General features: G+C 28.1%; 2 protein-coding genes and 1 long non-coding RNA gene across 3 annotated transcripts in view; all 3 read right to left on the bottom strand.

The window, feature by feature from the left end:
* Nucleotides 1-9,674: 9,674 nt before the first annotated feature.
* Nucleotides 9,675-10,315, bottom strand: LOC136084140 (uncharacterized). Its single transcript, XR_010640355.1, has 2 exons — nucleotides 10,231-10,315; nucleotides 9,675-10,010 (listed from the first exon to the last, which is right to left on the bottom strand). It is a non-coding gene; the product is annotated as an uncharacterized LOC136084140 (long non-coding RNA).
* A 17,724-nt stretch (nucleotides 10,316-28,039) lies between these two features.
* On the bottom strand, nucleotides 28,040-43,452 carry LOC100207631 (myosin-10). Its single transcript, XM_065802983.1, has 22 exons — nucleotides 42,805-43,452; nucleotides 41,514-41,670; nucleotides 40,867-40,894; nucleotides 40,489-40,588; nucleotides 40,233-40,325; nucleotides 39,676-39,838; nucleotides 38,238-39,203; nucleotides 38,028-38,128; nucleotides 37,665-37,940; nucleotides 35,361-35,699; nucleotides 34,478-34,761; nucleotides 33,549-34,113; nucleotides 33,216-33,444; nucleotides 32,681-32,934; nucleotides 31,667-31,861; nucleotides 31,175-31,561; nucleotides 30,811-31,098; nucleotides 30,378-30,608; nucleotides 30,031-30,282; nucleotides 29,028-29,366; nucleotides 28,750-28,922; nucleotides 28,040-28,548 (listed from the first exon to the last, which is right to left on the bottom strand). Exons 1-22 carry the CDS (start codon nucleotides 43,135-43,137, stop codon nucleotides 28,464-28,466), a joined length of 5,838 nt encoding a protein of 1,945 aa, XP_065659055.1. The 5' UTR covers nucleotides 43,138-43,452; the 3' UTR covers nucleotides 28,040-28,463.
* A 27,046-nt stretch (nucleotides 43,453-70,498) lies between these two features.
* Nucleotides 70,499-72,089, bottom strand: part of LOC100209591 (dual specificity mitogen-activated protein kinase kinase 6) — a 51,431-nt gene continuing 49,840 nt past the window's right edge. Inside the window, exons 10-12 of the mRNA XM_065802984.1 lie at nucleotides 71,892-72,034; nucleotides 71,513-71,558; nucleotides 70,499-71,142 (exon numbers count right to left, since the gene is read on the bottom strand). Coding sequence (XP_065659056.1) covers nucleotides 71,050-71,142; nucleotides 71,513-71,558; nucleotides 71,892-72,034 — 282 coding nt within the window. The 3' untranslated portion in view covers nucleotides 70,499-71,049. The remainder of the gene's footprint in view (nucleotides 71,143-71,512; nucleotides 71,559-71,891; nucleotides 72,035-72,089) is intronic.

The following is a 72,089-nucleotide window of genomic DNA, read 5'->3' on the forward strand; positions in this document are numbered from 1 at the left end:
ACGTCCGGCGAGTATTTACGTTAGGTTACGTCAAGCTACACTTGCCGGATTACATACTTGACAGCTTTTCTTCTGTCGGGCAGATGCTGATATTATCCTAAATAAAAAATCTTCTGAACATAAAGCTCAGAATTTAAAGAGTTAATGAAAAAACATTCTTAAAAAAAAAAAAAAAAACACCTCAAATCTGAAATTGATTTGCTTTTTTCTTATTTATTGATTGCGTATAGATTTATTACACATCATAGCTTAAAGTTTAATTGAATAATTTGAGGGAAATTTTGTCTTTGTCACAAAATTATTTAATCTATTAAAATGTATTAATCATACATTAAAGTAGACGCTGTCTACAAATTTAATAACGATATGTCCTTTTGTAAACTGTATTTACTTTAAAATAGCTCTGGAATAATGTCACATACAATATGTAAGTCTTGCCTATAAAATTGTATTTAACTAAAGTCCTTAGACTACGATCAAACATTAGTGTTGGCCTTACCTTTACAGCCACAGGCGAAATTTTAAAAAGAAATACCATATATAGATGAAAATGATAGCCGATAAAGGCTTAATTTGGTTCAGTTACTTAAATTTTCAGTATTTATATATAAATAAGTATAACATATTTAGTTTATATACAATATTGAAAAAACTTTAAGGATTTCGATATTTAGGTAATATAAACCTTTTTATTAATTAGGTATTGTAAATCTTATAGGATTATTTATACTATCATTATATATTTTTTATTAGTACTTGTTTCCTTATCTGTCAGGGACATCTTTAAAAATGACAACAACTAATCCAATAACTGTTGTTTCAGATCCTTTTGGTCGCCCATGCCTGGGTATATGTGACAGCATCTTAATTAGGTTGGGATCTGGCAGAAAAAAAAATCAATTCTAAAAAAATGAACAATTATAAATTTTAATAACGTAATGAGGAAAAATACTCACTTAGAATAGACTCATCAAGTGATAATGAGTTAGCTGCAATGTTGTTATTCAACAACGGAGTTTGTAAATGTAAATGAGGAAGCACATTTACTTTTGACTTATTGGCTGATTTTTTTGCTTTGAATCACAGATAGAGATTGTGTATGAGGCTGAACCAAAAAATTGGAGATCAACTCATTACTAGAAACTATTGGATTTTGAAAGTCATCAGCTTCACTGATATCTAACACCATATAATTTATTTCTTTATTTGGAAAAATCTGTAAAGAATTTTCAAACTCTAACAATTTTGATAGCAAAATATCAAATTGCTTTCCCTGTGCTTCAATGCAGCAATTCTCTAAGATATCAAGAACGCTTTTTTATATTTTGCCTGTTGTGACAGAGGTTTTCTACAATCTTGCTGAATAGATGAAACACTAATGAAATTTGACTGTAAATACTTAGTGGACTCGGTTAAATTTGAAAAAAATCTTATCTCCACCTTTTTAAAACAAGCCACTCTTTAAATAAGTTCTCTCCACTATTCAATCGGAATCTAAAAATATGTTTGCATGACAAGCCCATTGAAGTAGCAAAACTAGAGTTGCATGAAATACTGGTTGTTTCCTACTGAATTAAATCAGACTTCTCTGTAGCTAACAACTGTGCATTTATGTGAGTCATGGCGAAAGGTGTTACTAAAGCGGCATACTCTTCCTGTGAACTGGACATCAAACTAGTGGATGATTTATCAAAAACACATATGGCTCTATGTCTGCGCTCATTTTCTAATACTCTTATGATAACAATCAAATCCAAAAAAAACGTCACCATCCCAGAGTTTTTGGATATGACACTTTTTAACTTCTGGTTTACATTTTCAACACGGTTTGTTGTGCTGTTCATTAGATTCAACTTTTTTAAACCTTCAACCCACTGCATTCTTATGCCATGCCAATTTACATTAAAATAGTCTATGACTGCTCCAATTTAAGAGCCTTAAGGTCTTTATAATGCATATCATAGGCAATCTCATTTTCAGAGTGAACTAATTGTTGCAGAATTTCTAAGACAAGAAGTCTGTGCTCTGCCTTTAAACCCATTTTTTCAACAGTTATTTCCCTGCGAAATGTGCGCAAGGTGTGAAAAAGACATAACTGAAGAGAAGCATTTGGAGTTTTGTCACTAATCACATCTCTCTCAACTATATCTTTGTCTGTCACAATAACTTGAACACCACTGGTAGCGTTATATTTTTTAAACATGTTTGTTAACTCTTCTATGACTACTGTCTCCTCATTAGCAACAATCCAGAGTGCAACAATTACTCCTTTACTATTGCCATCGACACACATTAAAACATAAATTGGCATAGGCAAGTTGTTAAGCTTGTATGTTGTATCAAGGAGAAGCAGTTCAGGATATTATGCAAATAACTTCATTATCTTGTTTTCCTGATAATACAATGCCTGAAGTTGATTGTCATCATTAATAACAACCTCTGTCACAGAATCCTTCTGTTTAAGCATTTCACTAAACAGAGTTGTCAAATTGTTGTCATCCTGATTTTTAAAAGCTTGATTAATATTTGGAAAATCCTTAAGTGTAATAACTTTCCCAGTAGATTTTATCATATGTTGCTGTATCAACTTTTTGTTAGCTTTTACAGCAAGCATATGAGTCATTTCATTTTTTTCATCTCCATCCAATTGACGCTGATGTGGGAGATGCATAAATGATTCCTGCAACAAATTTATTTAAAATTATTTTGTAATACATTATATCACTATTTTATAAAATTATTACAAGTAAATTACCTCTGTGATACAATGAGAGTGTTCTTCAATCATTTTAACAACTTGAAGTTTCTTCTCATCATCACTCATTTGAAAGTTAATGCATGCTTTGCAATTTTGTCCAAATGTTCTGGAAAAGTACATATTTTTCTGTTTTGTTTTGTTTTTATCTAAAAATGTACCGAATCCAAGATTTTGCCAAAGCTGAAGCTATATTTACCAATAGTGACAAGACTGTATAAACTGATGATATATATAAGACACATATTCTGAAGCACAAACCATTTTAGAATCCCAAAGAAATGTTATAGGCTTTTAGGCTGTAGATAAGCCTTTTGGTCAGACTTTTTTTTATTAAAATAGAAATAGTTGCAAAAAGAAGTAAATGCAAGAAGCATTTACTTTAAGAAGTTGTAAAATTCATTTATATTCTTAAAAACTTTTTTCCGACCCATTTAACCTTCACCTTTTATTTCAACTTTTTGAAACTTCACTTTTTATTGGTAAATTTCCAAAAATGCTAAAGGATCAATATATATATATATATATGTATATATATATATATATATATATATATATATATATATATATATATATATATATATATATATATATATATATATATATATATTTATATTTATATATATATACATTTATATATATATATATGCATTAAATTAACTTTTAACTTTGACTACTGAAACTGACCAACTCTTTAACTTTGACTACTGAAACTAACTCTCTAAATGATGGTAACCAATATCTGTATCTTATCACTCTACTTGCCTAAGCCACCTTAATCTTTCCTGATGCATCAGATACACTTACTATTATCATCCTATCAGATACACTTATTATTTCCAATATTTTTTTAGATCATCACTTCTTTTCTTATCATTCAGATTCACAACATAAATTTGATCATTAGCTTTGTTTGTTCCAGACACTATACAACATCAACCCTCACGACCAGTGTTTCACTATCACTTAATACTCTGGATTCATGTAGTACATAACTTTCCTTTACTATATAATAATGCACCATTTTGTAAACTTAGCCCATACTCTTGTCGTAGAAACCATTTCTCCACCGGCTGATCCAATTTCATCTTTAAGATTAAAAAAGCTTTCTAACACACTTTATCTTTCCTTCACTATTTTTCAATCTATTATTCAATCTATTTTCTAACTTTCACATTATGCTAAAATCCATTATAATATGATGACCACTTTGATAATAATACTAGAAGCACATTGTGTTCTTAATATTAGGAAACAAAAAAGCATTTTTCAACACTCTTTCTACACACTTCATATGGTCACTCTTCAGTATTTTTTACTTTCTCATTCTTCACTTTACAATACATAAATTTCTCTTATTTACCTAATCTTAAACCCTTAGCTCTCATTCTATCTTTGCAATAATGTAATCCCAGTATTTGCCTCTGAAATCAAGCATAAATCATTTATGAAAAAATACATAATAATTTAAAGAAAAAATTTTAGTTTAAGCAATTTATGTTTATATAATTGAGTATAAAATAAACTTTAATCAACACCGAGCTTTACTGTAAATAATTTATTAAATTTAAGTAAACTTAGGTAATATTAATGAGAAATTTATCACTGATGAAATTGTAATTTAATACATAGAAGTAGATACAAAATTAAATAAGTTAGGCATGCCTTTGCTTTAGTCTTGTAACAGTGGTTGATTTAAATTTCTTCCCACCGTGGTCCACGGTGAGAAGAAGTTTAAATCAACCACGGCGTGGATGCAGTTGAATCCTAATTCTCCATACGTAAGGCAGTCAGGAATATCAAGATGTTTTTTTGATAGAAAATGTTTTTTGAAACCGGATATAGTTCTTGTATTTCTTTTCTAATATTGGACATGATATTTTTTCATGTAATTTTCTAAAGTATCCTGAATTTCTTTAAGTGAAGTAAATTGGTCACCCATATGAAATTAGATGCCATCTTTAGAATTACTAACGCGACGTATAAATTACACAAATAACACTTTTTACGGCGATCACGTGGTACGATCGCCGGACAAATAGTGCTAAAGATATTTGTCCGGTCGCCGAACGTCCAGACACTTTGTTTTATTAATAATATAATGGCGTCAATTAAAATTTTGACTAAAATGGTCTCCAAGTTCTCTTGTTTTTATTCAATATATTTTCACCTATAACTTTAATATTCTTTTTTAAAGAAGATTTTACGTTTACATTTCGTATCTTCAAGTTTTTTATTTTTTTCTTCGTTTTTTTGTAAACCTCTTCGCCGTGAAGAGCAGTAATAAAATCTTTTAAAATCATATTCTTGATATACGATATTTTCATATTTGTTGAATTTGATTAAAACGGCGGCGTATAAACTTTTTGTTTTAAATATATTTTTGATGTTATTATATATTTACAATATTTCACTGAGCGGTCACTAGCGGTCAGCATCATCAGGTGTAATAAAAAACGTTACAAATAATTGTTACAAAAGTACATAAATCAAACCGTCAAAAAAGGAAGACATTACAGGCGTAAAATGAAAATAGTTTTTATTAATAATATAATGGCGTCAATTAAAATTTTGACTAAAATGGTCTCCAAGTTCCCTTGTTTTTATTCAATATACTTTCACCTTTAAGTTTAATATTCTTTTTTGAAAAAAAATATATTTAAAACAAAAGTATATTTTAAATATATTATTAAAAATATATTTTAAATCAAAAATATATTTAAAACAAAAAGTTTATACGCTGCCGTTTTAATCAAATTCAACAAATATGAAAATATCGTATAACAAGAATATGATTTTAAAAGATATTTATATATAAATATGCTAAAATTTTTTCACTACAAAAATATATATGTGGTAGAGCGCTCGCTTCATAAGCGAGAGGTTCCGAGTTCGATCCACACCATCTAGTAGTACCGCGCTCAACTTATTTCTCCGCGCAGTGTCCTTGTTTGTCAAGGTTCGTGTTTCGGAGTTATACAGTTGAGAGAGGGTTATAACCACAATTAAGTAGCCTACTTGTCTGTAGTGGTCTTCTTGGCTTTGGGAAGGTGAATTAACAAAAATATATATATATACATGTATATATATATATATATATATATATATATATATATATATATAACTTTTTTTACTACACAGTTGTTTCCATTTTCCCGGACACATTTGCTGTCTTGGCAATAAGATTAAATCCACCGTTTTCCTTAGAACAACCCATATTTTCATTGCAAGGCTTGCAGACATTCCAATTCTAATTAAATTTTGATGCATTCAATGCATTACATGTACCATTAGGGTTGTCACATAGTTCAAGCAGTTGCTTGATAATCACAAGTAATCGCTTGATAGCATCACAATGAGAGTTCTAGCGTGTTGGCACGGGGAAGGGTTTTGCTTTGTTTATAATTTTTGACACAGCATTTAATGCTTTCTTACATCCTCAAGTTGCATTGCATATTGAAGTGCATTTTGCAAAACCTGCACAATAGGTACGTTTAAACGTTCCGTCTGTGTAACATGCCTTGACAGCGTCATTAGTTGCTAGTAAATTCAGTGAATGGCTGATACATGTTTCTTGAGATAGCAAAGAAATACTCTCGGCTTTGGACTCATTATTATTATCATTACATTCTAAAGAAAATAAAAGAATGTCTCCAATATTAATTATAAAGAAGATGTAGTTAGTGGGGATAAAATTACATAAATTTTATCCCCACTAACTACATCTTCTTTTATGTTCTCTTGCTCTTTGGATGCATTAGGTGCGGTAGTCACAGTTACACTAGTTTCTGCTACACTTGTAGTTGACAAAAAATTCTCTGAATGCTTTCCTGAATGCCGATTATTAAACTGTAGCCAAAGGACGTATCTCTTCCGCAATACAGTAACTAAGTTATCAGTTTTTTCTTGCTGTTCTTTTCGCGGCGCATAGCAGCCATTTTTAATTTAAAATGATTTATTTTCATGAAATAGTTTATTAACTATCCTAATAAAAACAAGGTAGACTATAAGAAGTGACAGAATAATTAGTTTAATTGTTCGTGTGCAGTGTTTGTGCATTGTGAATGTTTTAGGCGGTATTTGAGTTATAGGTATTTTCAATGAATACAAAATACTAATCAAAAGTATTTTAAGTAAAAATACTAAGTACTTACAACAAAAGTATTTAGAATACCAATACAACGAAAGTATTTAAAATACTATTTTAAATACTTTGTATTTATAATACTGACCAGTACTGTATATGTTCAACAAAGAAACAGATAAAGATAGCGTTAGTAATTGATATATGCAGATGAAAAAACGACAGTTTGCTGTGAATACTTTATAAATTTTATTCCAAAAAAGTACACAGAAACATTTTAAAATAAAAATAAAAAAATTTCTTGTTTTTCATAAAACTTATAAAAAAGCAGTATTAAAGTAATATTATTAGACTTATCCCACATTTCTAAAACTTTAAATACAGCCTTTTCTGGCTCAAATAACTAAGATCGGAGAGTATAGTGTTTGTTGTTGTTGCTGTTTTTTTTTTGACACATTTACATTGTAAAACACCAAAAATGCAAGACAACCAATTATAGAGAATGATAAAAATGTAAGTAAAATTACGGTTGGATCAAATTCAATTGTATCTTCTATTGATATCATATTGAAAGGAAACAACACACAAAAAATGTTTAAGATATAATAAGTTTTTAAAAGTATTAGTTCCCGTTGTTAAATAAGCTAGCGGCAAGCTAGCTCATTTTACAACGGGTTATTTTTATACTTTTTTTTATCACATTTTTTCATTTTGCACCTGTTGGTGATTGTAACAATTTTGGGTGTTGCTGATTTTTACAACTTTGGATTTTGTATTTCTTGAAGAAATAAAAGTTAAAACGCCATCATCCAATGATGATTTCAATAAAGATCCATAAAAGTAGAAAAAAGTTTAACTCATTGTACCTAAAGATCGATGAATATTTTAGTTTATATTAATATTAAAAAAGTTCTTTTTAAAGTACCTTTTTTTTTCAAAAAAAAAAATCTTAAAGAATCTTTTTTTTTTAAGTTTGTTGTTTCATTAAACTTAAAACGCTTATGCACTGAACTGCTTATGAGTGATATTTTACACGGATTTTTGCAAATATGTTTTTTACATTGAAAAGTTTTTTTTTAATGTTTTTTACTCCAAAAGTTCTTTATTTTTGTTATTTAGGTGCCCCAAGAAGACCTAATGGTCTTGTCATTTTTTTACGCGGTGCTCTTGTCAGAGCACCGCGTAAGCGCGTTTAATTAGGAAGTTGACGCCTTTTTCCTAAACGTGACGCGAAAATATGTCTAGAGTTTGTTTCGAACCTGGATATCCTACTTCTTAAGCAAGCGCTCTAACCACTGCGCCACGGCCACATAAAATGCATAATACTACTTCCCAAGATGTAAGTGATTGGTCTTAGCGATTTATATATTTTAGTTTATAATAATATTTATGTTTATTATAGATTGTATATACATAGTATTTGATATATGTATTTAGTTTATTATATAAGTTTTAAATTCATTTTTAAGGTTGTTCACGGAAGCAAAAGTTGAATTTTCGATAAAAACACAGCGATCTATACTAAAGGCCTTGCCATCGCGCAAACAGCGTATTTGACTGGGGGCCTATTTTAAACTGTACTTTACTATAATCGCCATTTTCGTTATATTGAAATATGGGTAAAAAGTGTTGTATTTATGGCTGTACTACAAATTATTTATCTGCTAAAAAGAAATTGGATAGTTTGAAGATCTCAGTATATCGATTTCCAAAAAATGAAGAAGAAAAACAAATGTGGATTAAAGTAATTCCAAATGCAAACCTAAATGTAACTAATGAGAATGTAGTTTGTGAGTTGCATTGGCCGATAAATTTTGAAAAACAACAAGTCAGAGAAAAATATCGTCCTAAATTTCCACCATCTGTTTGACCAGGCATACCTTCTTGTCAAATTCCTACTCAATCTCCTCCATTACGTTCAACAAATTGTGCTTCTTCTTCGAAAAAAATTATTTTAAGTAATGAAAGAGATTTAGGTATTCCATCGGTATGTTTTATGATTAATAACACTATTCATTTGCAATCACAAGCTTATTCAAATTGGGTTCCATGATTTTTAATCAAGATTTGTGACGATTTGCATTTTGAAACTTATCACTATGGAGTCAAAATTAAAATTTCTACAATTTCTAAAAACAGAGTTTCCAAAAATAATGCATGGTCAATATTAGAAGAAGTCGTACGTTATTTAAAGAATTTGATTCTTGGAAGAAAAGAAATTGTAATTCAAGAACATTTAGCTTCTATGGATTCACAGTGTATTGGTAGTAAGATCTTTTCAGTATTTTGCTACGTCCAGAAGTTTGTATAATCAATTGCGAACAGATTACCAATTGCCTTCTGTAAGAACTTTGACAAGAATAACTTTAAGAATATATATATTTATATATATATATATATATATATATATATATATATATATATATATATATATATATATATATATATATATATATATATATATATATATTTAGGTACGTGGACTGGTTTTTTTAAATTGAGCATATACTAGAATGTTATATATCATTCGAAAGTCCTTCAATACAGTATTTTAATGGTGAAGTTATTAAAAACGAACCATTTAAAAAAAAGTTATGACGTTTTTAGTAGCAAATTTTCGATATATAATTTTATTATAGAAACTGGTTCCAAAATTATTTTTTTTTCTCTGAAATTGTTATAACTTTGTCAAATCTAATCCAAACGCCTATACCTTGGTATCAAAAGATAGATGTAAGAGTAGGTTACAAGTTCACTTAACTCTATAGATAAAAGGGGTGTCTAGAGGGCCAGAGGGGGTACCGGAACACCATCGTAACCTTAAAAAAATACAAGTTTTTCACACGAAAGAGTGTTTTTCTGATAAAATATGTTATCTTTATACATAAAAAGTTAATCTAATTTGCTTCCTTTCCGTTTCCAAATATTAGTGGTCTATTTCAGATTAAAGGGTGGATGTCTTTGTTACGTTTTAACACCCTCGTAGTGAAATGTTACTTTCTTATAAATATTTTAACGAAAAAAACATTGATTATATTTTGTGTTAAAAAGTTTAAATTACATTTTCTTATTTCACAGCATACACAAGTGGTGTATAAATTGACATTAGAGGTGGGACATATGCCACACCCAACGCACCCTCCTCCTCCCATCCGCCCAGTCTTATCCAACCTAAAAAAAAAAATTTAAAAGATATTCGAAAAAAGGTTTTAATTTGAGTTTATTGAAAAAGATTCAAGATTATTTTACTAGGGAAGGGGCGTGTGCCACACCCAATGACCCCCCCCCCCTTCCTTCTTATTAAAGCTTGGAAAAAATGTCAATAAAAATTAAAAAAAAAATTTTAAATTGTGTTTATTCGAAAAGGGAGAAATAACTTCATAAATCTTACCACATTACAAGATGCAAGTTGGAGTATCCTCATACCTTCTATAAACAAGTAACGGTTACAAGAAACTAGTATTTCAACATCAATAATGCAAATATAATTTTTAATAACTTTAAACATAAGGTAAACTAATTTAAAATCAAATAACTATTAACAAAGTCAAACAAACAGTTTAAATAAACTAAAACAAGAATAGTAAATAAGTATGCAAAATACTCTTCACATTTATCAACATTTGAAATATTCTATAATCATTAACATAAACAAACTGATACAAACTTACCAGTGATAGGCTGTGTAGATTCGACTAAAAATAACAAAAAAATTGTACACAAAATAATTTGAAATTGTTAACAGTAAGTTACAAATTTAACAACCGTCAAAGCTGTTCTGCTTTAAAATGTAATATAACACAGTTAAATATAAAACAACTTTATATAAAACAATTTAATATAAAATTTAATATAAAACAATTAATTGCGAAAGTGATATACTGAATAATATTAACATTAATAGTTAATATGAACAAAGTATTAATCAATGATATCTTAAAAAATGTTAACGAGAGTAAAAAATTTCATTCTACTGCACTTCGAGGGATAACACAATACTAATGCATTAAACAGTGTATATAAATAGAAACATAAGTTCAATAATCATTCAGAAACATTTCTAAATCATAAAATTACCAGAAGAAGGTTGTGCACATGGAACTAAAGATAAAAAAAATTTTTATAAAAATTTGCAACTGATAAGAAAGGAGTGTACATGTTTGCAAATAGTAGTTTTTAATAGTAGTTTTAAATAGTAGTTGCTGAAGATATAACTAATGATTTCAAAGTCGTAATTAAAAATAAATACTGTAATTGCCAAGATAAGCATAAACATATTGAAAAGTAAAAATTTGTAAACATACCACTTATAGCAGATGTAGAAAGAACTTTATATTTCAGTCGTCGAAAATATATGCACATATTAAAAAGTAATAATTGGTAAACTTACGATTCGTTCAAAACAAAGATGCAACTAAAATTCAAAATATGTAATAAAAAATAAATATTGCAAATAATGACTTTGAAATTAGTAATCTTTAAAATCTATTCACAGATTAAAAAGTTTTAGCAAATTCTATAATCATTAACATATACGAACTGATACAAACTTTCCAGCGATAGGCTAAGTAGATTCGACTAAAAGTAACAAAAATATTGTACACAAAATAATTTGAAAGTATCAACAGTAAGTGACAAATGTAACAATCTTCAAAGCTGTTTTGCTTAATGTGCAACAACTATACTAACAAAAATGAAAATAAGGTATAACTATTAAAATATAAAGATAATATATCTATAAGCAACAAGATAAGGAAGAGTTACAAACTTATGTAACAAACAAACAAAACAAAACAAACTTAACTTAGGAAGAGTTACAAACTTATGTAAACAATAAGCACAGACAAAGATAGTATACAATAAGTAAAAAACATTACCTTATGTTTTTTAAGTGTTTCTATATTAGGAAGATATTATAAATGTTTTTTAACATTTACTTATTGTATATTATTTTCTCTTTGTGATTATGTAAATGCTTTTTTAATGAATAAATTCAAAATTTATGTGATTTATACTTATGAAATCTTAAAAAATCTACAAAAAGCTGGGTAGGATCTAAACAAGAAATAAATATTAGACATGCTTGTATAATGATTTAAACACTAATCCACAGATAAAGGAGTATATAATCCAAATATGATAAAAGACAATAATAATGATATCTTTTGTTATATTTTAAAAACACTAAGAAGTTTTTTGTTAAGATTAAACTAATGAAGTATGAAATATTTTTATTTTTATGTGATATCTTAATAAATTGTCGACTGATACTAACAGTTAACAATTAATTCAATAGTTTAATAGACTATTATAAACCACATATAAATAAGTATATTCCATACTTCATTAGTTTAATTTTGACAAAAAACTTCTTAGTGTTTTTAAAATATTAAATTTTAGTGTTTTAAAATATCAAAACTGTTGCTATTGAATATCAACAGTTTTAATCTGAAACATTATTCTTTTTTTATATGTTACATAATTTTTTTTTTACATTAATCATATTTTTTGGATTTGAAAATAGTTATTAATACTATTATCATGAATAAAAAAATTGAACTTACTATCTTTTAGTGCATCTAAAACAGTTTTATTAAGTTTGTCCTTATTAAATTAAATCTAATAATATAAATCAAAATAATTCAAAACAAGATTTTATTTTATTCGCCCCCTTATCCGGATTTTGGCCCCACCCGGATTTCGCTTACCGAAAAAAAACAAAAAAAAAACAGAAAAACCGAAATTAGGTACCTAAAGTCCAATACCAATTAGACTAATTGCTTATAATTATTTTTTGTTGAAATTTGGCATGTTTATAGAAAATGCATAAAGCAAACTATTTTAAGAATAAAAAAAGCGGACTCTACATTTCTTTGACTACAAATCCAAGTGACAACATCAACCAAATTTTCATGCAAAATTCTCAGCAAAATACTCCATAAAAAAGTATGGTAGCGATACACAACTAAAATTTTAGCATAAAAATCGGTTCCGTAAATCGCGATTTCCACGTACCTAATATATATATATATGTATATATATATATATATATATATATATATATATATATATATATATATATATATATATATATATATATATATATATATATATATATATATATATATATATATATATATATATATATATATATATATATATATATATATAGGAGAGAGTTGCCTTAATTGGAACACTTTAGGAAAAAATATTTATTAACCCAAGATGGCTTAACTATGAAAACATTTATGAATTAAATAATATAGATATACAACCCTACTATGCTTTTATTAATGATTCGACTCTATTGATCGCACCCTTATTGGATATAAACTTTGATTTTTCAAGGCACCATTTTGTTCCAATAAAGGCAACTGGTCTCCTTGAATGGAACACATATATTCTTTAATTAGAACAGTTCTAATATTTGAATAAATTACAGCTATAAAACTTATGACTCAAAGGAAAAATTAATTGATTAGCTTTTTAATAAAAGATATTTAAAAGATATAATAACAAATAAAAATTACAACAAATATTTAATCCTTTTTTCGCAATTCATAAGTCTTTTTTTCTTGCAGCTTCTGCACTTGGGATGGTAGTGGCGATATGTGGTGTGCTGTGGTGGCGATGGTGATTTTATTTGATGAGCTCAATTTCATTTGGTCCATGGTGATTGAGTCAAGTGCTACTTTGCTTTCCTGTGGTTTTTGCAATAGTTTGGCAGTTATTGGATTTAGTGTGAGCTTTTTTTTGTAGATTTTTTAATTTGTTTGGAAGCTATTTGATTTAGTGTGTGCTTTTGATTTCTTGGTGTAATTTCTAGAGCACGTCTATATGGGGAGCTTGTAAGATCAGCCGCCTGAGTTGTTCGTGATCTTCTTTTTTTGTTTTTTACTTCAAGTGAAACCACTGGCAAAAGAGACAAAGTTGAAACTGAAACATGACATTTTAATTTTTTTTCACTTGATTTATCTGTAGATAGTTTTGTCATCCCATCTATACTTTCAGATGACTGAAGATTGTTTGAAGGACCAACATCAGTAAATGAAGAGGCTGTAAAATCAGAATCAGATATATCGCTGCCAAATTTTTTGAATGTGTAACATGACCATCAAGTATCAACAAAACTTTTGATTGTTTTAAAGGTTTAACAACTTTAATGAAATGATTGAGCTAATCTAAAAAACCTTCATTCGACATCCATCCTTTCTCTTGAGTACTAAATACAGTTCCTGGAGGTGCACCATTTGTTATTTCTGGCTTCATTCTTTTGCGTTTATATATTAACATTGGTGGAACATAAAATCCTGCTGCAGATACACAAACTACAACTGTTACTGAATTTCCTCGTTCACTACTAGTCATAATTCCAACTCGTTTTTTGCCCCTTGCACTAATAATTTTTATCTGACCATCTTGTACTGTTGATAAACTAGTTTCATCCATATTATAAAGTCTGTCTGGAGTTAACTTTTCTTCCATGTATAACTTTGAAAGCAAATTAAAAGATTGCACTCGCTCTTTATTAAAACCTTGTGCACGTGCAATTGATGTTGATTCAGGCCCACGAAGCGACAGTTGTGGGTGCCTTTGCATAAATGCATAATACCACTTTTTTCCTGCCATTCGTGTTTGTTTGTTAAAATTATGTGTGATGTTGTTAGCTTCCGCAATATCAAATGCTAGACGACGAAGATCATCAATCCTTAATCCAAAGTACCTCGATTCTAATAATAAACAGTGATCAGCTAGTTCTGTTTCAATTTCATTAGGTAAGGTGGTAAGTCGACCATGAAATTTCACATTTGCAGCAGCGACTTTGTTTTTTTCATTTATATGCCTTGACAAAGTTGCTTTTGGAATACAAAATTCATAAGCGGCTTCATTTAAGCTGATTTCTCCTTGTTTTATTGCTTCAACAGCTTTTTTCAAGTTTTCTACTTTCCATTTTCCATATTTTCGTGGTGTTTGCATCTAAAATAAAAGCAAATTACTATGAAGATACATAAGGAGAGTTTTATAATCTTATTACAGGCTTATTTTTTCATATATTTATTTGTTATTCATATATGATTAAGTTAATTATATACTCATTATATAATCATTATTTTTCATAATTTTTGTTTTGTTAATCATTAACTATATAAATCAAAATCTATATAAACTATATAAAGTTTGCAACTTTATATATTAACTTCTATATACAGTAAAAAACTTATGCTGGGTATATACTTTATGATGTCTTACAAGTTTATCCGTTAAATAGAAATGTATAACTTTTGTAAAACTTTTACATTTTATTTTTTACTAAAAGATAAAATGATTTGTTAATTAAAGTATACGATGTTTACAATCAACTTTATATCCTTAGACTATGACTAGACTTTAGACTATGAAAAAAATTTTGTGAAAAATCATTTCATACTTTAAAGCAAGACTAAATACCAATTCCAAAAAAGCAACAAATGTCTAACAATAATACTATGTCTAAAAAAGAAATTCGCTTTAAAAAATATTATACAGTCGGACTAATGAAATTTTCTGATAATTCGGACGTCAAGTAGCGTGTTATGAGATGACATCGTTTCCATTACGGCAACTTTTGAAGTTCCATTCTGGGCAACATAGGACCATGGTAATGTAGCAAAATATTTACATACAAGTAACAACTTACGATATCAGCTCTTAATATCACATAGACTTGAAACCCTTAAAATTTAAAATTTTAAAAAAATTATCATCAAACTCAATATCGTTAAGCTTCTGTAATCGTTTAAATGCAACGATAAAATTAGATCGCAAAAATTTTTTTCTTTAAGAAAAAGTAATTTTATTCACATACGTGCAGTTTTTAAGTTTAAATACTAGAAGTTTCAAAAAATAAAGAAAATTATTTTCTTTACAAGAAAAAATATTCATGAAAGTAGAATAAGTTCCAGTTTTTAAATAAAGCTAAGTGTTCCAATTAAGGAGCTGTTCCAATTTCGGCAACTCTCCCCTATATATATATATATATATATATATATATATATATATATATATATATATATATTATATATATATATATATATATATATATATATATATATATATATATATATATATATATATATATATATATATATATATATATATATATATATATATATATATATATATATATATATATATATATATATATATATATATATATATATATATGGCATGCCTTTGATCTTTATTTTATAAAATGTGAAGGGGGTAGAAGTAATAAAAGAAATCAAGTAATTTATGTGTTTTATATATTTTTAAATTATATAACTTAAATATTAATGAAACAAAGCAATATGAACTCCACGCAGGATAAATTTTGCTAGGTCCAAATGATTTAGTATAGTGAAAAAGTCCTTTTGACTTCTTGATATATGTAAAACAAATATAAGTCTAAAATAGTAAAATAAAAGTAAATATAAGTTTTAAAATAAACTATTTAGATATGAAGGGTCTCACAATTTAATTATATTTAGAGCCCTAGTTAAAGAACGAAACGGATCGGCACTGTATATTGGATCGATATTGTATGAGAATCTTTTTAATAATCACATGCAAAGACTGCTAAAAAAAACAAAAAAAAATACAAAACTATAATGTTTTTTAATATAATAATTATTGTCATATGTTATAAAGTTGTTTAATAATGCAGGGCCGTCAGAAAAAATCTTTGGACCATAAAAAGGCAGATGCTAAAAAGCATGCGGAAAAACCTTTTTTGGCGAGCCCTAGTTAAATGATCAGTCGTAAACCCAGAAATACAGAAGCTAACTAACAATATTTTGGATTTAAATTAATTGGGATATCGAAAAAAGAAGTTTGTAATTTTGATTATTTATTATTTATAAAAATACTAAAGAAATGAAAAAATAATATCAATAAAATGTTAATATAGTAAAAATAGAGAAAAAGTTTACAAAGATATTGTGTAAAATGAAAATAATATTATTTTTACAAACACACACCCAATGAATCTTTCCCAACCTCTTTTCAGGCCTGGTTGTTTGTATATTAATTTTTAGATACTATGTTAGAACTAAGATTCGGCAAGTTACTTACTGTTAACATTACGAATTGTTTACTTAGGCGGAATTTAATTCTAGTTACCATATGTAATTATCGGAAGATGTTGTGTAGCTACTTTCAGTGTATTATAAGTTACTCTTGAGTACTTTTAGTTGTTCTCAAGTGACCGCAGATACCGGTACCGGTAACTAAAAGTTATTTTTTTGGAAGTTGCTGAAATCCTCAAACGCTTAATAGAACTTCAAGAGAGTAGACAAAAAACTTAGTGCTGGATTAGGTGCTGGAGAGAGGTCGTTGGGATGGAGGGAGATACTATATTTAAATTTTTTAATTTAATATGAAAGAAAGGGGGGCAAATATTTTGTTCCGGCTCTGAAAAAACTACATTCTATTCAACAGTCATATTTGCTTTTGTTAACAAAATAAAATTAAAAAGATTTATAATGTTCAATCAAATAAAAAGATATTAGAAATGCATGTATAAGTACTATTATTCGACTAAATCGACTTTTAGTCGATTAGTAGATAATCCAAAGTCGATTAGATCCACTATTAGATTTTTCAAAATCGACTAATTTCGACTAGTAGACTTTTAGTCGGTTTAGTCAAAGTCGATAGCAACACTAGTTTAAACACTTTTTAATTTTAAATTTGCATAACGTAAGTTTAAACCTTAGATTTAGAATTTACATAAAAGTTCGTGCGCTTTTCCTAAATGATATAATTATGACGTTTAAAAGTTGTAATGTACAATTCCCTAAGGGCCTCTAACGCAAGTATAAGAAATCATTGTTGCAACGTAAACGGCTAATTACTCTCTAGTGGTTATTTAAATGAGATTTACAACGATCTTAAACAATTATGTTTATTCCTAAGCAATCTTTTTGTTATATAACTCTAAAATGTAACTAAAGTTATAATAATCTCCTTAATCGCTCGGTAACTAGGGTTCGGAAAGTTACTTACCGGTAACGTTACTACCCGGTAAGTTACCGGTAATCTACCGGTAGCTTAAATCTAGTTACCGGTCACTTCCATACGGATCAAAGCAAGTGCTTTAAAAAATTAAAATATCTATTTAAGTGGATGTTCATAAATCAAATGTTTTTATATTTTATATCTTTATTACATTTATTATAAATGTTTTACTATAAACATTTAATATAGTGTTTTAGTTTAAAGTACTTTTGATGCAAGATTGTTATATTTTTACTTAACTGAATGTTTAAAAGAATATTAAATTGCTTAAGATTTCTAGGTGCGGTAAATTGAAGTTTAGTTTACAGCACCTTAAAATGCTCAGCAATTTAACATTTTTATATACATTTAGTTTTTAAGTAAATATAACAATTTTACATAAAAGTTCAAATAAAGTATTAAGTCTTTTAGAGCTAAATAAGTTTTATATAACAATAAAAGTGTTGGTTATGTGTTTAAATAAATAAAATTATCACGTTAACGTTATTGTTGAATTAGTATTAATTCACTGAGTTGAAAAGTCACGTTTTACTGTTATTTAACATTGATTTAGATGAAAGCTAAAATATGTATTGAAAAAAATCTAAAAAGCAGGAATAATTTTACTAAAAGAGGAAAATGCATTCTCTGTGGCATTGAAGTTTATTGGTCGTCTGATAAATTACGCAGCCATAAAAGAGCTAATTGTTCTGGTATATCTGATGAAGAAAAACAGATTTTTTTTGATAAACCTGTAAGTAATAAAGTTGGTATAAGTAAACAACTTAGTGGTGCTAATTTGATAAGTCAACAAAGTGGAAGATCTGATATTCCAAAAGAATTTATTAAAAATGCTACCATAATAAATTGGATGGACACTTTAAGCAAATCTGAGCAATTGCAATATGATGAATTATTGTCAAATTTTGTTTTTCAAACTGGAATTCCATTTAATGTTATAAACTCTTCAGCTTTTAAAAGCTTTATAGGTGCTTTGAGACCGGTTTATTAAAACCATATGTCATCAGAAAAAGTTATTAGAACTACTCTTTTGAGAAATCAGTATGAAAAGTATTACAATATTGGCTTAAAAATGATAAGCGAAAGTCCTTATTTTTCAATTACAAGTGATGTCAAATATACAAAATGATCACCTTGTAAACTATGTTATCATAATTCCTGGAAAACAACCTTTTTTTTTTAAATCTATAAACACTAGTGGTGTTTCTCAAACAGGAAAAAACTATTGCTGAAGGTGTTTTAAAGTTTGTAGAAGAATCAGGAAGTGATAAACGTTTTTCAATTATAACTGATAACACAAGTTCAATGAGAAGTGCATGGAATATTATTGAATGAAAGTTTCCTAAAATTTTTGCTACTGGATGTGCTGCTCACGTTATTAATCTACTCATAAAAGATATAATTTCTTTAGATTATTTTAAAGAAACAATGACATCTGCTTTACAAGTTGTCTTATTTATCAAAAGAATACAATTGCTTTCATATAGGTTTAATGAATTAAAAAAACAGTATAGAATTCAAAATACCTTAGTGATTCCTGTTGACACTCGTTGGTATACTCATTATAATTGTTTATCAAAATTAATGAATGCTAAATTTATGTTTGAACTCTTAATTAAGGATCACATTGTGTCAAATATTAAAGAATCAGAGAAAAAAAAATCATTTATAAAAATTGTTTCTGATTGTGAGTTTTGGAAAAAAGTCAAAAGCCTATCAACCATACTTGAATTTCCAAAATTTGAAAGTGATAATTATGATTTAGCAAACATTTACAATGATTTTAAAAGACTCTTCTGTCATTTTGAAAAACATGATTTAGATTCAGGAATAATTGTCAAGTTGTTATATGAAAGGTGGGCCTTTCTCCATACAGAATCTATGAGATTTGCTTTTGTTTTATCACCAATATATGCTAGTGATGACATGATTGGTTCACATAAATTAGACACTTTGAAACAATTAAAAAAATATTTTACAATATTTTATGATTCAGAAGACGAAATCAGTTTAGCTATTTTTGAGTTGAATAAATATTTAACACAGTTTATTTTTATGTCAGACAGTATCAAAGAAGAAATTTTTAAAATGTCAAATTTTCAATACTGGGCAATTGTTGGAAAAAGCAAATTTCCATATTTATCTAAAATTGCAATCAGGCTATTCACAGTTCTGACATCTTCTGCTTCTAGTGAAAGAGTTTGGAGCACATATAATTTCATTCATGAAAAGAGAAGAAACAGACTATTAAATGAAAATGTGGAAAAGTTATCTTTTCTTTATATTAACTCATCTTTATTAGACAAGGAAGATAAACAAAATTACTTATGCGATGAAAGCTATATTGAAGAAGATGAAGAAGAAATGACTTTAATAAGCTCTTTTTACGATTTGAGCTAGTTTTTAAAAGAATTATGTCCAAAGGAAAATATAAAAACGAGGTTTAAAGTGCTGCTACCTGGCGGACAACACTAAAACTAACGCTCAGTGAGTTATACAATACTATACAACAGCGCTTAACACACAAAATACAACTACAGAGCAGGGTGTCGGGGTTTGCCTCGTGTGTCGGTATTTCCCCGGTTTACCCTATATATATATATATACATATATATATATAGATAGATAGATAGATAGATAGATAGATAGGTAAATAGATAGATATCTAGCGAGGGACTAATTTTTGACATTTTCTCCTTTTTTGTTACTGAAAATGTTTTTAAATATTTGTATGCAACGACAAATGAAATCTGCGCAATGTTATTGGTAATATAAATTCTTCTCACAGTTTTATCAATAATAGTTGTAAGTTTTTTTTAACTTACTTTTTTAAATTTTAAAAAAGTTACCCAATTATTTAAGTTACCCTAAAGTTACCGCAATTAACGGTAACTAGAAGAAACTGTTTCGGAAGTTACCTAAATCGTCGAACGCTATCGGTAACATAAGTGAAGTAACATGTGTTACACATTTACTAATAACATAAGATCCTAATTTATTAATATTTGTTGTATGCGTACGAGTAAAAAACTATTATTTGTATTAACATGTCAAAAACAAATAAATTCGTTATTAAGAATAGAATAAGAAAACAAAGCTTAGTTTGGACTTATTTCGAATTAAAAAAAAAAAAAAATGCAGCATATGTTATAAGACTCTACCTTACAACTGTTCGACCAGTTCAATGCAATCCCATTTATCAATTGATCATTGCATTAATTCAAAAATATCTGAAAAAATCAACAATTTTACTCAACGATGACAATATATTCGATATTAAGAGCGGTAAAGAAAATAGTTTTAAAGAGACTGGTCATAAAAAATTAAACAAGTTATTGATAAACTTTATTGTTTGTACTGATCAGCCGATTTCGATAGTACGTCATCCAGATTTTGTAAATTTAGTTAGCGAGAAACAAAAGGTACAAAATGCCATGCATAAACACGGTGGGCAAAAAATAATTAGCATCAATTACGGACAATCTAAGATCAATTTTAATGCTAAAATTAAAGGGATGTCATTTCATTACAATTGTTTTTACTCAATTCATTGAGTAAAAACAGCTACCTCGGTGTGACTTGTCATTTTATTGACAAAAATATGATTCTGGTTGACCGAAACTTGGATCTTAGGTTTATGTCTGAAGTGAAAACAGCTGAATGTTTATTTAATACGTTAAACGAAATCTTCATTGAATGGTCAATCAGTAATAAGATTTTTGCACTAGTTACTGACTCAGGTGCAAACGTTTTCTCTGCAGTAAATAAATTTGATGATAATGTTCTTAAGATTCCATGTGCTGGTCATCGTTTGAATCTTGTGCTTAACGATCTTCTAAACACGAGAGATATAAAAGTAAAAAAATTAAAAAATGGTTTAAAGCGTTACAAAGTAAAGGATTACGACGGTAATGGAAAATTAATTAATAAAGAAATTACAGAAAGTGAAGTTAAAGAAATTGAAAAAATGAACGAAGGCATATTGGAAATTGCCAAGGTAATTTCATCCTGTAGGCACATTGTTGGTTCATTTAAGCATTTGGAGATGTTACAAAAAAGGTTAAGAGAAGTTCAAGAAGTACTTCGATATGAAACTAAAATTAAATTAGTACAAGATATACCTATTCGCTGGAATAGCCAATTGGATATGATTGAATCTATATTAACAAATAAAACTGCGTTGGATATGATAAGCATTGAATACCAAAATATAAAAGACTATCTTCCCACTGCTAATGAATTTAAGGTGCTGGAGGATTTATGTGATTTGTTACACCCAATTAAAGAGCTAACAAAACTTTTTAGCGGAAAGAAATATGTTACAGTAACATTTCTGTTTCCAACATTGTATTCTCTACTAAATGGAATACTTGAATCGCAACCCATTTTTACAGAACTAGCTAAGACTTTTCAAAAGGAATTATTAAGGTTTCTAAAAGGGCGTTTTAAATACATTTTTGCTAATGATTTTTTCTTAGCAGCTACTTTTCTTAATTTCAAATTTCGTAAATTTGAGTTTATCAAAAATGATATCGATAGATATGAATGAATTACAAAGGCAAAAATGTTTATAAAAACATTTTATGAAATGCATCTAAAAGAACCCGAAGAAATCGATATAACAATTGAAAAAAATTGTTTAAATAACACTTTAAACTCATCAAACAGCTCAACTGACAATACCATAAAAACATTTCAGCAATCGTCAACGCCATCGTATGCAAATACTACTACTTTCATTAACAATAAAAGACGAAAGCCAATCAACTTAATTGAACTTGTAACAGATAAAGCATGTTGTCATTTAATTGAAAACAATGATAAACTTGAAAAACAAATCAACAATTACAGTCTACAATACTTTCAGAGCTACGAAAATAGTGCCATCGAATTTTTCCAAGCTAATCAAAAATTGTTCCCGGTTTTGACACAAATTGCACGGGTAATATTTTTAGTTCCAGCGACATCGGTGTCATTAGAATGCTTATTTAGTTCAACAGGTTTAATAGGTATGGAGCTACGGAACCGGCTGGCACCGAGCTTATTGAAGCAGTTAGTTTTTATTAAAGAAAACAAATAATGAAAAACATTTCTTTATCAAATAATGTTAAAAGAGTTCGTATTGAACTGAAATTTGTTTTCACTTTTAATTCTTAGTAAATTAAAACACTTGTCTTTTTTGTTTATCTGATGAGCTTTCCAACAAACAGCTTAATTAATGACAAGCTGTTTTCTTTCCAGTCTTTATTTTCTTTTCCTGTCTGGAAAAACCACCGGTATTCAATCATTGAGCTGCCACCAGGGCAGGCGCTAGTATGTGTTACGTGGTGGGATGAAATTAAAATTTTTGCTAAGTAAAAAATAAGGTCCTTGTTTTTTGAAATTCGACGACTGACTGGTCTTAAAGGTCTACATTTGCCGGCTTATTTAAAAGGGTAAACTTTTCCGACTAAATGCACAAAAAAATGCATTGAGGAGGGAAGGGGTGTGAATAATTTTAAATTTAAGTAATCTTTCCACGTCACTGAATGGTTTAGAATTTGTAACTAAAGAGACTAATTTCATAGCTTGCAACAGTAGCATTTACTGTTAAGATAGTGCCTCTTTTTAACAAATCTTGTTGCCCAACAAACTAATTATAAATTTGTTTTTTGTTTTTTTTTCCTAATTCGTCAAGAAACTGGTTAAGTTTTTTAGATGCTTTGAATCATGGTGCCTCCTTAAATTATATTTTTTGCACACTATAACAGATTCATTACATACTAAACATACTGGGACCAAATTAAATTTACCAAAATAGTATTATTTTGCCATATATACACATATCTCTAAATACAACATATATTTATATATATATATATATATATATATATATAATATATATATATATATATATATATATATATATATATATATATATATATATATATAATAAAAGGTCTACCTGCTGAAACACCCCGTGGTAAATTATTTAGGCGCCCGGTTATTTTGATATTATTATGCAAACAAAATATGTATTAAAATTATATTTTGGAATAAATTTAACTTTCCAAATTTCTATTTATTTTCTTCCTGAAATTAATTAAACTTTTCGAAATCTAAATTTATTTTCAAAATTAATTTAGGTTATCAAATGTTGTTTGGTTTTTTTCGAAATTAATTGCGCATTTCGAAATTATTATTTTTCTTTCGAAATTAATTTCACTTTTCGAAATCCACTTTTTTTTTTTCGAAGTTAATTTCACATTTCGTAATTCTGTTTTTTCTTTCGAAATTAATTTCACTTTTCGAAGTCCAATATTTTATTTCGGAATTAATTATACATTTCGAAATTCCTTTTTTATTTCCGAAATTAGTTTGGCTAGTAGAAAAAAAAGAAGTATTTCGGTACCGTTTTAATCGAAAATTTTCGAAATTTGCAATTTCGATAATGATTTTTCCCTATTAATTTTAAAATTTTGAATACAAATAAAAATTTTAAACAAATGAAATAATGCACTATGGTCGGAAACATCACTTTTCTTGGCCAAAACTATTAAAACTTAAAATAACGGAATTTTTAACTGGAATTTGAATTTGCAGTATATTTTAAGTGTTTTTGTATAAAATAATTAATTTTTTTTAAAAAAAATTATCAAAATTTAGAATTAAAATTAAAAAAAAATTTTTTTACATAAAATTATTTTTTCTTTTCTTTCTGAGTTTTTATTTTTTTTAGTTCTAAATTAGAAAATATACGATACTTTCGAGTAAATATGTTGTTTCTGGAAATTGAAAATATGATTTACACACATATTTACGAAAATATTAAAATTTTATTAAACTCTTTAATTTAATACAATTCATTATCCAAAAATGTATTTTTCTCTTCAAGTTGTTCTGGATAATCGTCCTCGTCGTCATCCATATTTTCTAAATTCTCAGTTGCACATGTTTCACTGATATCCTCGCAATACAATAATTCCTTTACTGCTGGTGGCAGTGTTAAACGCTTCCTTTGGTGCACACGTGTATTTAAGCGAAGAGATGAAATTAATGGATCCGATGTATCAAGAGCTCTATGAAATACATCGAAAAGATTATCAATAGGCTAGTCTTACGTGCATGGTGCAGTCTGTCGCTTTTATATATTTTGTTTCGTGACTCAACTGCATCCTCTCCGAAGTAACCAACAGGAAGTGCTGTAATCTGCATTAATTGCATTGAGTGAACTATAACTTTATGTACTGTGGGAGTCATTGGCAACCAGCGGTACTTGCTTTGATATAATTGACCAGTTTGAAAGCAATATTCTTTAAATTTATCCAAATTTAGGGAAAGTTGACAAGATAAACATATTAATATTATTCTCATTCGAAATATTAATTCGGTGCCTACTCCTAAAACTTTCGAAAATTTATCATATTCCGTAAATGCTCTACGCGACGTTTTGCCGTCATTTGTGGAACCACAACCACCTGCTTTCGGAACACCAACACGAAGACCTAGTTCTTTCCAAAACTCATTCTGAATATACTCTTTTCTTTTCTTAATTGCATCTTTATCTTCATCCGATCTTATTTGCCATTTTTTTACTTCCATCTTGTATCCTAAATGTAGTAGGAACTCAAAAAATCTAATCCAGCAGTGCAGTGGACTAATTCCGTACTTTAGTTTTCCATCGATAGGTTGAAATTTTACGCTGTTACAATCTGTGCCTTTAAGAAAGTCAGTTTGTATGCATGGCGTATTGGACATTTTTGATTTGATTTTGTATCGGTTAAAACATTCAAAACTTTTCCATCTATAACAGTTAAAAACATTCTGAACGTTATTTCGATTATCCTACCAGTTTCGATTTCAACACGTATGTTTTCAAGCTCTTGAATTTGTTTATTTAAGTCAGCAGCTTCTCTTATTATCACTTCCTTCGTTTCACTCGTGTACTCTAATTTTAAAGGCTGACAAAATCTTGTGGACTGCGGAAAACAATTATTCCAAATCGGGGCTCCCGCGCTACTCAAGAGTCTCAAGGGAATCACTGTTGTGGCCAAAAGACATGAATCAGCATTTCGTGATGTACTTTGATCAAGGAAAGATTGCTTATATTGAGATTGACCAGAGCTGCTGTCAAAACCGTAGCTAAATATCATTTCCGTTGATATGAAGTTACCCGTAATTGTCGCAAATACTTCCTTTTGCATCTTTATAATTCTTTTAGCCGTATGCATTAAAAGCATTTGTAAAGAAACCTTTGCACATTTGTCGTCTTAGTACACCATCGGGTCTGCACTTTTTATTGCTAATATATTATCATAGGGTGGATAAATATTAGCGTTACGTTGCTTGCTTTCAGTCCGGATGGAACAGTAATGGCTCTTCGAAAAAAAATTTTCGAGAAGAAATGCTAACGCTTCCTCATCAGATATTACAATAGGTGCATTTACATCATCGACATATAGCTTCCTAACCTTGGATGGTCTTGATGGATTTTCGATGCTTTCTTTTAAAACAACTGCAAAAACTACTTGTCCTTGTTTTCGAGCCGAAATTGATGCTGCTTGAACTAACAGATTTGTTTCGTTGTGTTCTGACATCGAGAGGTTTGCTGCTTGTCTCCTCTTACTTCGTTCAGATTTCTCAGAGTACTTAAGTTGCGTCCAGTTAGTGATACAATTTTTTCATCTGGGTATAGTTCTACTGTGCATTGAGTCTCTGTAAAAGCAATTTCTAAATTTATTTACCTGATTATTACAGTTTCTGATCAAAGCCAGCCAGAATATTTAATTTGAAAATCATCAAATCTTCTACGACACTTTTCCCACTTTGCAGACAAATTATTATTAAGCATGCGTGCTTTTTCTGTTAAATTTTTAAAGCATTCATCTGAAATTTCATCGGCTCCCCATTTTTGTATAAAGTAATTTATTAGTGCGTCCTTATTTTTTCCTTTCTTCTGCTGGGTCAACCAAATATCAAAAACTGCTGAATTCTGTAAACAAATAACGACTGAAAAAAAAAGAATTTACTCAAAAACCGCAAATCGAGGTAAACATTTTCAAAAACTAAACACTTCAAAGTAATTTTGGTTTTTAATCTTATGCTTAACACTCCTTAACAAAATGTGTTGAGCTTACTCAAACTTAAAAAATAGACTCCAAAATGTTCAAGACTTTTGGAAAAAGTTATTTTATTTTTTAAAGTATTCAATTTTTGAGTATTATATTTTACAAAATTAATAAACTTACCATCACCTTTGTTTTCCATTTAAACTTTTATTTAACATGCTTTGTTTTCAGCTTTAACAAGCAATTGAAGTAAGCACTATAAAACACCGAACGCAATTCTGTTTACAAATGAAGCAAACAAATTCAACTTCGATGACTCACCGAATAACGATGAATTGCATATTACAACAACAAAATTAATTTTTAGTTGCTTTGGAGTGTTGACTAGTAGATTTAAAAAACAAAAACATATTTCGTGAGTGTAAACATTTTGACTTTTGGCCAAGAAAAGTGATGTTTCCGACCATAGTGTAATGGTATGTTAAATGCAGCAACTATAAAGTAAAACTCAGAAACTTTGTTATTTAAATTTAATGAAACTTGAACACAACTTAAAATTTGTAATTTAAGTAAACATTAAAGTTTTTCTTGTAGGTATTTTGTTTTTTTCTGAAAATGCTTAACATTTTACAGACTCTGTGTTCATTTGGATATCTTTGAATTATTTAGTCTTTTCTTCTTTTGCAACTTTAGCATCCATAAAAAATGATGCTTTATTTTTCTATTGCATATACAAAACTGTTTCGACTGTTTAGCCTCACCCTCATGAGCGCTGCCAAGATTTTTTGATGTTTAAGATATGACACTTCCAGGGATTGCGCAAACTCTGAACTCAAGTATGTTTATGTCAAGAGAATGTTTTGTAAAAAATTGCGGTAATGGAAACAAAAATACCCCTCAACGTTACACCCCCCCCCCCAGACTATTATTATTTTACCCAAACGTGAGTTTGGGTAAAATAATAATAGTCTGATAAAATGTAAAACTTTTTGAAGCGAGTCTGGGCTGTTTTCAAACTCTTAAAAACGAACTCTTGAGACACAGACCTCTTTGCAAAGATTTGGGTTTTATTAACCCAAATATTCATATCAGACATTTTTAAGGAAATAAAAAAAATTTAATCATTCATTCTTTATTTTTATTTTACAAATTTTAATTTGAATAAAGAATATAGCAAGTTAACCGAGTAAAAAGTTATGAAATAACGCCTATAAATTTTTCAAAAGTTACATTATACGAAATATACAATTTTATATTTATAGTTCTTTAATACGGTAAACCATGAAATTAAAAATCTAATAGCAAATCTGTCAATAATCTATAAAAACTAAACAGCTAAAGCTAAATAGAAATACTTTTTTAAATTAAAACAAAGTTTGTTGAGATCTCATTTAGAAATAAATTCATACCCAAACATTTTGTTATGAAAAATCGTTGAGAAATATCTCTTCAAACGTTATAATTACAAATGATTTTTGAAATATTTATAAAAAAAATATTGGTTGACAAAAGCCACCCAGTTCGAATTTTCAAGACGTTTTCAATCGGTGCCGTCCTCATCATTTTGTTCATCGTCATCTTTACGGCGACGTCCTGTAGAACGGGTGCTAGGCGTAGTGGCAGTCCTAGGCATAAATAAATATCTTATAAGCAATTATTAACTTTTAAAAACGTGTGCGTGTATATATATATATATATATATATATATATATATATATATATATATATATATATATATATACTTAGTTTTTGCCAAAAGTACTTTTTTTGCCAAAAGTATTTTTCCCTTAATAACGTTTTTGATTAATCAAAAAGGTTTAACTTACTTCATTCTTGATTTTAACTGTGTAAGCTCTCTTTGTGCTGATTCAAGCGCTTCGGTATTTTCATCAAGATCTCTTTGCATCTTTCTCTTGGTTCCGTTTAGTCTACTAACTTCTTCCTCGGATTCATCCAATTGTCGTTTTATGCTTTTTACCCTGTTATTAGCTTTCTCAACCTTTAATATAAAATAAAGAAGCGTAAAAGTAAACAATAACATATTTTAAATCACAAAACATATACGCAACACAACTATTGAGTACATAGGATTTACACAACATACTTGTTGTTTGTACGATTCAGTGTGACCACGCTCCTCATCAACAAGCACTTGAAGTTCTTTAGCTCGCTTTTCAGTTCTTCTAAGTAATTTTGTAATATTCTGTTTTTCTTTGGCTTCTTGATCAAGTTGGGCTTCCAGATTACTGATTTTGGCTTCAAGAGTTGCTACTGTGTTCTTGGTACGGGAGCGTAAACTTGATTCTAAATCAGCAAGTTTATTTTGCAATTCTTTGTTGGCGCGTTCTAATGTCATACGAGAGTTGTCAAGGGATTGCAAAGCGGCTCGTTCTTCAGCTAATTCAGCAGACATTTGGTCTATTTGTAGATTTCCTCGTGAAACCTATATATAAATATACATACATACATACATATATGTATATATATATATATATATTTAAACAACTTTAAAAAGTATTCTACACAATAGAGTGCTCAATGTTCTTAAAAGAACAGAGCAATTATATTAGTTAACTAATATATGTATATATATATATTTATATATATATATATATATATGTATGTATATATATATATGTATGTATATATATATATGTATATATATATATATATATATATATATATATATATATATATATATATATATATATATATATATGTATGTATATATATATATATATATATGTGTATATATATATATATGTATGTATATATATATATATATATATATATATATATATATATATATATATATATATATATATATATATATATATATATATATATATATATATATATATACATACATATATATATATACATATATAGATATAGTGCTCGTAGTGAGGCGGGATACGGCAGGATGCCACCTTGTCACCTTTATATAAAGTATAAACTATCCTGTCACCTTTTTATAAATCTCTTTATGTAACAATAATTAGGTGGGATGGTATTTTTAAGTTACTGAATACCATTTCGTTACTTTTTTCCCCTCCACTTCGAGCACTGCATATATATATACTTAGAGTTTCAGCAATTTCACACACCTTATCTTGCATAAGCTCGGTCTGAGTTCGCTCTTCTTCTAATTCTTCTTCAAGGGCAGCAATTTGAGCTTCCCATCGTTTGCGTTCTTCAGCAACAGCTGTCTTTGCAGAAGTGTTGTTATTTAACTCTTCAAGAAGTTCATCGCGTTCTGCTTCAATAGTACGACGAGCACGTTCAGCTGTGCTGAGATCTTCTTGCATTTGTACGAAATCTGACTCTAATCCCTTCAATTTCTTTTCATTATCTTTAACCTTTAAAAAATAATTTTGTTGATGTTTGTTTAACAAGCATCTTGAAAAGTTTAAAAATAATTTTTTTAACATTAAAACTTTGAGATTTTATATACCTGAGCAGACAACTCTTCACGTGCAGCCTTTGCTTCATCTAAATCACGTTGAACATCTTTGAGATGGACTTGATATTTCTTGAGCTGCTTTTGACTATCTTCTTTAAGCCTGTTAGCTTGGTCTAACTGAGCTGTAAGTTCTTTTACATCACTCTCTAACTTTCGTTTAGATGCACCAGCAGATTTGCTTACTTTGCGTTCCTCTTCAAGTTCAAGTTCCATTTCACGTAACTATATATTGAAAATTGATATTTAAAATAAATTTTCTTTACTTTTTTCTTTATAAGGAAAAAAATTGCAAAACTTCTAAAAAACTAATACCTAATTACTTAACTAGAAAACTTAATAAAAAGTTTCGAATGATATAAAAGACTTCACAAGATGACAATGCATCATTAAAGTTTGTTTCTATATAAAAGTATATTTAAATAACCTGTTTGATAAGTCCTTTTCTTCCTTCTTCAATAGAATCTTCTTTTGCTGCAAGTTCTCTTTCAAACTGAGCTTTTTGTGCTTGCATATTTACTTCTAATCTTAGCTTGGCATCTTCAGTGGCCTGCAGCTCATCTTCAAGTTCTTCAACTTGAGTTTTCTGCTCGGCAAGTTGCTGTTCAAGAAGTCGTTTAGCTTTATCAAGTTCATGCAGATTCTTACCAGCACCATCTTTAGAATCAATAAGCTCTTGGAGTTCTGCCATAAGACTTTTACGTACACGCTCAGACTAAAAAAATACTAGATATAAATACAAACGTTCTTTAATTATATTTTGATTAAAAATCTTTGATATAGATTTTAACCTCTACTAATTTGTCCTCTAATTCTTCGTTTGCACTTTGTAATGAAAGAATTTTTGTTTCATTTGCACGAGCAACTTTTTCTACATTATCTCGCTCACTTGCAAGAGCTTGGGATCTAGATTTTTCTTCAGATAAAAGTTGATCAAATTTCTTTTGTTTTGCAGCCATTTGGGATGCATTATTTCTTTCTCTTTCCATGAGCACAGTAACATCATCCAAATCTCCTTGTAACTTCTTACGAGCTTTGTCAAGTTTAGAAATTTCAGACTGAAACCTCTCATTGTCAGAGCGAAGTTCTTCGTTTTCTCGTTTTTGTTTTTGACGAGCTGACTCAGCTTCTTCAAGAAGTGTAACTTTTAATTCGATTTCTTTTTTGCAACTATCAAGCTAAAGAGATTTACACTAAATTAAAACTTTTTTAAAAAAAATTGTCTTGTTTTATAAATTGTTTAAAAATAAAAAATGTATATTTTAATAACTTATTATTAAAACCTGTAATTGAACTTGTGTGAGAGTTTTTTGAACGGCTTTTTTCTCATCTTCTTCTTCTTCAAGTTGTTCTTGAAGACGATTGGCTTCATCTTCAGCCTCGCGAACTTTTGTTTGAAGAGCGAGTTTCTGGCGTGTTTCTTCGTGTAAAGCATCTTGAAGGTCTGACAGAGAAGTCTCTGCAGCTTGTTTAGCTCGCTATTGAAAAATTTTTTTTTTTTTAAAAGTGTTTAAATTTGTTATTTGTTATTATATACATATTGTTTTGAATTGTTAAATATTTATTGTTAAAATGTCAATCTGAAACATACAATAATGACTGATTATAAAAAAAATAATAAGGTTTATAAAAAGATTAGTCTATGTCAATAATTGTTGTGAAAGAGCTATCAAACTGGATTTTATTGATTCAAAAATATTGGGGAAAAATTGCAAGATATTTAACTTGTTTTGAAGAAATGCAAACTTAATTTTCCATTCTATATAAATGGTTAAAAGAACCACTTAATAAGTTGTAAAAAATTTAAATTTTATATAGGCAATATAGAACAAACCTTTTTATGTACAATAAAATGTGTTTAAAAATCTTTAACAAACTGTTTTTGTCGAATTTTTGAAGTCTTAATTTTAAAAACGTGTTAATGCACTTTTTTAAATTTTACAAGTAATTAGATAAGAATTAAAATTAAGAATTCGAAGCATTTTAAAAAACCAATTCATATTTCAAAATGTGAGAAATATTAAGAAATTTGCAAGTAAACCTAGTTTAGACAAAAATTAAGAATAATTCTGGTGACCCTTGAAAATCAAGTTATTTAAGGAAAAACACTCATTAATATATCCAAGATTTTCTTTTTTTACTTCCTGACCTCTTTTTCATGACTCTAATTAGTAATCATGTTTACTCTCCATGGAAACAAACAAACAAAAAAAATGCAAGCAATTATTATGATGCTAAAATATAAAATTATAAGATATTATAATTTTATAAGTAAATAGCAAAATAAAAAATCTTACTTCGAGATTGGCTGCTTTTGATTCCACTTCATCAATTTGTTGATTTAATGAATCACATTCTTTAGTTAACTTAGCACATTGTCCATCAAGTTTTGAAATCATTTCCTCTTGTCCCATGCGAATTGCATTTGCTTCACTTAACTGAGCTTCAAAATTTTTGGCTTTTCTATCGCTCTCCTGCTTCAACAAAGAAACACGCTGCAAATCAGCAGCAATTTCAGCATTCTCATTCTCTAATGCCGTTTTATTTTTTTCTAAAGCAACCATTTAAAAATTATAAGCAAATATAAAAATATATCCATTTATAAATATATCCAAATATATCTATTACAAAAATTTCTTTTAATTTATAAAAAAAAAGATCTATTCATTATATAAAAATATATTTGTTCAACTCGCTAAAAGATTTTTTGAATTTGTAAATTATTAGCCCCTTGCCCTCTAAAGAAAGAAAGAAAGAAGGAAAGAAAGAAAAAAACAGGGCAAAAAAATTGGCAAAAGTTGTGGTAAAAAATCAATAAAACATGTCAATTACCCAGTGCATTCTTTCCCTTTTTAAATTGATCTAACTGATCTTGAAGTTCATTCACAAGTTGGTTGTGTTTTCCTCGCAATGAGTCCATTTGTTTTTCATGTTCTCTAGCCTCTATTTCAACTTGCTTTTTTAATTCATTAAAATCTTCTTCACGTTTACGCTGAAGCTCTTTCTGCACTGTAGTTGCATCTGTGTTGACTTCTAATTCTTCACGCAATTCATTAAGATCCTAATAAAATCTTTTTAGTTAAAAAACTCAACAAAAAAAAATGTTTTATAATTATAATTTATTACAAAATTTTAGCTTTTAAATTTAAAATATTAAAAAATCACCTTCTCTAGTTCTCGTTTAGCTTTTTCAACTTTTTCACGAGCTGCTTTTTCTTGTTCATAATCATCTTTAACTTCTTCTAGATGGGCTTCAACATCCCGTTTTGCTTTTTCAACATTAACTCTTTTTGACATTTCCTCATCTCCTCTCTTGATAGCTGCAGCCAGTTCATTATCACGACGAGCAAGATCATCTTCTAACTCAGCAATACGTTGTTGTGCTTCTGCCAATTGATTTCGCAAATCACTAATTTCTTGCTGAAGTTTTCTAATTTCTTTTTGGTAATCAACAGCAGTTTTTTCACTTTTTGCAACACGTTCTTCTAATTCTGATATTAAAGTTTCTTGTTTAACTTTTAATTTGATTAAACCTTTTGATTTATCTTCTTCTGCAGACAACTTTGTGCTTAGCTCATCCATTCTCTCTTCAAGTTGTTTTTTATCTTGTGATAGTTTGGCATTAGAGTCTTCAACTAGTCTTAAATCATCTTCTAGTGCTTTTAGTTTAGCTTCAACTTGAACCTTTTCGAGTTGCAACTTTTGTCTTTGAGCTTCTTCCTCCTCAAGACTAAATAGTTTTTTGAAAACAAAATATTTACTTCCATATTTATTATAAATTAAATATTGACCATAACTAAAAAAGTAATTAAAAGATAAGTAGAAATTGTGTCATGTTTAAATATACTTTTTTTCTTTTAAAAGCAATAAAATACTTTTTAGAGAAATTTATTGTTTATAGCTGAACTATAAAAGTGAAAGCATTTATTTTTCAAGGATATATAAATAAAAAAAAGCATAAATAAAACAAGGTTTTTTGAATATAATATTTAAATAAGCTTCAAGAAGAAGTTTAAAAGGATGTGCTAAAATCAAATTTGTCTCCTTACATGCGAAAAAAAGAAAAAAAGAAAAAAGAAATGCTAGAAATATACCTTTCTTCTAATTCTTGAATTCCTTGTTGTAACTTCTTTTTTTCCTCAGCAGTCTTGGCTGATCTCTCTTCCTCCTCAGCTAACTTGATTTCAAAATCATTCAATAACTCCTCTAATTCAATCTTTCGTTGCTGGAGACGACTAACATTCTCTTCTGCTTCTTGACACAGCTCTATTTCAGCTTGAAGTTGCTCAGCTAACAGTTTATTTTCGTCAGTAAGCTTGTCATGACTCTTTTTGAGGTCATTGTGTGCACTTTCAACTTTTTCGTATTTATCAAGAACCTAAATAAGTAACAACAAAGCGATAACAATAAATAAAATTTCATATATATATATATATATATATATATATATATATATATATATATATATATATATATATATATATATATATATATATATATATATATACATATATATATACATACACACACACACACATATATATATACATGTAAAACTTGTTAAATATAAATTGAAAACTGAATATAAAATCTAGGCAAAGTGTCAATTATGGAAGTATTTGGTTTGATGTTAAAATGTGTTTTATGTGGCAAACACTACACAGTAAAAACTGGGCTAAGTGATATTTGTGGAAGTAGATCTAATAATAGGTATTAGATCTCCACAGTGAATATCACTTGGCCATTTTAAAACCAAACTGAAAATTTTTATTTTTGGCATTCAGCCCAAATTTTATATTCAGTCTTTAATCATTCTTTTATCTTAAATGTTACATATACATATGTTAAATAGTTACATAAATGTATTTTAAGTATAAAAATATTTACAATACTTTTAACTTTTATAAACATTAAAAACATTATTTAGGTTATAAAAAAGAAAAAAATCATTTTTAACGAAAGCAATAAAAATTATACTTTTTTATACTCCTCTTCTTTGGCGCGAAGCTCTTCATCATGTCTTGTAACATTCAACAAAGGTTTTACTTTTGTGAACAAGCGCCACCATTGCCAATTTCTTAATTTCATCCAGCTGCGACCATTTCGTTGAATAACTCTAATAGCTGATAACTGCTGAATGCGCCTCTTATAATTTTTACGAGCAATATTACCTCTGCAAAAAGCTTGGAATTGAATTACTATTTCAGTAAGTTTAATATCACGTTCTTCTTCAAGATGGGCTAACACACCAGCACGGAAAAATATTTTTGATTGACCGATTCTGAACAAATTTGGATCCATTTCCAAAGCCTCAATCTGTTATAAAATTTTTATTAGGTAACTTAATAAATTTTATAATATAATATGTGAGTATATATATATATATATATATATATATATTATATATATATTATATATATATACACACATTATATAGGACGCTGTATGTGTGTGTATACACACACACACATACAGCGTGGAAAATAACATCAGGTTAATGACTAAAATTGCTATTTTGACCTTCCAAAATGAATTCTTCATGTCTGACCGGTTGAAAAAAAAAAATCAGGCTATTGAAAAACCAGGTTTTACAAACAATCATGATGCAATTTGGAAAGAGCATATACTAAAATTTCACAAAATCATTTAAATTTTAAATAAATATTAAATATAGTTTATTAAATATTAAATTATTGTTTACAACATGCTACTTTAACTTACTTTGTTGACAAATTTATGATGTAAATTATATAATTTTTTTTCTTTACTTATCTAAATTACATTTTGCAGGCGTTGAAAAACCCTTTTCATGAATGATTAAAGTTCTTATTTTATTATTGTTTTAAAACAATAAAAATATTAAATATTTAATTTTTATAATAATATGAAAATATATAATAATTGCTGCATTCAACTGAGAGCATTTTTCTCTTTTTAAAATTTTTGATTCACTAGGATTTTCTTAAAATCTTCTTATTTATTTTCTTGTAAGTTTTTGCTGCAAATAGCAATAAATGATTGAATGATTTATAGTTAAATTTAAACTTTTCAATGATAGGATTCTTAAAAATATATATATGTTTAGTAAAATCTAGTTTAATGTAACACTAATAATTTTTCTAGTAGTGTTTCATAATAGAGTGTTAATAAAATTATCAATAACTAATTGTAATTGTTTTTAAAATGAGCAGAGATAAAAAAATATTTTATATCTCTGCTCATTAAAATCAGAGATATAAAATTACTATTTAAAATTTTTGTATGTAACTAAGAACATTTTCTCTACCAATTTTTTTTTTTTTTAATAATTTAATCTTATTTCTTTTTTTGTTCATTTTGTCTCACTGGTGAGAAGCCATGCAATTGATGTATTATTTTTAAATAAATTTGAAATTATCAATTGCGCATTTACACATGTTTTCTCCTTTCTAATATTGATTGTAATAGAGTCATCAAACGTCAACCCATCCTGGACAAACAATGCTTTCATTTTCGATTGCATTCATAAAGCAACTTGTTATAGTATTAAGTATTCAGTTTAAATTTTTTTAATATTGAATAAAATCCTATGCCCACAAGCGAATTTTAAACAAATTAACATTAGAAGGTAATTTGAACGTTAGTTATTTGCGAGTTAAAACTTTAAAAAATGCATTGATTTTATTTAAATTTATCATTTTCAAAAGAACACGAGTTCCTTAATTTTTAAACATTAAGTTGTTTTTGTGTGTTTAGTTTTAGTCACAAAGAACTATTACTCATGATAATTTAAACAAAGAGAAAAAAAAAAATTTGAACATCCAAAAAAAACAAATGACTGTTAATTCCATGTGTTAGCTGGTCTAAATTGACCGCTCGCCTTCAATTTTTTATTTTCCACGCTGTATGTATATATGTATATATACATACATATATATATATAGATACTTATATATATACATACATACATATATATATATATATATATATATATATATATATATATATATATATATATATATATATATATATATATATATATATAACATATATTGTTATATACAACCCTTGGAATTAGGGTCGGCATTTGGCAATGCTGACCTTAAAGTGTTTGAGGTCAGCAAAAAATTGCCGATCTCGTTTCTATGTTTTATGGTAAAACCTTTAAAAAAAATTTTTTTTTACCTCTAAAAGCCTGAGGTTGGCAAATTTTTGTTGACCTCATTTATCCTAATTTCGTGTGTTGTATATATGTATCATATATACAACAATATATGAAATAACCAATATAATTAAAGTTACCATTTTCTTTGATGCATTGCGTCCATCCATAAAGCCTTTAGGAACAACACCAGGACAAAGAATTTCGTATCGCTGTCTAAATTCTTGGAAAAGAATTCTGTTAGGAAAACCTTGCCTGCAAATACGGATACCTTCTAAAACACCATTACATCTCAGTTGGTCAAGAACCAAAAAGTTGGTAATCTTTCCACTTCGTTTTTCATAGTTTGGAATGATGCAACGAACAAAGTTTGGCTTTGTGCAATTTAATGTATTCATGAGACCTTGTAATTGTTCCTAAACAAAATTTGCTTTGAATGAATCTAGTGGATATTTCGACTGAAACTAGATAAAATATTAAATAAAATTATTAAATAAAAAAACCTTATAAAGTTGTGACAGAGTTCTAAACATTCCTTTTTTTGTTTTTGCTGCACCAAATGCAGTATCCATGCCTTCTGTAACACTCATGCTAACAACATTTTCTAAAAAAAATTTAAATAAATGCAAAAAAATAATAATAATAATAATAATAATATAATACCAAAAATTTATTGATTATGCTAAACATATATTTTATATAAATTGCCTAACCAATATCTTTCCATAATGCATCTACAAATGGTTCGCTTGAAGCTGCCAATAGAGCAACAACATTGTCATTTAGTGGATCCATATTCTTTGTTAGCCATTGGGCTGCAGAATAATCAACACGGCCAGCATAATGAATGATACAGAAATCTGAGTTAGCTCTAAAGTCAGGTTTCATATATTTTGGATGTTTAGCATGAGCTTTATTTATTTTCTCTACTAAACTTTTATCTGTAGCTTTTGGGAACCAACATTCCTCATCAAGTAAGGCCATAATGCCCATTGGTTTCTCAATCAAGTCAATAGTTGGTTGTAAATCAAGTCCAAAATCAATAAATTTCCAGTCAATTCCTTCTTTCTGGTATTCTTCTTGTTCAAGAATAAACATAGTGTGGTTGAACAGTTGTTGCAGTTTTTCATTCGTATAATTTATACATAACTGTTCAAATGAATTTATTTTGAAAATTTCAAAACCAGCAATATCCAAGATTCCAACGAAAGAGGCACCTTCACGTTTTGATCGATTTAAACTCTTGTTAATGCGAGTGACTAACCATTTGAACAGACGCTCATACATAGCTTTTGTAAGAGCTTCAACAGCAAATTCGCACTGAGCTTTAGTTTGAGCTTTTTGTGTAAACTCTCGTCCAACTTTAACTCTTGGTTTTAATAAAGCATTTGTAAAGTCAGTAACAGCAATTCCAAGAAGATGAGAAATTTGCTGTGAAATAGTATTATCGGGCAATGCAGCTTGATCTGATTTTCTTTCCATTTTGAAATCCAAGTTACCAAATAATAGACAAGCTGATAAAACTTTGAAAATAGGATTAAGTTCTTCTTGAGTAATACCCATATCCCTCATAGCCTCCAAAGTTAATTTAAATTCTGCACGGTCATCCATGTTAGGAAGCTGCACAAGTCCATTTGACATAAAAATATAACTTTTTGGATCAAGAAGTAGAAATTGTTCTAAAAATAATTTTAAAGTACTTTAAGAACCAATAATTGATATTTTATATTAATACAACTATGGTTTATTATTTATTCAATTATTGCTTTAAATCTTTTTTTAGTTAACCATAAAAAATACACATCACAAATGAGTTCATTGAAACAAAAACAATGTTTTTGAGCTTATAACAATGTAACAATTAAAAAAACATCTTTAAACAATTATTATAAATGTGGGAAGTGGACAGAACTTGAAAGCCTTTTAAAATCATTAAAAACTACTTAACATCTTTTATACAAATATTACATAAAAAAATATTAAGAAAAATAGCTTGTTAAATTTTGTATGATATTCAGCCTGTTATGTGTTTCTCCACATCAGATACAAATATAAACTATTCTTATATGATTTAAAAGTTTTTGTTATAAAAAAAATTTAATAACAAAAATATAAAAAAAAGAAAAAAAGACTAAAAATAGAAAAAAATACTTTTAACTTCAGGACTTGCACCCAAAAGCAACTGGTAAAAAATGTGGAAAAGTCTTTCTTCTGGTGCTTGGCGAACTAATCGACCTTTTTCCAACAAATAGGACTCGATGTTTGCTCCGGAGATAAAACCAGAGTTATCAAACATAATTCTGATGAATTTACCCTAAATGAAGTCAATAGTAAAAATAACAGTTATTTAACTTAACAGAACTAAACCAAAAACTAAGTATTGGATAAATTTCTAACATCATTAAGTTATAATTAAAATTGTGTAAAATATATTTCATAGATTAACTTTTTGTTTTCATGAGAATTTTTTTTTAATTTAAATTTTTTCTTTTTATATATTTTGTATATCATTTTTGTTTATTAGTTTTGGAAGATTTAAAGTTTTTTTTTGAGCAAGATTAAACTCTATATATATATATATATATTTTTTTTTTGATAGTAATCAAAATGAAAAATATATAAGTAATTAAAAAATACATTAAATAAACAAAATCCAAAATTTAAACTTCATTTACAAAACAAAAAAAAAAAAAAATTTAAATACTTACAAAACGTGATGAATTATCATTTTTCACAGTTTTTGCATTTCCAAATGCTTCAAGAATAGGATTGGCTTGGAGTAACTGTACCTCAAGTTGACCCTAAACAAAACAAAACAAAATATTTATACTTTTTTATTTTTGAAACTATTTTTATTAAAACATCTTTAAAAATTTGATTTAAACTCTTTTTAAAAAATTTTTAGAACTTACGTATTATTCTCTTAAATTTATATAATTTTTTTAATAAGTTCTCAAAAATTACCTGTGCTGATTTATCATCTTGTTTATGACGACCAGCTATAGCAGTCAAGTACTGTATAACTTTTTTTGTGTTTTCAGTTTTTCCTGCACCAGATTCACCCCTATAATATATATATATATATATATATATATATATATATATATATATATATATATATATATATATATATATATATATATATATATATATATATAAAAACACACGCACACACACACAAACCAATATTTCAAAAACTAAATGGAAAATTAAGGTAATAGAAATATTAGTATTACACAGTTCATAAAAAATACCATTTATGACATGTTACCAGTTTAAAATGTCATCAATGGTTTTTAAAACTAAAGGAAAGGTTATAAATATATAAAGTTAAACACTTACGTGCAGAGGATAGACTGATTATCACGATCTAAAGATAATAAAAAGTTATCAGCAAGAATAAAATGAAAACTTTGTTATATAAATATAACTATACTCAAATAAAAGATCAGCAAATCTTTTATTTTGAAAGTAAAGAAACTTTGTGTAGCTGAAGTTAGATTAATAAATCCACATATAAGATTCTAGTTGCAGACTTATGCTTTTTAATGGTTCTGACTGTGGGATTTATATCTAACAACACTCAAAAAAAAATTATATTTCTAATAGCAATAATAATTGCAGTAATAAAAACCAGTACTTTTTTTAAAGATTTGCAAAGATAATGTCATGTAACTATGTGTAAAAAATAGATGTTTACTTTCATTTTACATTTTCCTTTGAGCTCAGATAAAAAAACCAATTCTATTAATTTTGAAATCTATATTTTTACATTTTTCTAAATTACCATAAAATTTTCTATTATAACCAATCATAAAAAAGAGAAAAAAACCCATAGTAATACACACAGTTTGTGCACTACTGCAGTTTTTTCCTGCAAATCTAAAATTTTCTAAGAAAGGTTTGCAAGAAATGAACCATACTACTGTAAATGGTTCCACATGACACTTGTTCTCACTCTCTCTAGAATTTAGTAAATAACAACTTACCTTGTAGCATGCTGCGATATGCATTATCAGTAATTGCATAGACATGTGGTGGAAGCTCATGTCGTTTTTTTCCTCGATATAAGTTAACAACATTATCACTGTATATTGGTATCTTCTTGTATGGGTTTACAACAACACAAAACAAACCAGAGTAAGTCTAAATAAAATTTAATTTTGAAACTAGGTCAATAAATAAGTTTAAAAAATTAAAAATATTTAATTTTATAATTTTTTCTCCTAGTTTGTAATATAGATTATTATTAGGTATATATTGTAATATATACTCAATAATACCTAAGATTTTGTAAAAACCTCTCTGTTAAAAATCTTTGGTGGTCTTATGACTATAACTAATTATATTTGTAATTTTAATTATTTTAAGCCACCTTAAATATAGCATACTTTAGGAAAGTTGCTTTTGCCTAGCTAAACCATAATATCTTTGGGTTCACGAAAATATTGCATAATAAAATATAGCACAAAAACTTATAAACATTTATTGACAAAACAACATGAGTCTCAAAATGCTATATTAAATATTCTATAGTTTTTATAACTTAAAAATATATTGATCACAAAAAATTATATATAAATATTTATATATATATATATATATATATATATATATATATATATATATATATATATATATATATATATATATATATATATATATATATGTAAATTTGTGTTAGTGTATTTTACAAATAGAGTGCTCAATGTTCTTAAAGAACAGAGCAATAATAAATTAGTAAAAAAACACTTATCTAACTTTTTTCTTCAACTTTAAGTTTCACCATTGCTTAATCATCAGGAAGAGAACTCTTCCTGATGATCCAGCAATGGTGAAACTTAAAGTTGAAGAAAAAAGTTACATAAGTGTTTTTTACTAATTTATATATATGTATATATATATATATATATATATATATATATATATATATATATATATATATATATATATATATATATATAAATATAAATTACTGCTGAAATAGGCCTGCATGTTATGTCACTGATTACACAAAACTCAAATAGAAACATATCTTGAATATACATAATATTAAAGATTAGGATGTGGGAAAAATAACTTATATTATCTTTTGTTATGTATATATAATTGGAATCAAAAGAAATTTTAATAACTCAATTCAACTCAAACGAGAAAAATTGCGACTAGAATTCAACAAAATGCTTTTTAAAAAATAACTAATCTGCACATAATAACGCATAAGTATGCACAAATGCAGGTCCAATTCTGCAGTAGCTATGGGATGAGAAAGTTACTTACATAAATGAGATCCGAAAAATATCGATCTTTAATATTATGCAACACACTAGCTTCATTTAAACAAGTCAGATCAGCCATGTCTTCCACCTTGTCAAATTTGGGTGGATTCATCCTTTGAATATCATCTTTATGAAATGTCACTCTTTTCCCTCCTTCAATTTCGGCAATGACTTTATCCCCTTTCTCCTCTTTGATACTAGCAGAAACAAACCCATGCTCTTCACTAGGCACCCAAACTAACTTCTGTGCAGCCCAAGCAGCGTGAGCAACGGGGTCAGCTATTGCACGCCGATCAACAGACAGATACTTTAAACTATCTTCTTCGTTGTCCATATTGAAAATGAACCCAGTTGTCGAGACCAATAATGCTTTATAATATTAGAAATCTAAATACAAAAAATATGCTCTGGACTACTAAATGCAGTACCAGTATATGAACCCAATATATGAACACGGAAACTTCTACACTCGCTCTGACTTAACACCCTCCCTTATTAAAAGCCCTACCCAAAGTTAAATTCTATTGGCTATATTTTAAATTATCACGTGTTTTTATTTCTTCGTGGACAAACCTCTAAAGATATAAAGTCTGATATTTTTGTAATATATTTTAATTTATTTTTAGTTAAGTAAATATTTACTTTAATACTTTATTATTACAATTAAAAATAAATAAATGAGAAAAAATAACGAATATAAAGAGGTCATCTCTCTAAAATAATTTTAGAAAAATTTAGTTTTTTCACATCAATAAATTTAGTAAGAGTGCCCACGCATAACAAACATTACCAAACATTGCCGTACAACTGAAGTTATTTTAAAAAGGAGACTAATTTAATTTAAAAAACATATATTAAACCCACTGTTAACGGCATGTTCAAATAGTAATTTTTTTAGTAATATTGAAAAAGAAACAAAAAAGTCATTAAAAGCTGAGTTCGTTTGTAATCGTTTGATATTTTCTAAATAGGAAAACTATAAAATAAACGATATAAGCTAAAAAGAATTTAATTTTAATCGCTTATTTGTATTAAAAAAAAAAAAATATATATATATATATATGTTGCAAAGTATTATTAAAATTATCATTATAAATAAGTTTTTTTACAACAAATCGTTACAAACCGTCAATAAATCTGATTAAATTTTACAAGCAAACGTCCCATTGGATAAAACTTATTTGTTTAAATAATGCACAAGTAATCTAAACTTGCATTTCAATTGTTCCGCAACAACAATAAACAAATTCCACTTTTGGAATTGTCGTATGATCTACTGTGAGAAAACTGATTACATCTTTGCTTGATCTAAGTTGTGACCATGTATAGAAGTGCTAACTAAAAGTGATGCTATGACGTAACATTTATTTATCTGCAAAACTCAGTAAGTTATCGACGCTAAAGTTGTTTTAGATTAATAAAAAAACCTCAGTTGGATACTTTTAAAATAATAGGATTAGACAAAACTAGATTAATTGTTTTTTATATTATATTTAAAACCAGTTAAATTTTGTTAAAATAATATTTATAAAACATGCTTCACCCCTTAAATAACTTAAGGTTAAATTTATGTCCCCCGGTATCGTAATCATGTTTGAGCATCTATTCAGATTAAAAAAATTTTTTAAATCGTCAAATCTATTGTTATTTGCGATCTAAAAAAGTAAAAAAAAAAGTTTACATATAAACACTTGAATAAGTGTATCACGAAGAATGCGGAACAAATACTTGTTAAAGCTAACGTTAAAAAATAAGCAAGAACGTCACACAAAAAAGCAGTAAATCTGGAAAATATAATACTGTTACATGTCATGCGTATTAAATATATGCAACAAAATTACAATAAACCAACTTTTTTTAACATATAGTTGAAAAAGTACGATAAAATAAAGTTGCAAAAGTTCGATTCCCACTAAGCGTTTATAAGCAATAGCAGTATAAATAGGAATATTTGTGTAGATTGACTAAAACTTTATCCTGGTGAACTGGCTGTGTTCGAATAGACATTAGCTTAAATCTGGACCAACATTAGCTTAAATCTGGGTCGGATCTGGCTAGCCATTGCATTAGATTGGGTTTTAACAAACTCTAGCTAATACAGCTTAACAAACTGGTTCTGTCAAATACGTTCTACTCTCATACCTTTTTCAATATAACTTATTGAGTTTAATACGTTCTAATCTAATATCTTTACCAATACCATTTATTGAGAAAAATGGATAAAAACTAGTATGTTAATTAAATTCAAATCAGTTATTAGATTGCGCTATAAAAAAGTTATTAACGCAAAACATTAACACTAAGTTAGCCAACTTATTAACTTTTATTTTAACAACTGTAACACAACAAGTTAAATTAATTCATGACGTGGTATTGGTGATCTAGCTCTGGCAATCCATATATGATGTGTTAATAAACGTATATCGCAGAAGATCCTGTGGAAATTAAATGGTTTTAGCATGTCAAGAAGTTTGGCGTTTATTATAAATTGGCACGCGATCAGTAGAGTTTTACTAACTTATATCGAAATCATAATTCGTGTAAAATGCACCAATCGATTTAGTGATTATGAAATATTCAACTAAAAATAAATAAACTTTTTTGTTTTTAAACTGTCTTCAAAATGCAACAACTTCATTTTTTTTTTCTTTACCCATTATGCCCAGGCGCATAATGGGGTTAGTTCAAACATCATATTTCAACTAACCCCATTATAATGATATGATAAATAAAAATGTTTAACAAATGTTTAAAAAACATTTGTTAAACATTTTATTAAAATTAATTAAAAATGTTTAGTACTTAACAATTTTTTAATATGCTTCGAACGTATTATAAAGCTATTAAGTACTTAACAATTTTATCATAATTCCACTTATATTGACACATGTATACTAAGTTAATAATGTAATAAAATATTGTTAGCACATGAATATCACGTTTATATAAAACTTATACAAATATGATGTATCTACATATTAACATATTAACATATTGAAGTTTTTACACTGTTTAGATTGAACTTTTCGTTTAATATTAACCGCATTCTTGTAAAATAATGCTTGTGCTCCGACGTGGATTAAAACATCGTTCTTTTAAAAAGCTTGCAAAATATAAATGATAGGGTATTTTTCTTTTTACAACGAAATTACGTTTCTGTTATTGTGAAAGTAACATTTATTGCTTTGCATTGCAACATTTATTGTATATAGTTAAGTTTATCTTTTACCTCTATCATTAACGTCACGCGTGAAATTGATAAGTCCGCTGTAACAGATTGGCATGTTTTATTGGTACCCAAAAATGCCTTTTTACTAGCTCTGTATTTCTATAATAAGTTTGCATTTATAAAATGTATATACTTTAATAAATTATAACTTAGTGGAAGAAAACCGCGTTCACGCCATTTTCGTTACCCTCGGCCATATTGATTCTGAAGCAAACTCTCTAACCACTGCACCACTGATGTTGTACATAATATTATAGTATGATATATTTTTTAAATTTAATTTTAACCACACTTGTCACCTGCATTAAATAATGCTAAGGAAAAAACGTGAACTTTTCAGAATCACAAAAACTTTTTTTTATAATAATAATAATTAGTGTAACTAATTTCTTTAAGTTATCTTTTTGGTAGATTAAATTAAAATTTTCAATTTAATTCCAGCCCCTATTAAACAATTTAGTCCACAGAGTGAGGCCCATTTTTCTAAATAGGTTCAAGTCCGTATATAAAAACCAACAGTGGTTCAAGAATATTTTAAGTTTAGAAAAAATCACTTAAGTAATGCCATGTATATTTTTGTAATTCTGTAGAATTCATATAGTTTACTTTATTTTAGAGTTATCAATAGTCAGGGTTAATCCATAATTTTAAATGTACTGCATCTAGTACCTCAAAATTAACAGTCCTCAATACTCGTGTACAACTGTTAAGCAAGTACCTAAAAAATTATTAAAAACACAAAGAGAGTTTAGTATGTGTTACCTTCTATTCTTTTCTTCTACTAATTTAAATCGCTTTTTGAACATCTTAATCAAAGTTGCGTCAACTGCTCTTTGCGGCAGATGTTTCATCTGGGATTCAAAAACTTTGAATCCTATGTATTCAATGGTTATATATATATGTATATATATATATATATATATATATATATATATATATATATATATATATATATATATAAAACAAGAAGAGGAAAATGTAACAAATTCTTTTTTTTGGTCTTTACAGAAATCTCTAACTGACTAAAAATGACGTTGATAAACTGAGAATCTTGTTAAACTCTACCCACCAGATTTAGCTAAAAACTTAACCCAACAGAATTAATTAAAATTGAATTTTTTGAGAAAGCCAACTTTTTTCTGTTAGAAAAAGCATTCTAGCCAGATCTTCTAAATAAAATTTCTGAAAAGGAACTGCATTCAATATTTCCCCAAATGTTTGTTTCACTTAAAATCGCTTTAACTTCAGAAGGCAAAAGATCTTTCAGCAAGCTGGCTATTGTCAAGGACGATATGGGTTTTATATATATTCAGTAGCAATTGTACTGTTTGATGTAGAAGAGTTTTTTTTGCCATTATTAAGGCCAAGAAAAATGTGATTTAAAATAAATAAAAAATTATTTTATTTGATATTTATAATTTTATGACTCGGAGTAAGGGTTTCCATTCAACTTTTGACCTACATATATATCACTGCTTCGATAAGGAGGTTTTAAGTATGACTAAAAGGTACTCAAAATGTGTCTTAATACCTTGGTTGTGCATAAATCGAACCCCATGAATGAATGACAACAAAATTAAGTTACATAAGCTAAATGAGTTAAAATACACAGTTGCAGCTGAAGCCTGATTCCTGAAACTTATCAACTGCTCTTGAGGCTTATCAACTGCTCCTGAAGCTTATTAACTGCTCCTGAAGCTTATCAATTGCTCCTGAAGCTTATCAACTACTCCTGAAGCTCATCAACCGCTTACTGGAAATCTTGGTAAGCTAAACAGCAAGTATTTTATATAACTCTTGAATATTTATTTATAGAAATAAAAAAAATACTGATTGCTTTTTATTGTTTGATATTTAACTCAAAATCAAGTTTTGACTTAGTACTTAACGTCTTTTTGTCACTAACACTAATTTTAAAGGCACATAAGGGAAAGTATTCTCATACTGATAAGGAGACAATGAAAACTTAAATGGGAAGTTAAGCACTTATCAAAGTTTGCTGATTGAAATCAGAAATTTATTTATGATAGTGAACCTTATTTATCAGAAATTTATTTATGATGGTGAACCTTATAAGAACAGAAAAAACTATGAAAATGTTGACCATGACGTAACTAAAAAGTCTGAAGAAACAAAAAAACAGTCTCTTGTGGTTGATAAATTTCCACCGCCTGAACTATTTTTAGTTTGAGCACGTTGTAAAACAAATGTTGTGATGGCTGAGGAGTCAACTAAAACATTTCTAACTGGTAAAACTGTATCAAGGCAGGGTTACAATAGAGAACGATTTGATGGACTTTTTTTTCAAAAAGTACTTTCTATCTTGGATAAACCCATAACCATAGCTCCCCTTCTGATAAAACCATGTATTAATACTTTAGGGAAAATCAAAAAGGGTATACAGTTAGTTACTTTAAATTTATTTTCATTTATATTTTTACAAACATTATATTTTTTTTTAAAAATATTTATAATTTAGTGACAGAAGGTTGTTTTGTAATAAAGCTTTCTCTTGAATACAGAGAAGGTTTATTATAAATTCAAGAATTTGTCACAGAAATCTGCAATCTGCACCAATATCTGAAGAAATACACAACTCACATGACGAGTCTCGGTTGGAAATTTTACATAACGTTAGCAAACCTTATCGTGTATCTAGAAAAAAAAAACTTTTGGAAATTTTTTGTGTGCAACGCTTCGAAGCTTTTCACAAAAACATTAACAAGATTATGAAAGTTTCCACAACTTTGAAGTAAGTTCCACGGTGAAAAGTTAAAAAAAGAAGTAACCACGACTTAAGAATGCTTGCACAAAATAATATTTTGAACTTAATTTAGATTGGATTTTTTTAAATATCCCCTCACCCTTACCCCCAAAAAACAACAGAACTCAAGATTTTAAAAATCAATTTAAAAGAACGATATTAAAAATCGATGTAAAAATTTTGTCCTTTAAATTTAATAAAAATTTAGTTTTTCCAGTTGCTGACATGTGGAACAATATGAACTTTTACTTAAGGTTTTAACAAATATCAATCAATTAATCAACTCATAATAAATCTTAAAAATTTCACATTATAATTATTTAAAAACAAAATACTCAATTTCCAGTTAAGATTAAGCTGTTTTCAGAACTTTTTAAACTAAATTTTAAAGTTCTTTTTTTTAAACTCTTTCTTGTTTTGTTTCAAAGATATTCCAATTTTTCGATTTTTTTTAAATGCGCAAAAAACCAAATAGGGAAAGAATCCATTTCATGCACACCCAATGTTATGATATATATATATATATATATATATATATATATATATATATATATATATATATATATATATATATATATATATATATATATATATATATATTTATTTTAAATATATAGTTTAAGCAGAGCTGTTTTATATATTTAATAAATAAAAACTACATTTTTTTACAAATATAAGTTTCATGAAAATGCAATCACCACGTATAATTTTTTTTTTTTTTTTTTTTCACGTGGAAAATGTTTCTGTATTAAAAAAAATGCGTCAGAAGATTCTAATCTTTTTGTCTGTGCTTATCAAGTAAAGATTTATTCCCGTGACGACATTTGAATATTGTTTCGCTTATTTTGCTTAATAACTCTTTTGGATTTTCGACAACGGCGACTAGCTTGCTATTGTAAAGCAAGCAAAATCTGCCCAGTGCATGGAAATTCTAAAATAAAAAATTTCATTTATAAATGCATTATATCATTCTCAACACACCTGATAAAACTTACATTGGTTCAACGGAGGCCGTGTGGAATATTAAACCACAAGCAATCATTTAAAATAAACGCAAACGTGCTGCCAAAATACTTATGGGATAGAAAAAAAAAACTAAAAACGATATCCAATTTAACACGGTCGATCATAACGAATTTTCCCGCCCACAATAAAATTACAAAAAAATGTCTTCTATGCTTTTACGAAAAATAACATTACAAAAAAATATCTACTATACTTATAAAAAAATGTCTTCTATGGTTATACGAAAAACTTTTGTTGTACAAAAAATACTAAACAAAAAAGCAAACTAATGACGTCATTAAAACAAATTTTTACTAGACAACCACTAACCTAAAGATTAGATCTTTCCTACGCATTTTCCCAAATACAGAAATAATTTCTACGGATATATGCATTGGCATAAAATTTAATGTTGTAAAAAGTATTTAGTTTTTATTATATATAAAATAAATGTCTATAAGTTTTGCTATGATTTGAAACGTTTAGAATTGATTTTATTGCATTCCAATCAACTTCATCAAACTTCTTTATGTTTGTAAAGCTCAAGAAAATACCTTAGAGTCGGAACCGCCAATGTTTTGTGGTTTGATTACACAATTTGAATGAGTAAAACAGATTCATTATTGCATTAAAGTTTAGATTGCTGCCCGGAAATTTGATACTCTATGATTAATGTTGAAAAAGTTGAGACAAAATATTGAGACAAAAGTTACACAATAAACATGACAATGTTTATTGTGTAACTTTATTTGTTGGTGGTTGAGTTTTGTAATTAGGGTGACCATTGTCAGAATGTTATAATTAGGGTGACATTAAAAAGAGTGACGATTGTCTCGGTTTTTACGTTGGAGAGGGCTAAGCTAATTAAAATTAAAATTTTCATTCCGGAAAAAACAGAACGATGGCAACCCAGATTATTGTGTAGTTTTTTCCAGTGTTCAATTTTAAACTTTTTTTTTTGTATTCGTTACAGGTTTTTGTAAGCTTATGAAAACCGGAGAATGCGGTCTAAAAAGTTTGATGTCATCAGCATAGAGGGTAAAGTAATGTTGCAATGTATAAAAACGTTTTTAGTATCTATATAGATTAAAAACTCTAAAGGAAGTTTCACATCGGACACATGCAGCAAAGTTGCAAAAATTTTTAAACAAAGTTGCAAAAATTTTCAAAAGCAATAAATATTTTAAACAAACATTAACTAACTCAGAAATATTATTTTTTTTATACACAGTCATATTAGTAATGTTAATATTGCTTGGGGGCAGTGCCCACAAAACTGTGTTAATACCACTTTATTGTCAACAGGGTGCTTATTCACAACTTTTGAGTAACTCTTGCTACGCAAGAGTTACGCAAAAGTTGTGAATAAGCAAATTATTGAGAATCTGAAAAAGTTGTGAATCTGAGCAAAAGTTACGAAACACTTACGCAAACTATTTTTTGCGTTCACAACTTTTTCGCAGTACGAGCGTAAAGTTAAGGTTGCGCACGAGTTAAGCAAAACTTAGGCAAAAACTTACGCAAAATTTGAGGCAATTATTTTACAACTATTTGTATAAAGGAAGTATTTTTTATTCTTTTTATTAAGACATGCAGGGCAACGTGACCGAGTTTGTAATTTTTTGCCAAAAGTTTACTACTATGCTGTGGGTAGAGTTTAAATTTTAAATATTTTGTCATGCCACACTGTGGCTAACTATCCCTTCTCCCATGAAATATTTGGTGACACTCTCAAGCAACCCCTTTTCCTCCTTCATCTAAGAATATCACTTATTATTTGAATAGCCCGTATATGCTTTTGCTGTATTTTTAAATGTAGCAACAACAACAACAACAAAAATTTAAGTCTAAGTAAATGTAAGCCCTGCCTTTAAAAAAAGATGCATTAACTGTTCGGTCACTTTGCCGTGCATGTCTTAATAAAAAAAGTAAAAAATACTTCTCTTCTACAAATAGTTATAAGATATATTTGTTTAAAAATGTCACGTCACGAAGAGGGCAGGGAGGGATTGTTTAAAATGTCCCATATACAAAGGGGGAGGGGGAGTCTAAAAACAGCAAAAAAAGTGTTATTTGAAAAGTCCCATATAGCATATACATGCAATTACTTTTAAAAGTAATTGCAATGTAATTAATTGCATTCTTTTAATCTATTTTGAGTATCTATTAGCAAAATAATGAAAATAATCAATAATCGAAAATTGGAATAAAAATTGACTAAATAAGAGTCGGTTGGTTTTTTTAAATGACATATTAATTATTAACAAAATGCTACTCATCTATTATTCTAAATATAAACAGTACAAGCATTCAATAAGAACTAGTTGGTGCATATTTACCCAAATCCAAATGGGTAATTCAAATTGTATTATCCTGGGCTTATGTAAGATAATTATTCGGCTTCCTGTATGATATTATCAATGAATGTCCATTGGTTTTATTTAATCATTTAAATAATTGTATTCTACAGTTATTTTAATACTAAAATTTTTGAATCGTTTATTATAATTATTTGAATAGATGAAAAATCATTTATTTTTGGCCTCTGCTTTTTCCTTCTTTTTTTCTTAGCGGTGATAAACCTAGAGTTTATTTTAGAGATACTCTTATGATGTGGCGAGTTATAAAACCCTAACTCTAACCCTGCCGTGAAACTTATTTGTAAACATCACTGGCTAAATAAAGTAGCTAAAATATGCAGAAAACTAGCATTTGAAAGAACTTTTTTTTTCTATTTTTAATATAAAAAGAAAAGAAAAAACAACAAGAAAATAGTATTTTGAGGCATTTTTTTGGGCGTCGATACCGGTCCTATAGTACTAAAAAAGATCACGGTTCACCCCTGCTCAGATCATGCACTTGTCTTGTATAGCTTCATTAACATAACTTCTTTAACATAAAATTTCATTAACAAAACTTCATTAACATAGCTTCTTTAACATAAAATTTCACATTCATAATATAATGGAAGTGCTAAAGTGTTTTGTTTTAACTTCTTGTTTTAAGATTCTCACTTCTCATACCCTAGGGTATAAGGAAACATCATAATAACTGTCAAATTTTCTTTTCAGTGGTCTTGTTTTATCACATAATTGACTTGAATCAACAACACTTTTATTTGCTATAGGGAATGACAGTTTCGTTAAATAAAGAAATTGTCTCAATAAATTCAAGAAGTACTATTGATTGCATTCTAGCTAATTTGAGACTATTCATAAACAAAATTCAAATTGTCAGAATAATAAGGAATATTTTTAATACATAAACAAAAGTTCAACAATCTTTCCATAAAATTGGGAAATTAGGAAAGAATTAGGAAAGGTACATTATTGCTGTGTGACTATCTAGTCGAAATAAATCTACATTGGTAACTTTGATGCGTACAGTTTCGGTTTTCTTAACATAATTAATAAAAGTTCAGTTTGAATTAAAATCCACTAGTGTTTTACTAGTTCTTTTCAGTGATATTTCAGATTGAGACTATATGGTAGAGTAAAGTTAATTCTTTGAATCAGGCACGTGCAGTATAAGATATTTAACTCATTGACAGAGCTATTATTGATTAAATCACAACAAGTATTGTAGTAAGTTTTAAAGACACCAAACACAGCACAATATAATAGCTACAACCAGTGTGAACAATATGCTGTCATCTCAAGAATTGTAATAATTTTAACAGCAACAGATAATAATTCTACTGAATTGTGAAAAGCACTATCACTCTATTTGGACTAACTGGTGTATCAAATAATTTTTTATGGAACTCCTGCTCTTTGCAATAACAATCTACAACAATGAGATTTTATATAGAAATACAAAATAAAAGATCTACCAATTTAAAATATTACAGAATATGTTTACTATATGCAAATAACAATATTATTTACCAAGAAATTAGGCTTTGAAACAATGCTCTTTTTTTTAATAATTTAAATTATCCATAGATATTATTAATATCTCTTGATGATAATTAATAACAAGCATTATTATTCAAATAGATCTTAATACTGTTAATACCTCTGGATAATTGAAATCATCAAAAAACATAGAATCATTATTCAAAGCGAGTTTAATATTTAGGTTATAATACATTATTACTTCAACAGCCTGATTACTCAGAGATAATTTTAGCATTATTGTATTTAGAAATAGCCTTGTTCTCATTTATAAATAAAAAAATAGATATTTGAAAAACTAATAAATTAATTGCATGTTTTTGTGAATATTGTATCACATATTTACTCTCTTACACACAAAAAGAGAGGGGGAGACTCTCTCTTTCTTTATGCTAGTTATGCAAGTATATTATTGAAGTATATGTTATATATGCTAGTTATGCAATATGCTATATATATGCTAGTTATGCAATAATATTATTGAAGTATATACTTCAATAATATTATTGTATATGATTTTGTATACTATAGTATAGATAGTATAGATACAACCATAAGTTAATAAAGCATGGGTACATCATATAGTTTTGAAGTATGACAATAACTAGTTATAAAGTTAACTTATTTAATAAGTTATATTGACATACTACAAAACTATATGATATATCCATACTATGGTCGCTCTACTTATTTTAGCTAGGCTATGAGAGAGTGAACCATTTATTATATAGATCGTATGTATATTTTTTAAACTTAAATTTAAGGTGAAAACAAGTTTTATAAAACAAGTTTATGTAGTATCTATATTTTTGGTAAATATATTGCTATTGTTGTTAAAAAAAAAGTTATAGTTGTATTATTAAATAAATAACTTGACGTATAACAGTATAAAATTATTATAAAATTATACTTTATTGACAATAACAAACAAAATCTGAATCTTTTACAATAATAAAAGCGCCATTTTTTATTATGATTAGATGATTTAAAGTTAAGCGAAGCTCAAGTCAATAGCTTAAGAACTTTTTAGGAAAATGTTGTAGATGTTGCGGATTTTTTTAGACTTTTTGCATAAGTAATAACTTAGCTAAAGTTACTTACGCTAAAGTCTCAAAAAATCCGCAACATCTACATGTTCTGCTATTTTTGTAATGATTATAATAATGCTGACTCCGCTGTAGTTTTCCATGACAAAAGTCATATTCACAGATCTTGCGTAACCAAAAACTTACGAAATTCTTAAGTTTTTACCTAATTAGGTAAAAGTTTGAAAATTTCTTAAGTTTTTGGTTACGCAAGGTTTGTGAATATGATTTTTTCATGGCAAAACTACAGCGGAGTCAACATTATTTTAATCATTACAAAAATAGTAGAACATTTGATTCTTACAACTTTTCCAGAGATAAGATAATCGCATCGTCTTCAGTTCAGTTTTAAAAAAAATTGCATAAATCTACATGCTGAATTTTTTATAACTGAAAACAATACCATAAAAACAACTTACCTGTCTATCTCTGTTCCTTCTGCTTCAAGAAAAGGCGTTTCACAATTGTAACTGAGACATTCTGTTTTAGTTACTAAACAATTATAAAAAATTATCATTGTGTTATGATAGCAGTGCTTCTGTTTTTATCTAAGCTGCAAACTGTATCCATCCATTACTAATGCAATCAGTGAAACTGGGGTATATTTTGTTGGATAATTTGTATAAAACGCAGACTCAAAACCATAAAAATTAAATTATTGGCATATCAAAAATGAAAACTACACATGTTTTGTAGAATGTGCTAAATATATTGTTTTGAATTTTTTTCAGTATATATAAACAACATTAAATTAATATTTGCTATGTTTTAAAAAAAGACCAAATAACTCCATGTTTTGTTTCATAAACTACAACGGAAAATAAAGTTGTCGGTGGAACACAGAAGAGAAAAACAAAGACACAAAAGTATAAGAAAATAAAAAAAAGTTTCCAAAAATATATATGTTTCTCCATAAATCTAAATACTAAAAAGTACGAGACTCAGAATTGAACAATGTTACCACATACACATGTATCTCATACACATATATCCCCCCCCCCCCCCTCTAATCATTACTAAATTTAAATAATAAGAAAAATAAAGCTAATATTTCTAGTATTCATAAAATATCTAAAAATTCTGTATTTAAGACAGTTCACAAATCAAACAACTAAACGCAACAAAGAAAAAAAGATTTCTGGATTTGGTATCAAGTTTTTTTTGACGTTATACCAAGACTTTACGAGCTTTTCTACCAGCAAAGTTGGAAGTTAAAACATCGTAGTTAACTTTCTTCGCAAGATCTGTTTTGATTGAAAGGATAAAACAGTCGTTAAGACAGTTCTGTCCCATGAGAGTTTCTCTTAGAGAGTTTCTGACGAAAGCTAACTTGCTAAAAGATCTCTTGCCTTCAGCCACAAATACTGGAAAAGTAAGAAAGATACGAAGACAGATGCATATCTGGTAAAAATTTCCTTCAAATCCTTTCGCATAAATGCTATTTAAAAGATCTAAAAGCCGATCATTTGTCAACAGACGGCGTCGAACAGACAAAAAGTGGCTGAACTCATCAATAAACTCGTCTTCACTAAGATCATTTGGATACAGAAGTACAAGATCTTTAACTTTAGATTTTTGACTGATTCTTAAGTCCAAATTGATATCAGGCGTAGACCAGATGAAGGCACATAAACATAACACGTTAGCAACTAGCTAGCGATAATTTTTAACGATAAAAACAGAGATTTATCTATTTTTTTAATAATAACTGTATACATGTAAAATAACAATGTACGAAGTCTAGGTAATCTTGGCTTAAACAGCCGACTTATGTTAAAAACAAGTCCAGCTTTGATTTAAACTCTTTAAGTGTTTTAGAATCAACAATGTTTTGATCTAAGTTATTCCAACTATTAATAACCCGGTTTGTTAAAAAAAAGCATCTCTTTGGATTTTTATGATGATCTTTCTTATTTAAAACTATTAAATCAGGTGGGATTCAGGTTAAATTATATATATTTTTGACTATTTTTAAAAACTGGATTAGGTCATTACGTTGGCGTCTTTTTTCAAGAGTCGTAAATTTAAAGTAGGTTAGTCTAGTTTCATAGTTTTTCCCTTTTAGACATTTTGTTCTTGTTACTTTACGTTGTATCGTTTCAAAATTTATTTTGTCTTTTTCTAAGTACCACACTGAATTTGCGTAGTCTAGATACGGTCTTATAAGAAAAGTATGCAATAGTTTAGATGCGTTTATGTCTAAGTTTTTAAATGAATGTTTTATTATTCCTAACATTTGATTTGATTTTGTTCATAAAGATTGTTAGCAAGAAAAGCTAGCGATTAGCTAACAAATGTTCGCATGTTATTTTTAGATAGTACTTATTCATATTTATACCATATAATATACTATTATTATTATTATCTTATGTACTTACTATAGTCGCTGACAGCTTTATAAACCAATTTTACACAACACGCGTTATTGTAATTCTAAGCAAGATTTCTGTTTCGGCAAAGCATCACCTTAACTTTTTCAATCACAGATCATAAAATATTCGAACATAATATCTTGTTAAGAATTATTTAAAGCTTTTTTGTTCCCAGGCTCTAATCATCGAAACTTTTTGTAAATCATCCTTATTTGCCATGAGTATAATAGTTTATAGTTATTATATTTTTTTTTAAACGACTGATAATAAATTTTTAAATGAATGAATTAGTTCTAGATGAATTGAATTAATGAATGTCTAGATTAAAATTGGTAGTACTTTTGCCGGTTTTACAAAAAGGTATTTTATATTCCAAAATTTAAATAAAGCTATCTGTTTTTAAATCCGACAAAAATACTGCAACAGAAAATAAAATTCTGAAGAGGTTTAATAAGTTCCTTGCCAAAAAATATATTCTTTGAGAACGTTACAAACCTATAGCTAAACGGGGAAGCAAAAGATAAGGTTCAAACACAGTGGTAGCGCATTTGCCTTAGAAAAAAGGATCTGTGGTTCAAACCCCACTTCTCGGCAAGTTTTACGACATCGGTTAAGAAAGATATGTCTCCTTCCAATTAAATGCTCATCCCCGGTGTTTTGTGAGAACATAAGGACATCTCTGGGCACTTAAATAATATTAAAAAAAAAAAAAAAAAAAAAGGTAATAGAGGTTGTCTGGAACTTTAATATTTATACCTACTATTGAAGTATTCAAAAAACGATTAAAGTAATTGTAGATCGTAGTTTTTGTTTTTATCACTTCTCGATCGTGTTTATTATAATCTTTGATAGAAGTTTAGTTAATAAAAATATTTATTGGGTTTACATATAACATTTAACCGTTATTATTTTAATTTTCAAAGTGTTTATGGTGGCATTTTTTAACCTCATTTTTTTTTTAAAGTAAACAAATATCTAAACCTAGTAATTATTTTTTTTAATTGCGCAATCTACTTATGCAATAAATATAAACAATGTTTGAAAGTCATACTTATTTTAGTAAAAATGACTGAGTCGTTGAGCCGTTTGATAAAAGTTTTTGAACAAACACCCTTTGCAAATTTGCTTTGATTAAATAAAAATGTTTTATTAGTAAGAGTTAAAAATAAATTTTGTTTATTTATTTGTTTAACTAAATTATAAAACATTCATGTAAAAATAAGATGCTTTTAATGTCCCTCCCCCCGTCTCTGACTATTAAAAAAACTACTCTGTAATTAATTATAGTCGGCTATAAAAAATTCATTTATGGAATAAGTTAACAAGTACTGGATGGAGTGTCATCTAACCCTTAAAAAAGTAGTTGAAAGAAACTTTTGCCATCAACACATCCCCATTTAATTAGCATTTTCAGTTACCAATAGTAATAAATAGTACCAGCAAAGAAACTCACACTCTGCACTATTCATCTAGAAAAAAAAATGTCCAATGTTTAATATTCAAAATACTTATGTTTACAATTCTTCTGTTTCAACATCAATATCATCTGTTTCATCATCAGTTCTCTCTCAATATCAATATCTCAACATCAATACCAGTTCTTCTCTCTCAACATCAATATCACCTGCTTTATCAGCAGTTCTTTTCTCTCAACACCAATATCCTCTGCTTCATCAGAATTTATTTCTTTATTATGAACATTATGTTCAGAAGGTAAACATAGTAAAGATAAAACAAACAAGTAAAGAAGCTTTAAAAATATGAAAAACAAAAAATTCTGAAAGAAATAATTAGAAAAAAGAAGATCCTATTGATTAAAATGATTGTGATGATGACGACAACAATGACATGCTTTAAGTGTGGTCTGAAGTTGATCTGAAATTCGTGTGATATTTGGTATCGTATAAAATGTACTGCAATAACTGAATTAGATGATGCTAAAGCCATGGAGTAAAATTGTGACAACTAAAAATTGTAAAAAACCAAACTTAATGCAAAAACTTAAAATGACTAGAAAAAACATTTGAAAAGTTTGCCTTTTACCCCATATATAAGGGCAATGAGTATGCACTTTTGGAGTGATTGAAATTTTAAGATCTCTGTATGCATTTTCAAATAAAGAGATATTTTTGTTCTTGGGATCAATACCAAAGTATCATTTTACAACTTCATTAAAAGCAGCCATTTTAGTTTTGTTCCTTGTAATCCAATTTCAGCACTTGTTAGTAATGATTCTAGCAAGTAAATTTAATTCAAGAGCTTTTGACATTGATTACAATTGAATACCCCTCCATTCATTTTGGGCCTTTGGATAGTCAATTTATATGACCAGTCAGTAGCTTTAAAAAAACAAAAAGCTGTTTAATTCACGAAAGTCCTCAAGTGATCAAAAAGGTGGTTCGTAATTCTAAGAATCATGTGCAATTCCATGACAGGCAGGAAACTAAGAAAAAGTGTGTCATCTGGAAGATCAATCAAAGGAAGGTTTATGCAACTTTTGTATTGAGCTGCGGAAAGTTTTGTTTTTTTATGTGAATGAGTTTCAAGAGCTACTTAAATGTTTTGGGCATTTGATCTAATCATCCCAAGTGTTCGTAACTGTCCAGTCAAACCTGGATTTCCAAAATCATTCTTTAAAGTTTTACACCAGGGGCATGGATATGTGGATGCAGCAGAGCCTAATCCAAGAAATGCATTAGCCAATTTCATGTCTACAGCTGCTGTGAATGCAATTTCATTTCTACAGCTGCTGTGAAAGCAATTTCATGTCGACAGCTGCAGTCAAAGCAATTTCATGTCTGCAGCTGCTGTGAAAGCAATTTCATGTCTACAGCTGCAGTCAAAGCAATGTCATATCTACAGCTGCTGTGAAAACAGTTTTTTCGAGAGCAAGCATATCTAAAAGTTTTCATAAGGTTTATTTACAGGTTAAACAATGGCCAAAATTATGTTTTTACACCAGAATCTTAAAAAGATTTAGAAAGAGCCCCTTTAGAATATCAAATTTTTTGTTTTTCTCGGTTATTTTGGCAATTAATTATTGTTGAGCGTGGTATTACCAGAGACGTGGTAGGGATTGAACTCAGAATCTCTCCCTTATGAAGCGAGGGCACTAGACTACTACCGCATTATAAGAGATTTCTCTGCCTATTGGTTGCCAACAATGTTGGCATACTTTGACAGGACCCCGAGATGGTAAAAATCTTGCCAACTGGAGGTTTTCCTAAGAAAAATGAAGACCTCCAACAAAATTCATTATCTTTGCTAATTGGATCATAACGTGCTATTTCACAAATAATACCCTGACTCAATTGATTTGATCTTGCTGGTATTGAAAATTTAACTTTTGAAAAATCAAAAAGTTCATTGTGATATGGTGTTTTTTTTCCCCTTTCGATTTTTAAAAGTAGGCTTCTACACTTGTCTCAGATGCCTGAGGTAAGTGATGGTCTTCTGGATCATAATTCTAAGCGAAATATTTTCTAATTTTTGTTAGTGTGGAATCAGTATTACATTTAGACATGCTTGAACTTTTTTGGAAGCACACCAAACGCACTATAGCCCATTTTCACCATCAGAAAAAGTTTTGTTTAACATCAAATTTTACTAATTCATCTTCTTTTGAAATAAAAAAAGTGTAAATGAATTAATATGGAGGTTGCATGGGCCAAGACGTAACATTTTATTATTTTAGAGGAGGAGGAGGGGTGGGGTGTGATACACAAAAACAACCAAATAAAGTAATACTAAAAACCTACTTTGTAAAAAAATTATAGAGAAATTTTTGAAAAAATCTGAGAAATAAGTTTCTAAAATAATAGTTGTTTAATGTTATTGGTTATTATCAAGGATATCAACAAAATCTATTTTTTATAACCACAAAAAAAAAAAAAAAAAATATTTTTCAGTTTAGAATTATTTAACAATTTTGATAAAAACGGTCATAACTTTTTTAAACGTTCAAGAATAATTTTGAAAATTTGTAAAAAAAAATGTTGTTACAATTTTTGTTGTTACAAAATCCAGTTGGATTTTGTATCAAAAAATAAAAAGTTAAAATCCATATTATGATGATACCCAATGCCACAAAATGCCTTTGGAAATTTATTCTGCCTGTTATGCTGTCACAAAAAAAGAACTAACCTATACTTTGGTTTTTTTTTGTGACAGCATAACAGGCAAAATAAATTTCCAATCGCGTCAAAATTTCCAATGGCCTGAAAACTGCATATATGGGATTTTTTGAAAAACTTTTTACTGAAAAGATGTTGTTATGAGCAACCATGGCGCCGTGGTAGCGCATTTGCCTCAAAAACAAAGGATCCGTGGCTCAAACCCCACCGCTGGGCAAGTTTTGCGGCATCGATTAGGAAGGAGGCGTGACCTTCCTATTAAATGTTCATCCGCGGTGCTCTGTGATAAAACCGTAAGGATTTCTTGGGGCACCTAAATAAAATTAAAAAAAAAAAAAGATGTAGTTATAATCAATATGAACGTTTCAGCACAAACACAACTATAGATCTAATATTTTTGTTTATGGCCCTACCACCTTCAGGTGTCATCAATTTTCTAGTTTTTATTTTAAAATATCTTTCTCTAGTCTGCTAGCTGCTTTTAACATCATAATACTTGCTTGGGATTAAGTGAAAAACAATAAACTCTAAGTTTTATTATATAATTACTTGTTTCCGTGTTGAGATAAAATGTGTTTCCGTGTTGAGATAAATCCCCATTGAGATAAAATTGTACAAAATTGCGATAAACATGAGCTACCCATTGTTTGTGAATTAAACACTGAAAACAAACATTGTTATTATTAGTAGAATAAAAACACAAAGTAGATTAAAGTCTTTTCTGCTGCATCTAAAACTTGTTATTTTGTTAATGTGTTGCGCTTCCACTGCAGCTCTTTAAAAAGACCTTATCTAACATGCTGATCCTCAGATAGAATTCAATAACTTAAGTTTTTTTAAACCAATTTACATGATACCAATAGCAGTGTGATCGTGTGTTAATGTATTAAAAAAAACATTATATCAATAAAATACTAGAAACTAAGGAGAGTGTACTCTCGCGTGTTTAATCAACAGGTGGGTAAAAATTTTAGTCCGAATCTAATAAATAGGGGAGGGTTTTTTAGTAATAAGGTGGGTTGAGATCTTTTCTTATATCTAAACTTATTTTTGTCATTTTAATTTCATTCGTTAGCCTATAATCAAAACCTTGTTAATCTTAACTAATATTTTTAAAAAAACACACATTAAGCAATTGAATTCTACTGTGGCTTGAGGTCAACTGTACATTATTTTATAGGTTGACAATATAAATTTTTTTATAGGTTGACAATCTATTTGTTGATAACAAGTAAAAATTAATAAATGGGGTATGAAGGGGGGAGACTTAATAAGTTTGGGGTACTCGGTGTACTCAATTTATAAATTATTCGAATTCTTTTATTTGAAATTAGCATGATTTTATAAGCGTATTATATCCTAGCAAAAGCTTTGGATGTTGTAACTTTTTTTGCTTCTGGTTTTTTTAATATTTGAAAAATCTTTTCTTTTTTCTATATAATTTTCAAAAACTTTTTACTACCCCTAATAGTGAACCTAAAGAACACCATTTTGGAGTCTTTAGATTACTTTCGCTCATTGACGTTAACATGAATTTAGTTAAAATCTTTTGAAAAAGTGTCTTAATTTACTATAGACCCTTGTCCTAATCGGTTTTGATGTATTTTAACTATATATAGTTGTCAAAATACAATATTTTTTATCAATTTTCACAAAAAATACTTTAAGTTTAATAAGGAAAAAGCGCCAATAAACGATCAGAACAGATCATATTGTTAAACTATGATGTTCATTTTACCTAAAAAACGTATTTATTTTAAATCTTATATAAATTTGGAAAAGCAATTGGGATTTAAAGAAGATTTTTTTTAAAAAAAAAAAGAATCTTTGGTCTGGGTTTTTTTGCTATAAGCATCTATGTTTTATGATACCGCAAAATTTATTTTGCAGTATCATAAAATATAGATGCTTAAGGGGGAACACTCCTCAAAAATTTATTTTCTAAAATATAGCATTACAAAAGTTGTTATATGTTTCAAATAGGAGGACATAAAATGTTAGGAAGATTTATCACAAATAATGGCACCCCGTTGCCATGGCAACCTGGTAACTAGGGAAAAAAGTGAAATTAGTTCCCTCGCCCTGGCAAAGATTGGAGTTGATTAGAATAATATTTTTAGCTGATTTTTTCAAAACTTATAGAATATTGACAGATCTATGCAATAAGCAGACAGTTTTTTCTAACAACCTTTCTACCAGGTGTTATCCATGTTTGATTGTAGAAATAATTTTTAGCACAAAAATCACTTACGTTTTTCAATATTTCTTCTGTTTAAAAAATGTTTTGAAAAAGTTGTCTGTTCATTGTATACATCTTTATTAAAGGAAGCCTTCCTGAAAATTTCATACAAATCGGTCAAGCGGTTTTCAAGATATCTTTGCCGGGAGATTAAAAACCAGCGTTCTGAGAAAAATGCAAATAAAGATAAAATTGGAAAAAAAAATGTTATAAAAACAATAGTAACTCAAAAAATACCATATATAAAAGTATGTTAACTATAGTTTTTAATCATGAAAACCAGCCTCATACATATTTCCTTCTTTCTGATCAAATTTATCAGATTTTTTATGTTTGCGTCCTCTCAAAATTTTCCTACGCTTCTTGATGGTATCTTTGTTTTTATACTCCAACATCCTGATTCTTCTCCGGTTCAAGTAATTGCAACTAGAAATGGTATGCTGTCCTGGTATCATAAGTAGTTTTTCAAATATTAAAATACTAGACTTTAATCCTATATTAAAGGCTCCAATAGCATCATAGAGTCCAAACTTTAGCTGTGTAAGCGAAACATACTTTGACTTAGGTATTCTGGACCATATCATTGCATTAAAGCTTTCGTTCTGATTCTGCGTTTTCCCATGAAGTAAACGGTTTAAATAAGAATCTGATGTTAATTCAACATAAATGGGCTTCAATTTAAGAATAATATCAATAGGAAGACCTATTCCTGGTTTATACTCATTTGTACCATTAGCTTTATCTCAATTGTATTTACACCAACTATCTTTACCGACCGGACAATGCGGATAATGATAATTATTTTTCGATGAAGATGCAACATGAAATAAACTTGCTAAGGCTGAGGATCTCATACCTTAAAGGTTGCCACAATTTTGTCTAATAGAAATACCAAAATAATTTTGTAATCTATCAATTGTAGCATTTGTTAAACGGCCTTTACCATTTAAGCCCTTGACTTGTTTTTTTAATTGCCGACAGCGAGATCCAATACGCTTTTGAAAATGTCCAACGCAATCTAATTTAATTACTTCAACATCCTTGTATGTACTTTTAACAGTAGTGTAGCTCTTGCTATCCCCATCACCCAAATATTCTGTGTACCGTAATTTAAATTTCTCAAGAGAGCGATTAAATATATTTACAGCACCAACAGTTTCCATTCCACTAGCAGATCCATCATAGTATTTGTTACAAACATGTGTTTTTAATTCTGCTTGGTTTTGCTGCTTTGAATTGAGGATATTTCGATTTTCATCGCATATTTTACATTTCCTAGATAAGGCTTCGACATCTAAAACCTTCCCATTTTTTATGGACAATGCTGCTGTAACCCCATTGTGGGAACTATATCCCCTTTTTTGCCATGTTCCATCGACAGAAACTCCAATATCAACTACCTCATCAGGAGATTTGCCTTCCCTGAGTTCTTGTACAGCTTCATGCATAGTTTCATTAGATACTGTTTGCGCTGCGGTGACTAATTTATGTACATTAACATTGTAGCTTTTATTACATATTCCTCTTGGCATATTCATAAGAGTGGCAAACCGATGTAGACCAGTTTGGCCCTGACCCAGTGTTCTCATAGCATATACCACTCTTTTATTAACATCATCACTCTTTTATTAACATCATCATGATGTGTAAAAGTCTAATTTAAATCCACAAATACAACCTATAGATAATTTTGATGCAAATCCTTTGCAAGACTTTTTATTCTCGATTAAAGACAACAGAGGTTGCAAACATTCTGGACATCCAAGTTTATCAAATACGGAGGCAAGAATTTCCATATCAACAAATCTGTAGCCACTGACACATTTTGAGTGTTTACTCGGTACTATTATTGGTTTTACTTTTCTTTTTGATACACTTGCAAATACACTTTCACTATCAACATTATCAACAGAGTCTGTCATATTTACACCATTACTATTAACACTATTTACATCAATATTTACACATTTTTCTTGTTTTCTTAAACCATAAAATGTACATTTACGTTTCTTAAGACGTTTCGTTGAAAATTTAACTCTACCACAACTATATTTCGACTTAAAGCTGTCCATTTTTCTTCACTCGTGTGTAAATTAGCAGCTTAAAAGACGACTTACAATGAACAACACATAAAACACTTTTCTAAATATGTGGTTTTGAATCATGGCTTTAGAGATAGTAGAAAGTATTTATGATGAAACTGCAAAAAAAAACGGCATAAAGAGGGGACTATATGCATTTTATTAATAATTTTCTTGTAACTAGGGGCGTTGCTAGGTGAGAATTGCAAACAGGTGGTCATACAAAAATGTCATTTATTTTACAAATAAAAGTTAATTTTGAATAATTTTTTCACCATTTAATTTTATAATAAATTTACTTTTAGAATAGCTAAAAAAAAAAATAAAAAAAAACGTTTTTTTTGAGGAGTGTTCCCCCTTAAAGCGAAAGTCAATCCTACACATCTCAAAAACTATTGTTTCTTATTACTAAAGCTTTGTCAAAATCCAGTTCTATTTAAGAATTTTAAATTTGAAAAAAATTAATTTAAAATTCAACTTTTTTTACTTAATCATAATGCTACCTTAAAGCAGTGCTGGATTATGGAGGAGGGAGGGGGTTAGGGGGGCTATAGCCCTGAGCCCCACAATTTTGGGGGCCCCGATTTAAAGTAAAAGATTTTTTATTAACTCTGAAAATGAATTCTTTTATTAAATTAAAAAAGCCAAAGTTAAATTTATTAAATTGTCTAATTGAAAACAAAAACACAAAAATAAAAAAAGACAGTCAACAAAAACGCTGCATTTTTTGTTGCTACATTTCTGCAAATTTTTCAATTTCTGCAAACGCTGCATTTCTGCAATTTTTTTTTTAGGTCTTGGACAAGCGGAGAAGCGCTATTACTTCTACGAAAAAATAACTAGATTGGCAGCAGCGCTTTATATCAAAAAATTTTTAATATTAGCTACAAAAACAATTTCCTTTGGGAAATTATTAATGACTTAAATAATTATATTGTCTTAGAAAATGTATTAACGATTGCAACTCTACAAATCTTTTGCGAAAGAGAAAATTCAAGAGAAAAAACGAAAAGCTTAACACTTTTCAGGTTATACAGTTATTATTATTATTATTATTATTGTTATGCTAAGAAAATATAAAATGGAGCTTTTAAAAGGAGATTGAAGAAGAGAGAGGAAATGGTAGCTAAACTTCTGAAAATGACAAATTTTTTTTCATCAATATGCAATTTCCATAAACTGTAGAAAATAATAAAAACGATGAAAGAAAAGATGATAACAATAACACTAAAAATGAGGTAGCCTGCCTCGATCCTTCAAATAAAATTCGCAAAGTTGAAAGTGTTGAATCTACAATGCGTAATAATTAACTTGACTCAGCTACTCCAATTTTTACTATCTTTAATGACACCTTTAACACTGCTACACAAACAATTTACTGTTTAGAAGTTTAATATTATTTATCTATAACCTGTCACTTTTTATGACACTTATTACATACACTTATTATTTTTTATTAGGCTTATATCTACCATGATTTTTTTGTCCTAGATACTATTCTGCATGAAGAACCTTTTTTATGGCCATTAGAATTAAAGGAAAATGAACGTATGAAGTATTTAAACAAGGGGTATGCTTTTTTTCATACTAAAGACTCTAATTTCGAATCTTCGAAACGAATGTTCAAAAATCAGTATAAATATTCGGTAAAATATTTTCAAAAAGTGATGAATAATCGCGAAAAGTGTGACCAAAAATGGTTAATGTTTTCTAAATCCACTGGATGTGTATTTCGTTATTTTTACAAAACGTTTTCAACCGATTACAGCAATGTATTTGTCAAAAGTGGTTTTTACAATGGGAAACAAGCTGACCAAACTATTTTTAGCCACGAAAACAGCAAGGAACATATTCAATGTATGATTAAATGGATAGAATTCATAAAACAAAAAACTCATATCGATGATTATATTGTAAGCCAAATTAAAGGCGAGATTAATTATTGGGCTGCGATCTTGAATAGAGTAGAAGCAGTTATTCGTTTTTTTGCCGGAAGTAACGGAAATTACTTAGACGTGTTAGAACTGTTAACTCAATTCGATCCAGTTTTAAAGCAAAACATTGACATTTTTGCAAAAAAAGGCAAAGGTAATGTATCTTCTTTGTCTAAAACTATTTGTGAAGAGCAATTGATACTATGTCTCAAAAGGTTTTAACACACATTATTAGCGAAATAAAAAAGCAAAATACTGGGGAATTATCGAAGATTCTACGCCTGATATTTCTCTCGTGGATCAACTCCCTGTGATATTTCGTTATTATTTAAACGGCTACGTGCACGAGAAATTTTTTTGATCTCTACAAATTAAAAGTCACGAAGGTAAATCCTTGATTACTGACATTTTAGATCTACTGAAAAAATATGTTATTGATATAAGCAACTGTTGTGGACAGGCATACGATAATGCAAGCAATATGTCTGGTAAATATTCTGGATTACAAGCACGTTTAAAAGAGTAGAGTGAATTAGCTTTTTATATCCCCTGCGCTGGACCTTCTTTAAACTTTGTAAGGCAGTGTCAGTGACTGCATCATATGAACTATTTTGAGACTCTATCAACTATTTTGGCGTCCTGCAGAGTTTGTATTTATTTTTTGTAGCTTCAACACGCAGATGGGATTTATTGAAAAGAAAGCATGCTACACTCAAGCGTTTATCAGATACACGATGGTCATGTAGGCCAGATGCTTCAAAAAGTTTAAAAGAAAATTTTGATAGGATTCATGCAGCGTTATGTCTTATAGCTGAGGATCCAGAAGAAAAGGCTGATACTTTTCATGAAGCTGTGTATTTATTAAATAAGATCACTAAGCTAGAGTTTGCATTTCAGTCTGTACTTTGGCATCACATGTTTATGAGGTTTAATAAAGTTAGCAAGTTTCTTCAAATAGTTGAATTAGATTGGCATACAGCAAGCAGTATGTTACTTTTACTAATTGACTATGTGAAAAACTTACAAAACGACTTTACGAGATTTGAGAATAAATCGAAAAAACTTAGCTCGTTTATTGAAAAAGACTATTCTGATAAGAATAAAAAAGAAGCAATTAAAAAATTGAGTAACGGAAAAAACCAAGTTGATACTTTAAAAGTATCTGACAAGTTTCGAGTGAATACATTTTTTGTCATTATTGACAAAATTGTAACACAACTAACTATAAAAAGTGATGGTTACAGCCACATAAATAAGTTATTTGGATTTCTGTCAAAGCTGTTAACTATTAGTATCATGGAATTGCAGGTTAGCGCAAAAAAAAAAAAAAAAAAATTGATGAAATTTACTTAAAATATTTTGAAGATAGTTTCATTTTTGAAATAGAACAATTTGTATCTTTATTAAAGTTGCAACCTCCAGGTTTTTTTCTCATAAAAAAGATTATTCTGAAACTAAAAACACATTGATTCTTCTGCATGTTTTAAATTGGATTGTTGAAACCGATATTATTGATGTATTTCCGAATGCTTATATAGATTATTAATTGTTTTTTACTATCTCCATAACAAATTGCGAGGCTGAGAGACCAATTTCTGCTCTCAAAAGAGTAAAGAACATGCACCGATCAATGTTTCATACTCGTTTAAGTAATATAGCAAGATTAACTATTCAATCAAAATTGTTAGAAACTAAGGATTTCAGCGATGTGATAGATGGGTTTGTGGAAAAGAAAAACAGAAAGAAATCACTTTAGTTCTATAAAATAAAATCTTGACTTGAGTAAATAGGCCGGGTAAATAAAAATGAGCAATTGCTTTTACTTAGTAATTGGTCAGCTTTACGTGAGTAAAAACTTTACCAGTTTTCCTTAAATTTTTATTTACCTGAAGCTAAGCAGTTAACTCAATAATTGTTCAGCGTGAATAAAAACTTAAGGAAAATTGATAAAGTTTTTATTTGCGTAAAGCTGACCAATTACCGAGTAAAAGCAATTGCTTATTTTTATTCACCCGACCTAATATCAGCGATAGCTTTTTCAAGAATGTCTTTATTTTACTTATTTTCTTGTTGCCCATGAAAAGGGGCCTCTTACTTTAAAATAGCCCCAGGCCCCGAAAAAATTTCATCAGCCACTGCCTTTAAAAATGTATTTTGACGTAATACTAATAACAAGTGTTAACAAGGGTGGATCCAGCTTTTTTTGTTGATTGAGAATTTTAATTTCATGCAATAATCTCTTACCGTTCAAAAATTATGACTATATAAAGTTTGAGCCCCCTCCCCTCCTCACAATTAAAAGAATTAAAAATTTTATAAGATCATAACTTTTGAACGCTAAGAGATTTAAATTGAAATTTAAAACTTATCGATGAACATAAATTTATTAAAGAATACTAAATAAAATATTTTACCAACTTGTCGCTCTCACGTTTGGGGCAGTTGTGGCCAAAATTTGAGAGTTTTTTTGTTCATAGGCTCCAATCATCACAATTTTTTGTAAAGCATTTTTATCTGACATAGAATAAACATATAAATGTTTGGAGTTTGTTCCATATAATGAAGTTACCAACTTCTAACACCAAAAAATGCTGGATTTCCCCTGTATGTATGTATGTATGTATGTATGTATGTATGTATATATATATATATATATGTATGTAAACTTTATTTTAAAGCCAATTTTTTCAACTTTTTTGATTTAATATCTTTTTGAACTTCATTAATTTTTAATATATATTACATAAAATGTTTACTCGTGTATATGCTTACTCTTATGCGTAAAACCCAACTAATGTATAAAACAAGAAGTGCAGTGCTATTGTTGTTTATTTAAACAAGTCATCATCATTTTGATGATGACTCGTTTATATTCACAACAACATTTGATAAATTATATTGATTTTCACCATCCTTTATAATTTAACATAAAAAAAAAAAAAAAAAAAAGAAGCAGATTTTCTTTTTAACAAATCGTTGTCCAAATAATGACACTTTAAAATAAACATATAAATCGTTAGAGATAATAGAAGAAAGATAAATTAATAAAAGCAATTAGAAAAAGTTAAAAAAAAAAGAAAAAAATGTGATTAATGTGAAATACATTTCAATAAAATTAACTGCGAGGGCGATTAAAAAACGTTCAAAATATTAAATGTTTTCACACAAAAATGACGAACAGAAAAATTTTTAATTTCAATTTTTTTCAAATAAAACAATAATCTAAAAATTTGGTAAAAATAAGCAAAATAATAATAAAAAAAACTCAAATGAAAACTAAAAGAAGTTTCAAAAAATTATTTTACAAGCATTGTACAAAACTCTTCATCTGCCAAAAAAAAAAAAAAAAAAAAAAAAGTAGCAGAGAATGGAAATCGAAAATTAGCATTAAATTTCCAAAGGAAATAATTGAAAATGAGAAAACCTTCTCCAATAAGAAGCAACAAACAATTGCAAGTTTGATTGGATCTTATTAATTCGAAATGAGTTTAAATCAAATAGACTCAAATTACCTTGAGTCCATTTGGTTTAAAATTTCTTGAACAAAACTTGTTACTTCATTTTGCGGTATTGTTTCGTGATTGACAATGAATGAGTGGTTCTATATAAAAAAAAAATAAAATAATTTCTTTCTTACAAAACTTCTTTCTCATTAAAAGCCACTTCGTATCTTACATAAAAACCTCCGACCCTTAAGGTCGGCAAAAACAAGTTACGTTATGGGAGGGAGGATTAAATTACGTTTTACGTAGAAATAATTTACAACATAAATCTTTGTCAAAGGATGTATCAATTATACTGAAATAAAATATAAGTTAATATTTTCTTATTATTCATAAATTATGTTATATAAATATATGTTATATACTATATAAATATGTAAAATAATACTCGCAAAATTTTAATCAGAATAGTGATTTCAAAAAAAATAGAAAAACTTTGGTAAATAAGCAATTATCGAAATTTCTTACAAGAAGGTCTCTGTACTTGGGCCTTTCTCTGTAATTCTTTTTCAAACTAAACAAAGTATTAAGAAGAAATTTTTATTAAAAAAAGGATATCTCTGTCTATATATATAAATATATTTATATATATAAATATATCTATATATATAAATATATTTATATATATAAATATATCTATATATATAAATATATATATATATATATATAAATATCTATATATAAATATATATCTATATAAATATACATATGTATTTCTATATAAATATGTATATAAGAAAAACTTTATATATATACACATATATTTAGATATATATTAGCCGTAAAAACAATTCCTTTATTTTTTAATTATATGATGAAAAAATAAAAATCTAATTCAATTAAATACCATAAATCTACAAATTCACGAAAACAGTCTGAATAATTTCCATCGGAGGGAAGACTAGGGGACGGTTCATTAACAACCGCTTGCAGTTGGTCAAAAGGTGTCGTCCAACTACTGTAAGGAAATTGTAGACTTGCCAATTCAACCTTTAAAAATCATTAAAAATGAAAATAGCAAATAAAAACAAAACATTTCTTATAC

This window comes from Hydra vulgaris, chromosome 08, assembly GCF_038396675.1.
Source record: "Hydra vulgaris chromosome 08, alternate assembly HydraT2T_AEP".
In the NCBI taxonomy this organism is placed as follows: domain Eukaryota; kingdom Metazoa; phylum Cnidaria; class Hydrozoa; order Anthoathecata; family Hydridae; genus Hydra; species Hydra vulgaris.

Excerpts from the sequence above, each read along its gene's own strand:
- LOC100207631 (XM_065802983.1), bottom strand. The coding sequence starts at position 43,137 with ATGGACAACGAAGAAGATAGTTTAAAGTATCTGTCTGTTGATCGGCGT. Across the intron at positions 40,326-40,488 it reads AAGATGATAAATCAGCACAG|GGTCAACTTGAGGTACAGTT; the intron begins GTAATTTTTGAG and ends TGTTTTGTTTAG. Across the intron at positions 37,941-38,027 it reads CTCTGTCACAACTTTATAAG|GAACAATTACAAGGTCTCAT; the intron begins GTTTTTTTATTT and ends AATTTTGTTTAG.